The sequence below is a fragment of the Eutrema salsugineum genome, unplaced genomic scaffold, assembly GCF_000478725.1.
Source record: "Eutrema salsugineum unplaced genomic scaffold, Eutsalg1_0 scaffold_1, whole genome shotgun sequence".
Classification (NCBI taxonomy): domain Eukaryota; kingdom Viridiplantae; phylum Streptophyta; class Magnoliopsida; order Brassicales; family Brassicaceae; genus Eutrema; species Eutrema salsugineum.
This window is the reverse complement of record NW_006256909.1, coordinates 15,323,208-15,395,296: the sequence shown is the minus strand read 5'-3', so window position 1 is coordinate 15,395,296 and position 72,089 is coordinate 15,323,208. Positions and strand designations below refer to the sequence as shown.

Below are 72,089 nucleotides of genomic sequence, written 5' to 3'. Positions count from 1 at the left end.
ACCCCAGCAATTTTGACTTCTATAATTCAATTGAACATCTTCAATTGTGAAATTATGGGGGCGGAGAAGATGTAATTAAATCAACCAGAGTTACTTTTTTAGTTTTTTATAAAAAAATATTTGATCTTCACTCAACTTTGTAAAAAAAAAAAAAGTCAAATAATTTATGTTTATTATATTCTATTATTTTCTGGGTAATCTTTCACCTAACAAAGGAAGATAAATATAAGTTATGTGAATAATTTCCTTCTTCATGATATTTTTTGTTATAACCTTCGTTGGACAAACTGTCCAATTTGTCATGAAGAAGTTGTGTTATGGATAATATAACATGGACAAATTTGTGTGGATACAAAACTACTCTTTCAAACATTTGTTGAACATGTTGAATGCGTTTTATGGATAAATTAGCTAGAAATTTGTGTAAAAATGTTATCCACGGCGATATGTATATTAATTTTTTTTTGTTTCAAAGAATAACATATTTACGAAATTAGAAATCTCAGTCATTATAATTTGTCTATTCGGTGGATATAATATCATGGATATGCTGTCTAATTTGCCATGGAAAAATTGTCTAGTTTTGTAATGGATACTGTAGCATGGACAAATTTTCGTGGATACAAAACATTGTGTAAAATATTTTTATGTGTAAATTGGTTAGACATTGTGTAAAATGTTGTTCATGCTAATATGTCTATTGAAAGAATAATATATGCAGGAATTTAGCAATCACAATTCTTGTAGTTTGTATATTCTGTGGATGAAATATTGTGGACAAGCTGTCTAATTTACCATAGACAAGTATTCTAAATTGTCATAGACAGTGTAGCATGGACAAAATTGCGTGGATACAAAACTACTCTTTCAAACATTTTGTCGAACACGTTGAATGCGTTTTCTGTTCTTTCACTTTCACCATCACTAAATGACTTTTTCCATGAGATTTTGACTGAGTATCTTAATGTCGTTTATCTCTATCACTGAAATTGAGTCTTAAATTGTCTCATTTATCATCTTCCTCATTTCTTATTATTTCTTGCCTAAATTCAAACACACCAACCAATTTCTTACAAACCCATAATTATCAAACCTGAGTAATATAAAATTTAATATGTTTCTGATTTTATTGAACTCAAAAATCAAAAGAAAAAAAAGTGAAGAGGTGTCGATGATGAAGACAAGAGAAAGAGGGAAGAGAAATTGATATAGAAAAAAATTGATATAATGAGAGAATGGTAATATTGGATTTATATTAAAAGAACAGTAGAATAAGTGCCTCAATAGTAGAAAGTGTCTTTTTGTGTAAGAGTAAGTGTAGAATGTGTCTTTCTATGTAATTCACTCATTTTTCTTTGATGCTTCTTCTCTTCTATCTGTCCAATTAACAAGTGACACGTAGTTTCTAAGCATTGATTCTTCTGGGCCTTATTTAAGAATCGATATTTGAGTTTATTTTTCATTTAAATTTATTTTTTGGACTAAGCAACCCTTAAAAATGGGCTAAGCATCTCTTAATTTAAGTTTAGTATTCCTATATTCATTAAAAAGTACATATGGTAATGCGGCTGAAAGGTTTCTTACATCAGATTGTGTCTGAAGAGCAAGCTGCATTTATTCGTGGTCGAATGGTTACGGATAATATTTTGGTGGCTAATGAACTCATGCATTCTCTGAAAATCAGGAAACGTGTATCCAAGACTTATATGGCTGTGAAGACTGACATCAGTAAGGCTTATGATCGCGTTGAATGGAACTTCCTCGAGAGAACGATGCAAGCTTTCGGTTTCAGTGATACTTGGATTCAATGGGTTATGGCAACAGTCAGATCTGTCAGTTTTTCTATACTGATCAATGGAAATCCGAAGGGATTGATTCGACCTGAACGAGGATTAAGACAAGGGGATCCTCTATCCCCTTATCTGTTTATCCTTTGTGCGGATGTGCTTAGCCATTTGATCAAGATAAATGTATCACAAGGCAGAATCCGAGGTATTAAAATCGGTAATAGTTCCTCCAATTACACACCTTTTGTTTGCAGACGACTCACTGTTTTTCTGTCAAGCTAACAATCGAAATGCTCGGGCCTTAAGAAACATCTTTCAGATTTATGAACAGTGCTCCGGACAGATGATTAACGCCTCCAAATCTGTGATTACTTTTGGCTCTAGGATACCGTGTGATTTACAAAGCAGGCTGAAATTGATATTAGGAATTCCTAACCAAGGTGGTGGAGGCAAATATTTGGGATTGCCTGAACAGTTTGGCAGAAAAAGTCAGAGATGTTTAAGTATATCGTCGATGCGGTCAAGAAACAGACTTCTACTTGGAGCTCTAGACTTCTGTCCCCTGCTGGTAAGGAAGTGTTATTGAAATCTGTTGTTGTGGCTATGCCTGTGATAACACCGTATTTTGACCACTTTTATGGATTGTTTTGAAATACTTTTTCGATGTTTTTAATTGCTTTCAAGTACTTTTATTACGTTTTTTTAGTATTTGTAGTTCCAAGACTCTTTTCAGGTAACTAAGGGAAAAACTTAATAAAATGGATAGAAAACCAGATTTCAGCTCAAAGTCAAACCGTCAGAAGTTCACCCCTGATTGAAGGCCTTCTCACCGTCTGATCCAGCTCAAATTTGGAGATCTTAAAGATGGAAGTATCAGCTTTCCAGCACACTTTACAGCTTGGCAATCCAACGGTTCAATCAAAAGATACGCGAAGAGCAAGATGTCCCGTAAACCAGCCGGCAAGCATTTCCACCCGCGGCCAACAGACCAATCCCCGCGGTCACAACCGCCGCGACCGCGACCAGCCACCTGTTTCCCGCGGTCACAGCCATCCCGACCGCGACCAACTACCTCCGAGCCCGAAGGCCCATTTCTGAAGCCCAAAATGATTCCCTCATTTGGAGAAACCCTAAGTGATGCCCAAAGATGTCTTGAGCACTATAAATACATGTTTTAGAAACCCTAATTCGTATACTTTCATATGTTCTTATTGTTTAGAATACTTTTTAAGTTTTAGGTTTTAAGGAGAGAGAGATTTGTCTCTTGAACCCTTGTTCTTTCTTTTTCAATTTCGGTTTCTATTCTACTTTTTAATACTATGTTTTTGATTTCGTTCATCATGTCTGAGTAGTTTTATTGTTGGGATTAAGAGATTTTCGATGGGGATTTATATGTTCGATGAGGATTCCATGAGCTTTTGAGCCGAATCTTAGAACTTTTTCTTCTGAATTCGTTTTTACAGCATGAGAGTATCATCATGAACTACAATCTGATCCAGATGCTTGGTGACACGAAAGTGTTCATCCGGTGTCAGATCTAGTTTGGGAGAGCTAAACAAACATAGGAGTGGAAACCTATCTATGGGCGATTTGTGAATGCTGACGAGTCTTAAACATAATGCATCTCTTATTTTCCAGGGCCAGAGTGGAAACCTACTGGTCAGGGTTGAGAGAGATAGTTGTCTATGATCACTACAGTGGCGTATTCATACGTCCGTGACTCCAGTTCGAAAAGTTTAAGCTAAGATCTTATCAATTTTACTCTCTAGCAATGTTTTGAATCGTTCGTACCCCTGAGAAAACTTCCTTGAACCCCAACGCTTTCTTCCTTATAGATTCACACCGTTTTTATTTCAAGCTTTAGTTCAATATTCTCATTTCTTTTTAATCGATTTTCATTTAAGCAATTATATTAGCCGTTTTCCCGTTTTTACCCGTTTTCGTTAAGTTTAGTTATTAGGTCATTTTAATTACAGTATTTTCTCTTTAAGATTCGTTTTTACATTTTAAACACACCACCAAAACCCCCACAAAACCGTTTGGTTCTAGACTTCCTTACTTTATATTTCTTTCGAAGGCTTTTGCAAGAAAGATCCTCCTTCTCTGTGGATTCGATCCCTAAGTACTACAATTGATCAGCTGTACACTTGCGGCTATTGATTTCATTTAGGGTAAAACTTGACAACCCTCACGACAGCACACATCAAGTTTTTGGCGCCGTTGCCGGGGAAGGCACGCGTTTTCTTTTCCGCAAAACCCCAAGAAAGGTTGGTAAATCGACTCTAGAACCCCATTTTCTGCATATTTCCATTTTTCGGTTATTTTGTTTCCATTTCAGAAGATATGAATCCTATAAATCGAAATACACACTATGAGGAAGGTTTCTATAACACTCCTCAAGCCACCAGACGCAGAGAGAAGCAGTACTTACGCGATCTCTACGAAGAAATTCGAACCGAAGACTACAGAACGTTCCAGAACGAGCCCTACGTATCTCCAATGGCTAACCCTAGATACCCTATGCATCGCCTACCTCACTAGGTTCTCCACCGAGATGAGAACGTCCAGCTCAGCAACAGATTGATTCAGATCGAAGGCGTGATCAGGCAGTTCATAGAAGCTCAAGCAACCGCTAAAGCTGCACTAAACGAAAGGATTGACGGGATATCGAAACTTTTCAATGAGAAGATCGATAACCTAGCCTCACAAGTCAATTCAATAGAAGAACGAGCAACCAACAAGGACGCAGCTATGATCGCTAACAGGTTCAACAGCATGGAGGAAGAGCAAGCAAAGCACACCTATGAGCTTCGCAACACCAAAAAAAAAGTCATGGACCTGGATTTCAAACTTGATGATGTGGGCAAAGCCCTAAACAAAGCTAAGAACGAGTCTTATGACTTTACAGTCGAAGTTTCAGAGAAGGTTTACAAAGTCATTGACAAAACCGAAGAGCTTGACTCAACCATGGACAAAGTAGTCTATGCTCTTGATGAAGTTGAAGAAAAGGTTGAGGAGATCATGAAAGGACTTGGAGAGCAGATTCCAGCAACCAAAAATAAAGACTTGAGTCCAGAGAGGAAGTACATCAAGCCAGAAGACCCAGGAGATCATCCAGGAAGCAAAGGGGCAAGCAACAACAGCAAATCAACTCGGAGACATCTTCCCGCGGTCGCGTCGCCTCTGACCGCGGCCAGGAAGCCGATTCCCACGGTCGTGTTAGGCCTACCCGCGGCCCATGGTCGTTTTCCCGCGGTCACGTCACCTGCAGTCAAGGCCAACCGGAAAAACGTTCCAAAACAGTCACGTTCGACTCATACAAGCATCTGTACGTCTGATACACCTCCTGGGATGACTAAACCACTCCATCAACAACTGCTTTGCTCCATCAGCACCCAAAGATCTGAAGACAAGGACAAGTCATGGCCCTGCAACATGTCTTTGTCTTGTGAAGATGAGTATGAAGAGCAATACTCTGAAGATGAAGAGTATGGGTTGTTTGTAGAAGATCCAAACGCAGGATATTCCTCAGAAGACGGCTCAGGAGAAATTCAATGGATCACCAACAACATCAGTAGAGAAAAACTAATGGAGTTCAACTATGTGGTCAGGTCATTCCCTGCTCACCTAAGCTTTGATGAAATTTGGAAGCTTGGTCGTTTGCAAGTCTTTTTCAGGTACTGCAAGGAGTCTAAAGAGGATATCCATAGATACTTTATGAGAGCTCGATACATGACAACACCAGAAGCAGCTGTCTATGCGATTCACCTCAAAAAGCCCGAAGACTGCAGCCACTACACCAACAAAATCAGCAAAGAGAAGCTCGACGAATTCAATGATGTGGTTCGAAATTTGCCTGAAAGAATCACCTTTGCCAGAGCTTGCAAAGACTTCATGATAGGCCATTACTTCTGTGAGAGTAAGGAATCAATCCCTGAGATAGAAGACTTGTTCAATCATGCCAGAAGAGGTAAACCTGTTCGAACACTTCACAAAATCAAAGGTGTAGGTCAATTTCTTATCTCTTGTTCTATTAGAGGAGAAATGTTTAAAAACGTGTTATGTGATTCTGGAGCTTGTCTTAACATGATGTCCAAGGCAATTGCTTTGAGACTTGGTATCAAACACCTGCGCAGGACTAGAGCAAAGATTAGTCTAGCTGATGATTCAAATGCAACACCTCAAGGAATAGCTCATGAAATTCCCTTGAGAATAGGAGATTGCATAGTGTCTGTCGACTTCTACATTGTCGAGACGAGAGATGCAACATATCCAGTGATTATCGGATGGTCTTTTCTAGCAACTTCCGGAGCTATAATGGACCGACCAAACCGGAGGATTTCATTTGCTAATATCGACAAAGATGTCTTCACAGAAGTTGTCCCATACAACAGCAAAGCAGGAAAACGTTCTGCAACAGAAGAGTTTGAAGAAGAACTTTGGAGTGACGAAAAACCTGCTAGGCAAAGCAAGGAGATGTCGAAAAAGACTTGTCTCAGGACAAGGTCTTCTTCATTGGAATAATCCACGTCCAACACCAAAAGTCGAGCTAAACGACTTAAAAAAAAAGCGCTTAATGAGAGGCAACCCATTTAGGTATTGTTTTCTTTAGGATTTTTCTTTCTTTTTCTATTGATCTTTTTCTTTTTCTTAGTCTCAGGTGTTTCTTATAAAACAAAAAAACCAAAAAATTAAAAAAAAAACCCAAAAAAACTAAAAAGAAGGATGGTACCTGACTGCTCGGCCCAGCAGGAACCAAGAAGAAGCAGGAAGAGGCCGCGAAATAAGCCCCCGCGGTCGCAGACGTTCTGACCGCAGGAAACGCCTCTTCGACCGCGGTTGCGTGTTTCTGACTGCGGCCAAGCACCTGTTTACCGCGGTCGCGTGACCCTGACCGCGGGAAATGGTCGTTGAGATCAAACCCGACCCCAAACCACCCACTTCACCTCATTCCACCTCACCAATCCCCACTCCACCTCATTCACCACCCTCCACCACCTTCATCACCACCTATCACCTTCCCAAACCTCTTCGAATGAATCCGGTTCATCTCCACCAGCATCCCGGATCCAGGTAAGTTCTCTTTGGCCTTACCAATTCGATTATCTATGCATTTTTCTCATCCAATCTCGACTTGTTTCACACTGAGGACAGTGTGATTTAAGTCTGGGGGAGGATTTCATCCCTTTCTAACCACTTTTCTTTCATGAGTCTTGCATTATCTACACTTTCTGCATTTTCCTTAGAGTTTTTCAAAATCGGTTTTCAAAACAAAATACGTTTTAAAGGGAATGGTGAACATGAATCAATGATAGTTGACTGTGTGCTTTAGACTGTTCCTAGTGACATGCTCATTCATGATTTAGGACTAGACTAGGCGGTAGCTAAGCACATTTGAAATGAAGTACCCCCAGAGGAATTTGAATGATTTCGATTTAGATGAAGGAATACACTAGCTCTGTTTTATTTGGACTTAATTTGGACTTAATTTTCTCATTGAAGCTTTAGACCAGGGAAACGAATCATACATTCAGGACTCCTTTATCCTTTTACCACTCTATGTTGATCCTGAATGGCTAGTTCATCTTTAGCTAGTTCCCCACCTTAACCAATCCTCTTTCAAACCACATGCACTCTTGTTTTCTGTTGTCTTATATGCAGATAAGTGCAAAAACGTTGGAGAGAAAGAGGAAAGACGCAGTTTTCAGTCACCAAGGATAGAGACCTGCGATTTGCCGGAAAAGTTCCCGGAAGGATTCAACACAAGAGGAAGCTCAGTTTGCCTTAGAAAAATCTCAAATTTTGGTACAATCTCGTCCTCTAGTCTCTCTCTCTTTAAAATGCATTTCCTTTTCAAAAAAAAAAAAACAAAACAAAAATCCAAAAATAAGAAAAGAAAGGAAATAAAAGCCTTAGAAAGTCTAGAGAGGTCGAATTTTAAGTCCCAAGGAAACTGGAGTCTGATTTTATGGAGTTTTGGAGATCATTTTCTGATTCCCGGAAAGAATCTAAGTCAGGGGGAATAGCTGTTTACAACAAAGGAGGAAGGATTATGCAACAACATTTGGCAAGAAGAAGTGACTGAAAATTGCGGTCATCAACAGGTCCTTATCTCTCTTGCGGTTTTGCATATTATCTCGCATCCTCCATATCTTCAGGTAACCCAAAATACTTTAACTCCACCACTTAAACAGCCCTTTAATGCCAAACGCCGTCTACCCTGATGATGTCTTTAATGGGAACTCACTATTGAACTTAATAAATGTAGAGAGCTAGTTGACTAGAATCAAGATTTAGATTGTTTAAGTTTTGCATGACGAAAAAAGTGGACTAGTATCTCTTGTGCATTGGCGAGAATTTTCTAGACTATGTTGTGGATTGATGCACTATCTTTGGTCCTAGTTTAGGAGTTCATGTCTCTAAGATTTGTGCATTCCCTATTTTTGTTTTCACTTAACCAGTTTAGGCTTTTGCTTTGTTTGAGGACAAACAAAGGTTTAAGTCTGGGGGAGTTGATAACACCGTATTTTGACCATTTTTATGGATCGTTTTGAAATATTTTTTCTATGTTTTTAATTGCTTTCAAGTACTTTTATTACGTTTTTCTAGTATTTGTAGTTCCAAGACTCTTTTCAGGTAACAAAAGGAAAAGCTTAACAAAATGGATAGAAAACCAGATTTCAGCTCAGAGTCAAACCGTCAGAAGTTCACCCCTGATTGAAGGCCTTCTCACTGTCTGATCCAGCTCAAATTTGGAAATCTTAAAGATGGAAGTATCAGCTTTCCAGCACACTTTACAGCTTGGCAATCCAACGGTTCAATCAAAAGATACGCGAAGAGCAAGATCTCCCGTAAACCAGCCAGCAAGCATTTCCACCCGCGGCCAACAGACCAATCCCCGCGGTCACAACCGCCGTGAACGCGGCCAGCCACCCGTTTCCTGCGGTCACAGCAATCCCGACCGCGGCCAACTACCTTCGAGCCCGAAGGCCCATTTCTGAAGCCCAAAATGATTCCCTCATTTGGAGAAATAGTGATGCCCAAAGATGTCTTGAGCACTATAAATACATGTTTTAGGAACCCTAATTCGTATGCCTTCATATGTTCTTATTGTTGTAGAATACTTTTTAAGTTTTAGGTTTTAGGGAGAGAGAGATTTGTCTCTTGAACCCTTGTTCTTTCTTTTTCAATTTCGGTTTCTATTCTACTTTTTAATACTATATTTTTGATTTCGTTCATCATGTCTGAACATATACTATACTATAATACTATATGTTCTTTATTGTTGGGATTAAGGGATTTTCGATGGGGATTTATATGTTCGATGAGGATTCCATGAGCTTTTGAACCGAATCTTAGAACTTTTTCTTCTGAATTCGTTTTTACTGACATGAGATTAGCGTCATGAACTACAATCTGATCCAGAGGCTTGGTGACACGAACGTGTTCATCCGGTGTCAGATCTAGTTTGGGAGAGCAAAACAAACATAGGAGTGGAAACCTACCTATGAGCGATTTGTGAATGCTGACGAGTCTTAAACATAATGCATCTCTTCTTTTCCAGGGCCAGAGTGGAAACCTACTGGTCAGGGTTGAGAGAGATAGTTGTCTATGATCACGACAGTGGCGTATTCATACGTCCATGACTCCAGTTCAAAAAGTTTAAGCTAAGATCTTATCAATTTTACTCTCTAGCAATGTTTTGAATCGTTCGTACCCCTGAGAAAACTTCCCTGAACCCCAACGCTTTCTTCCTTATAGATTCACACCGTTTTTATTTCAAGCTTTAGTTCAATATTCTCATTCCTTTTTAATCGATTTTCATTTAAGCAATTAGATTAGCCGTTTTCCCGTTTTTACCCGTTTTCGTTAAGTTTAGTTATTGGGTCATTTTAATTACCGTATTTTCTCTTTAAGATTCGTTTTTACATTTTAAACACACCACCAAAACCCCCACAAAATCGTTTGGTTCTAGACTTCCTTACTTTATATTTCTTTCGAAGGCTTTTGCAGGAAAGATCCTCCTTCCCTGTGGATTCGATCTCTAAGTACTACAATCGATCAGCTGTGCACTTGCGGCTATTGATTTCATTTAGGGTAAAACTTGACAACCCTCACGACAGCACACATCAGCCTGTCCATTCAATGTCATGCTTTAAGATCCCTGCTGGAATTGTTCAAGATATTACAAGTACTCTATCCAAATTCTGGTGGGAGAAAGATCAAGATAGACGTGGCATTTCATGGGTTGCGTGGAAGAAATTGCAGAAATCTAAACAAGAAGGTGGTTTGGGTTTTAAGGATCTAGAGAAATTCAATGACGCACTTTTGGCTAACACAAGCGTGGAGACTCTTTAACTATCCTGATACCCTTTTTGCAAGATTGTTTAAAGCTAAATACTATCGGGATGTTTCACTCTTGGGTGCAAGATCTCAGAAGTACCAATCCTATGGCTGGTCTTCTATTCTGGTGGGATTAGAGCTTTTAAAGAAAGGCATACGGTTTAATGTTGGTTCCGATGAAGATATCAGAGTTTTCCAAGACAATTGGATTCCAACAGATTCTCCTAGGCCTGAAAATGGCTTATTAGAGTCTCCTTTGCTTGTGTCTGATCTCATTGTCTCAAGAAGGGATTATAGGAAATGGGATGAAGATCATCTTCAACTACTACAGCCAGAACATAGATCACAAATTAAATCCATGTTTTTAGCAGGCTCTGGACAAGGACCAAATCATTTGGCATTACACCAAAAATGGTCAATACTTGGTTAAAACATGGTACTATTTGACGAGGAAACTGGAAGATCCTGACAACAATCTGATTCAACCTCCTCATGGAGATCCTTTTCTAAAACAAAAGATTTGGAATCTTCCAATTTTCCCAAAGTTGAGGCATTTCTTATGGCGTGTACTATCCAAAGCTCTGGGGACTTCAGAACGGCTGATTAGACGAGACATTCCTGTTGATCCTACTTGTCAACGCTGTGGTTTGGCAGATGAAACTATCAATCATCATTTCTTTGAATTTCCAGTGTCACATATAGCTTGGAGATTGTCTAAAATACCTATATCGTGTTTACTTCAACCATCTCAAGATCTGGAGGATAACATCAAAACACTTCTGGATTTTCAGTCTGCAACAGGCTTAACAGAATATCAAAGACTTCATCCCTTTTGGTTGATGTGGAGGTTATGGAAATCCAGAAATAACCTCATTTTCAAGAAGAAGATTCCAAACCCAGCTATGGATGTATCTTTAGCTATGGCAGAGGTGAATGAATGGTTGAAATCCCATCAGGTACAAGGGTCAACTAGCTCTCCAAATTAGTCCTCTAGGAATCCCGCAACATCTCGGGTTTTTGCTCAAATTAGCCCTTGGAAGCTTCCACCAGCAGGTTTTTATAAAATACAATTTCGATGCTGCTTTTAATCCCTCCTCACAGGCATCCTCTGGTGGATGGGTTGTCAGAGATAATACAAGAAAACATATTTTCTGGGGAGCAATAAATCTGGGGGATTCGGTTTCTGCCTTGGAGGCTGAAGGAAAAGCTTTACTCACTGCTATGCAAAACTCCTTCATGATGGGCCTTCATGATGTTATTTTGAGGGGATTGTTTGAATCTCATTCACAATTTGAATGGCTGTGAAAAAGACTACTCCATCCACAATCTCTGCAATGACATCTTAAGTTGGAGTGGCAAATTCAATCATGTTCGCTACACGCATGTACCTCGCCAAGGCAACTTTCCCGCACATCATTTAGCCAAGTCATTTCCTTTGGATTCTGTATTTTATTCAAGCTGTTTAAATCCTCCTGTTTGGCTTTCATGTTTGTTTCATTCGAATTATGTAAAGTCTAACTCCATTAATTAATAAAAGCATATATTTTGGCGGGAAAAAAAAATCCATTTGGATTTCTTGCAATGAAGATGCTCTCAGTACAGCGTTTTCAAACATCTTCTCGGAATAAGCACCAAAACTTTTGCAAAATTTGTTAAATTTCAGACTTTGCAAGTAAGAGATAAATCCAAATGGAGCGAGAATTAAAACATTTGGTGAGAGACTCAATCACTCAAACCAAAATTTTCTTTGAAACAAATGGGATTCTTCTACGGGCAACCGAATTAAAAAAAAAAAAAAAAAGAGAGAATAAGTTGTGCGTGAGTAATTTGATATTTTAGGTGTGAATGTAATTTTAATGTTAAATTATTTTGTTTTGATATTTATCAGGTTTTTCTAATATGTATGTTGAGTTAATCCAGGATGAAGTTAATTAATAGAATGTGTCATTTCATTTTTCATAAATATTAACATGTCTTCCTGAAAGAAAAAAAAAAACCCCCATATTTGGCCTTCTTTGATATTGATGTGCTATTGTTTGGTCTAAAATACTTCAAAGACCGGCCAATGTTGCTGCAAGGAATCTAAAACGTCTTTCATATCCGATGATACCAATGTACTCATTATTAATTAATTTCTCATTTCATATTTTATTCTCTATTATAAAAACAATTAACATATATCAAGATATGTTTCGATATGGACATATTCTCATACCAATAACGCAATTGGTTTTTAAAAAAGTCTAGTTTTAAACGATCTACATTACTTAATTCGTTATGTAAGACATTTTATTTATTCCCTCGTACTTATTTCAGACTTTTTATTCTTGGTTTACGAGTATGGACTGCAACAAAATTATTTTTACATTTAATACCCAAGAAATTAGTACCTGAACTGCAAGTTCTGGTACCGATTAATACCCAAGAAATTTTGCTGTGCGAACGAATACCTCAACTCGTATATGTTGGCGAAAACGTACCTATACTATGACTTTTTGGCCGTTTAATACTTTGACCAAGTTTCCGTTAGTCAACCCCGTCAATTTTTAAACAGGGTTCTCTCTAATGCCATGACGACTTCCACGTCACCAAACCGTTATAGATATTTAGAAAACGATGTCGTTTTGGAATTCTGGGAAAAAAAAAATAAGTTAAACGACGTCGTTTTAACTTAAGGAGAACAAAAAAAAATTAAGAAAACGACGTCGTTTAGAAATCGACCCAGAGTTAAAACAAAATCGGGTCTTGGTCTTCTTCTTCCTCGAGGCGACACCTGAATTGGGGAAAAACAACAGCTTGGGTTTAGGGTTTTACTGCAATTGTGGAAGAAGCACTGGCCAAAATAGAAGCTGGGTAGTAATTCAACAGAATTCGAAGTTGAGTGGCTAGGGTTTAATCCAAATTTCGTTAAAAATGAGGTAAAGGAAAAGTATTATGAATTTGATTTTACTTGTTTATTGTTATTGTTTTTGATTTCTTTATTGGCTCTGAATTGTTTAATCTTTATCAATATTAAAATCGTCTGAAGGCAATAGTCTATTTTTTTTTTTTCAGTGGTGGTGATTGTATGTTTAACATATATCACGGGGGAAGGTTTGAGAAATTGGAAAATGGGAGTGTCTATTACCACGGTGATTCGATGTAGGAGCTTATTACACCAGCGGAGACATTTTTCCAAACCGTACCTGTAAGTCTGTATGGGCAAAGAGTGTGGTACAAATTGCCATTTGAAGAGTTGAGTGAGCTGAAGATATTGTGTGAGGGAATTGGGAATTTTCAAAAAATGTGTGATGCGGCTAAGTGGACTAATGTTGTTGAGATTTACATGGAAAGTGATGAAGAAAGAGATGAAGATGGCGATGGAAGAGATGAAGAAAGAGATGAAGAAAGAGATGAAGAAAGAGATGAAGAAAGAGATGAAGAAAGCGATGAAGAAAGAGATGAAGAAAGAGATGAAGAAAGAGATGGTTCCCGAGATAGAGATGCAGAGCAGAGACATGAAGAAGAGATGTGTGCTGAGCAAGATTGTGTGGAAGCTGTGGTAGCCACATTTGTGGATGAAGAAGAGAATGATGAATATGGGAAACAAACTCCTCCAGTGTCAGACACCGAAGAAACAGATAACATGAGACACTGTTATGAGAATTGGATAAGAGGAAGTGGAGAGTTGAAGATAAGTCAGGTGTTTGAAAGCGTTAAAGAGTTCCGAGAAGCAGTTTTGGAGTATGCCTTGAAAGGGGGTTGGAACATCAAGTATACAAAAACAGCAGCGAAAAAAGCAGAGGCTAAATGTGGCATAGATAAATGCAATTGGAGAATCTATTGCTCCTATGAAGAAGCAGTTTCCGGGTTTATGGTTAAGACATTTCAAGAGGTTCATACGTGTTACAAAGATCAGCGGTGTAAGATACTCTCTGAAAGTGTCATTTGCGACATGTTCATTAATGAGCTGAGAGAAGATCCTAAACTGAAGCCGATGGTGATGCAAGAAAGGATACTTGACCGCTACAATGTGGCTCCTTCCCATGACCAATGTCGAAAAGCCAAAAAAAGAGCTTTGGCATTAATTGATGAAGAGTATGATGAACAATTCTATAGAATTCAAAGAAGTTTAAGAACACAGATTTGTAAAAGAATAACTCTCTTTTATTAACCTTTAGAAAAATCACTCAAAAACTAAAGGCTCTCAAATCTCTCTCTCTCAACTCATAAGTATTTGCAACAACTCTGCAACTCCTTATATAGAGAATGAATTAGCTAACTCCTAATTCCAATAGATAAACAAATTTCCTTTAGATAACTCCTAAATTTCCTTTTAGATAACTCCTAAATTTCTTTTTCTAATCCTAACCTTCTAGAAACACACTTTGATTAGGATTAGGAAACTTGCACTTCAAGTTTCTTTCAAGCTTATTCCAACAATCTCGCCCTTAAGCTTGAAATCTTCCTTAGAGACATCTTCAACACCAAAATTGAGAATTCCACGCAAATACCTCAAAACCTGCTTTAATGCAGCTCCATGCGACTCCTCCATGATTACTTTATATAAACGATTCTTTGATCTGTTTGCCTTCATAAGGAGTCTTCCATCTTGATCATGTAATGTCAGATAATCTCCACTCATCCGAACATCACATCCAGCCTCTGTTGCTTGTCCCAAACTGATAATATTACTCTTTAAATCTGGTATGAAATAGACATTAGCAAGAACTTTTTTCCCTCCATCTTTACTGACAAAGAGGATCGATCCTTTACCCTTTATGTCTATCTGAGAGTCATCGCCGAATCTTACTTTTCCTGTGACCGTCTTGTCAATCTTTGAAAAGTAATTTCGGTTTCCAGTCATATGGTTACTAGCACCATTATCCAAATACCAAACATTGTCTCCTTCACAGCTTTTTTCAAATTCGTTTGGCTTCACCCTTTTTTCATTCAGATACACCACCTCGTGCATCATGAGTCGTTCAGCTTCATGTGTGTCATCAACGTCGTCGTCTTCCTGAGTCTCTTGAAGTTTGAGAAGTCTGTCAGGGCAATTAGAAGCGTAATGCCCTGTTTTGTCGCATCGATAGCATGTTATCTCTGACAAATCTCTGGCTCCATTGAATCGTCCACGACCTCGTCCTCTGCTATAGAAGCGTCCTCCTCGACCTCTGCCTTTATTCTCTCCACTGTAGTCACGATTTTCCTGAGGTTCCATGTTTGCGTACATGAGCTTGCTTTGATCATCTTGCGTTTCTTCTTCTTCTTCTTCTTGAATACGTTCTTCGTAGGCTTTTAGTCTTCCGACTATGTCTTCGAAGCTTGTGGTGTTCAAGTCTAACACCTGCTCAAGTGAAGCTACCATGTGTATATATTTCTTTCTCGGAAGACTTTTGAGAAACTTCTTGACAATCTTTGGTTCCTCAATAGTCGTTCCTAAAGCAGCCGACCTTGAGCAGATTTCGGACAATTTTCCACTAAAATCATCTATCGTCTCTGTGTCCTTCATCTTGAGTTTGTCAAACTCGGCCATAAGAGTCTGCAACCTTGCCTCTCGTACCCTTTCTGCTCCTACATGTCTTGATTTGATTGCATCCCATACCTTTTTCGCCGTGTCTAACTTTTCTACCTGTAGAATGAGCGTCTCGGGTACTGATTGAAAGATCAGGGCCATAGCAACATCGTTCTTCTCACCATCGGCCGCATCTGTTTCAACAGTCTCCCAGACCTTGTGTACTCTGAGCAAAACCCTCATCCGCATGGCCCATACGGTATAGTTGGTTGAGTTTAACATAGGGCAATGGATTGAGGAAGTATTCAGTGCTTTTGTACGAGTAATAGGAACGATATCCCCATATCTTGAGCAACAACCTGAAGCTCTGATACCAATTATAGAATTCAAAGAAGTTTAAGAACACAGATTTGTAAAAGAATAACTCTCTTTTATTAACCTTTAGAAAAATCACTCAAAAACTAAAGGCTCTCAAATCTCTCTCTCTCAACTCATAAGTATTTGCAACAACTCTGCAACTCCTTATATAGAGAATGAATTAGCTAACTCCTAATTCCAATAGATAAACAAATTTCCTTTAGATAACTCCTAAATTTCCTTTTAGATAACTCCTAAATTTCTTTTTCTAATCCTAACCTTCTAGAAACACACTTTGATTAGGATTAGGAAACTTGCACTTCAAGTTTCTTTCAAGCTTATTCCAACAAATTCCGCAGGATAAAAGATTACAGAGATCAAATTCTAGAGTAAGCATTTGTCTCTGTAAGTAATTTACACTTTAATTTTACATAAGTTTTTAGAGCTAAATTCTGGTTTTTTTATAACTCAGGACAAATAAAGACTCAACTGTGGAGGTTCGGACAGTGATTGGAGACAATGGGAAAGAAATATTTGATAGTTTCTACATGTGTTTTAGGTGTCTTAGAGATACATGGAAGAAGTATTGTCGACCAATTTTTGGAATTGATGGTTGTTTCTTGAAGTCTCACACCAAAGGTCAGCTTCTAGCAGCTGTCGGACGAGAAGACTGTATTGAATCCATAAACTTACCTGAAATTCGTGAAGAATTGTTTGAATTCGCTTATGTAGCCATTTCTTTCTGATTTGCAGAAAACCCTAAACCCTAGCTGTTGTTTTTCCCCAATTCAGGTGTCGCCTCGAGGAAGAAGAAGACCAAGACCCGATTTTGTTTTAACTCTGGGTCGATTTCTAAATGACGTTGTTTTCTTAATTTTTTTTTGTTCTCTTTAAGTTAAAACGACGTCGTTTAACTTAGTTTTCCAGAATTCCAAAACGACATCGTTTAGTAAATATCTATAACAGTTTGGTGACGTGGAAGTCGTCGTGGCATTAGAGAGAACCCCGTTTAAAAATTGACGGGGTTGCTAACGGAAACTTGGTCAAAGTATTAAACGGCAAAAAAATCATAGTATAGGTACGTTTTCGCCAACGTATACGAGTTGAGGTATTCGTTCGCACAGCAAAATTTTTTGGGTATTAATCGGTACCAGAACTTGCAGTTCAGGTACTAATTAGTCGTTTTCCCTAGAATGTGTCATTTCATTTTTCATAAATATTAACATGTCTTCCTGAAAGAAAAAAAAAAAACCCCAAATTTGGCCTTCTTTGATATTGATGTGCTATTGTTTGGTCTAAAATACTTCAAAGACCGGCCAATGTTGCTGCAAGGAATCTAAAACGTCTTTCATATCCGATGATACCAATGTACTCATTATTAATTAATTTCTCATTTCATATTTATTCTCTATTATAAAAACAATTAACATATATCAAGATATGTTTCGATATGGACATATTCTCATACCAATAACGCAATTGGTTTTAAAAAAAGTCTAGTTTTAAACGATCTACATTACTTAATTCGTTATGTAAGACATTTTATTTATTCCCTCGTACTTATTTCAGACTTTTTATTCTTGGTTTACGAGTATGGACTGCAACATAATTATTTTTACATTTAATTATTAAAAAAAAAAACAAAAACCAATTTGAACATTTTTTTAAAAATGTTGTTGTTTCAAAATCTACGTTGCACGGAATCGCTCGAAAAGCTACGATTCCCGTTTTGGAATCGGAATCGAAATTGGAATCGCATGAAATCAATCAGAATCATTAGGGAATCGCGATTCAAAATTTTGCTGTTTGGAAACGCCAAGGAATCGTACGATTCCGAGTTGGAATCGGGTTTTTTTTGTTGGAAGCGTTAGTTGCGAACTTCGATCAAAATTATAGAAGAAAAAGATGACATGTCATTACAATTTTGTTAGGCCTAACTGAATTACAGTATTTCTATTATGTATTGGATTTTTGTTGTTTAAGTTTAAAATATTTTTTATATTATTTTATGTTATGTGCTTTATGATATATATACATATATATATATGCTTCCAACACGTACCTACTTCCTAAAATTTTTTAAAAAATTGCCTCCCGCTTCGAAACGCTTCCGCGATTCCGTTTCCGATTCCTTGCAGCTTAGTTCAAAATTAAAAACAAAGATTGAGTTTTGGCCATAATGTATAAACAAAACCAAAGTGGAACTTAGATCTCATTGCGGTTTAATGTAAGCTTTAGATTGACCATTAATTAAGACATTGTAGGATTATCGATCCAAATCTATATAAATTCTCTTATTATGAAGCCACATCATTAACTCGTAGCTTAAAATTATAACACATCGTCAATTTATTTGTTGATGTTAAGTTGTTTACTTGATTTATTGTATTTTGTGTATTTATACTTTAATGCTCATAAAAACTATTATACATTAATATTATCTAGAATTTGAAAATACATGTATTTAATAAAAATAACTGATATATTATTGATCTAACTAAACTCCACTTTAATAATTTTAGTTTCATTAGTTTATTTTATATAATTTAGAAAATATAGAGTTTAGTGTTATGAATACAGCTTTTTCGCTAAATAAAAACAAAGATATGTTGTGAAATATGTTTTGAAACAATTAATAAGGATTAATTCCAAATGAAATAGATAAAAAAAAAATTTAAATCAATTTCTTAAAATATTTATAGTTATAATTTTTTAAGTAATTAATTGTTATTTTGGAAAAATTCACGATATGCTGGTTGATTAGAGGAAAAATAAAATAATGCCTTTTTATTGTTAGAAAATTTGTGTTTGGTCATGAAGACGAGAATAATTCAACAAATGAATAATCACACGAACTTCCAGAAACTTGAATGGCAACTCCAAATTGTAACCATGAGAGGCAAATTGTAGTATCCCAAAATAATAACCTTGTCAAGCCAATCACTGAAAGGATGAACAATTTAAATCCTCACAAAAATTTAAATCCTCACAAAAATTCTCCAACGCTAAGTCAGAAAAAAGACCACAAAACTCGCAAAAAAAATAGAAAAAGTTGAGAAAATAGTGAATGTTATATTTAAATCAAGCCACGATGTGGTTTGTAGTTCAATTTATCGCGATGATGAGTGTGTGTATAAAATAGAGACGTGAATATTTATAGTTAGAATTTTTTTACTAATTAATTGTTTTATAGGATAAGTTGGCGATATGTTGGTTGATTACAAGTGAGTTATAAGAAATCGGTAAAACAAGGCATTTTGATGCTTAGAAAATTGTCTTTTGGGCATGAAGACGAGAATTGTTCAATGAATGAATACTCACAAGAACTACAAAAAAAACTCGAATGACAGCTACAGATTTTTGATTATGAGAAGCAAATTCTAGTATCCCAAAAAAATAACATTTTCAAGCTAATCATTGAGAGGACGAATGGTTTAAATCTTCACAAAAAATCTCCAACGCTAAGTCAGAAAAGAGACATCAAAACTTGCAAAAAAAAAAGAGAGGAACAACTAGAGAAAGATAGTGAACGCTTATGGTTTAACTTGTCGCGTTGATGAGTGTGTGTATATGTTAGAGAGAGAGAGAAAGAAAGAGATAAAGAGTGAGAGATACCGAAAGAAATATAGAGATTATGAGTGCATTTTGAAAATACGTCATATATTTCAGAATGAGATTAATATCAAATGAATGAACATCCTACTTATATTTGAGAATAGTGAAGTATATTTAAGAATAGTTAAGTAATAACAGTAATTCAAAATACAGTGTTAAGAATAAAGAAAGTTATAGAATATTCTAAACCTCCTCTCTTCTTCTTTCTACCAAAAAACATCTCTTCTTCTTGCTTCCAAGAGATGATCTCTGAACTCTTCTTTTATTTTTATTATGTATGTCTTTACAGCCTCTTTTATTTCTTCGTTCGTCGTGTTTGATAAGTTTATAATTGGGTTTAATGGTTCTTTCAAAGGGGATCTCATAAACTGATAGTTAGCTGGCTGGATGTAAGGTAGTTTCTGTTTGGAAGTTTTTCATCTATGTATACACACATACATGGGTTAGGTAACATATTACATGGTTGGGGCAAAAATTAAAATTAGCTGAGCAAACCGGATATCCCATTTAGTTTATATGATAAGATGTTAGACGGACCATCCGTATCAATGCTTAAGTTTTATTAATTAATTGCTTTTGGTAATAGAGATTTAGTAAATCTTATCAAGGATAATAACTATAAAAACACATGCAGTAATGTCCAGTTGGAAAATGGTCATCTCTACAATCGCAACGAGGATAGTATTGGGACTCTTTCATGGCGTCTGCGCAAGTCTTGCTTCCGTTAGGACCACAAACTCCAGCAAACCATTTAGTAATTTCACGCTTATGCTCTTCCGCCACAACTGCATTATACAAACCACAAAATGTTAAACTGTGGACTAAACGTTTAGAGAAACAATTGATAGCATAACAAGTTATAAGCTATTTTCTATTTACAGTGAACAATTTTTGTCATTAATAACGGCGAACATTTTTGTATTGAGCTAGTAAGCAATCAGACTAGATACAGAACTATATAGTACCTTTAGCATGATTACTAATGAAGAACATGAGCACACAAGAAACTACAAGCAAAGTAGAAGACCTCATAACTCAAATTTGATTTCAAAAAAATTCTGTGCTCCTTGCTTATACGTTTTTTTCTTAACCTCGTGATGAATATATTCTTATATCAACTTTGTTAATATATATACTCAACAGTGATTAAGAAAAGATAATTATACTGAATTAGAAAAAAAAAGAAGAAGAAAGTGTGGGGTTAAAATTAAAATTACATTCCTAATAACATGTTAACTAATTTATTTTGTTTAATAACTTTGTGATGTCACATCATCATTTTTAGATTCATTACCTTTAATTAATCTACAAGATTTTCTAACTATTAAATTGCTGATTGCAGATTAATTTTCAAATAACACTGGATTTTTTTTTGTCAAAAACCTGCCACTTGTATTTTTTTGCTAACAAAAAAAAATACTCTGCAATATAACCACAAAATATTTCTATCCAGTAAAATAATTGGTTGGGAAAGAGAGTTTGATTTCTGAAGATTTTTACAGTTTAAGATTCTATTGTTATTACTTTGTAAATTTTTTATATTTTTAATAAATTTCACTGTTCTTCGTTTATAGATTATAATATTCTTTCTAAATCCATTATTATTGTTTTAATAACTTTTAAAATCTAATCAAAATTTATTGTTATTCAAAAAATTTGGATTTTAATGATTATATGATTCTGTTAAATCTAGTGTTAATGGGATATGGATTCTCAGCAATTTAGCTCATAAAATATGATTTTTTGAAATAAATATAAAATTTTATTTAAAAAAAAATTACAATGCTTGATAGATAGAGATTCTAATGTAAGTCTTGTTCCTGGAAATGGTTTCTGCACCGAGCAAATCGAGTGGCAAACACAGAGTAAGGCACTCATCGTAGAATTAGGTCTGGGTTTCCGGGTATTCAGTTTGGTTTTGGGTAAGAACCGATCGAATCTGGTTTTTTGGGTAGAGGAAGTTTTTATCCATATAGGATCTGATTGATGTTCAGTTCAGTATCGGTTCGGATCCACTCATTTCAGGATTGGATATGTTGGTTCTTAAATTTTACAGAAAATATCCGAACTATTTCAGATATCATTCTAATCGGTTTTTTTTTACCCAAAACCAAAAAAAAAAAATGCTCGATACAGTTTATAATAGCCAAAATTTAACCAGAGTACTCGAATCCACAATAATTTTAGCATAACTACATAACACAAACACACAAAACAAATCATAAATTAAAAGCATACAACACATATATCCGAAGTTCAAATTTGATATCCAAAGAACTTTAAAAAGTTTTCATTGTTAAGAAAAACTTTGTCATCAAACGATCAAAGTTCAAACTTTTAAAGATTCAAAATGAAAAGCACGATAGATGGCATTTGTGTTGATACCTCTTAGTTGAATCTCTACGAGAACTCGCCACCACTTATGCGTTTCACTTTCCAGAAGACCACCATCTACAAAAGTACAAAGCATTTCCACCAGAGTCAAATTAAAAAAAAAAAAAAATCATGAAAGATTTTTAGGGAAAGACATATATCCAAATTCCAGAAACCAGAATTGAACACAAACAAACATATATCCAGAACTGAACACTAAGTGAGTATTTGTGAAAACCAAGACGTTTGTACGGAAAGTTCTTCTTATTTCACAATTGACCTAAAGGTCTGCTTATATACACATACATATGTCCATTATAAATAACGTTAAATCTACTACAATATGTAAATATTCCTATTTACAAGCTAAGGAGAATATCTATACGATATTCTTGAATACACCCTCTTAAGTTGGAGCATGTAGATCACGAATGCCCAACTTAGAAATGAACTTATCGAACTCTTTGCGGCCCAGTGCCTTTGTGAGAATATCAGCTAACTGATCAACTGGTGAGACATGTGAAGTGGCGACTGTACCGTTGAGAAGTTCATCGCGGATGTAGTGACAATCCTTTTCAATGTGTTTGGTGCGTTCATGGAAAACAGGATTGGCACTAAGATGTATTGCAGACTGGCTATCACATTTGATGGTCATTGGTCGATCATGTGATATGCCGAAATCAGAGAGGAGACTTTTAATCCACTTGAGCTCACGGAGAACCTCTGTCATTGCCCGGTATTTGGCTTCAGTAGAAGATAAAGAGACAATGTTTTGTTTCTGCGTCTTCCAAGAAACCAAGCTCGTTCCAATCTGAACGATCCATCTATGAACTGATCGACGCATCAAGGGGCAACCAACATAATCAGAATCGCACCACCCTGTGACATGAAGTGAAGATTCAGCTCGAAGGAGAATCCCTTGACCAAGGGTTCCCTTAAGATATCATACCACATGTAAAGCAGCATTCCAATGATCGGTGCGCAGCTGTTGCATGAACTGGGTAAGAACATGTATCAAAAACGTTAAGTTAGTTCGAGTCGCAGAAAGATAGACTAGTCGCCCAACTAGTCGTCGATAACGCTCAGGATCCGAAAGTAACTCGCCAGTAGCCATAGCCAAATTATGTCGTTGAGCTAGCAGAAAACCAGAAGGTTTACAGCCAAGTATTCCTGCTTCGGTAACAATGTCCATAGCATACTTGCGTTGCCATAGATAGAAACCAGATGGACTTCGTGCGACTTCGATTCCCAAAAAATATTTAAGAAAGCCAAGGTCTTTCATGTGGAAGCAAATCGATAAATAAGCCTTGAAATCGGCGATGAAGGAGGACGAGTTCACGGAAATAATAATATCGTCGACGTAAACCAAAACACGAAGAACCAGTCCATTTTTCAAATCTGCAAAGAGAGAGTAGTCAGATCGAGACTGGGTAAAACCAAAGATGCAAAGAGCAGTCGCAAGCTTGGTAAACCAGCACCGCGGTGCTTGGCGTAAGCCATAAAGAGATTTCCGAAGACGGCAGACGCGTTGATCTTTGTCGGATCGAAAACCAGGTGGAGGCAACATATAAACCTCTTCCTCCAAATCGCCGTGAAGAAACGCATTGTATACGTCCATTTGGTGCACTTCGTAGTCTTATTTTGCAGCAAAATCCAAAAATATTCGGACCGTTGACATCTTAGCCACTAGAGAGAATGTTTCATCATAATCAATACCCTCAACTTGATTGTTCCCAAGTACCACAAGTCGAGCTTTGTATCGTTCCAGAGTACAATCAGCGCGCAACTTGATCTTGTAAACCCATTTGCATCCGAGAGCTGCCTTTCCCGGAGGCAATTCCTCTATATCCCAAGTACGATTAAGAACGAGAGCATCATGCTCGAATGTCATTGCGACATTCCAAACCTTTTCTTTTGCCGCCTCTTTATATGATCGTGGTTCAACCACCAAAGATAGAGCCGCAAGAAAACTGCGATGGTTAGAGGAAAAACGGTCACAATTATGATAAGCAGAGAGGGGATGAGCCGTACCTGAGGATACCGGTGAAGCGAGTGTGTTTGGAGTGGAGAGTGAGACTGTATTAAGTTGAAATCCTTGGAGCCGAGTCGACAACTGCTTCTCTCGCAAACCTCGTCCTAATGGTTGTTCGTGAGGATCAGACGATGCTGCAACTACACCGTCTGTGTCCGTAGAGTCCTCCGTGTCGTCTGCATCCTCTGTTTCGGAGTCATGGGAAGATGTGGAACCAATATCGAGCGCTGCACTTGGAACGACAGGTTCCACAGACGGCTTATCATCGTCAATCGGTGAAATAGCTGGCGGGTATAGTGGAGGAGTATCAGTCGCGTCAAGAACTGCTGGAGTCTTTTCTAAAAATGGAAAGACGGTCTCTTGAAAACACGACATCTCTAGAGGTAAAGAATACCTCACGATCAAGGTCATAAAGTCGCCAGCCCTTTTTGCCATAAGGGTAGCCGAGGAACACACATTTTCTGCTTCGAGGGGCAAACTTATCACCCTGATGATCTAGATTGTGAGCGTAACATAAGCAACCAAACACTCTTAGTTGTTCAAACGCAGGAGGACGACTATATAGCAGTTCGAATGGTGTTTTGTCTTTAAGCAGCTTCGATGGTGTCCGATTAATCAAGTAACATGCTGTACGAGCGCACTCAGCCCAATACTCAATCGGGAGTTCTGCCTAAAAGCGCAATGCCCTTGCAACATTAAGAATATGCCTATGTTTCTGCTATATGCGTCCGTTCTGTTGCGGAGTTTCAACACAAGAGGTTTCGTGAAGTATTCCTTGCTCCCGGAAATACTTTGATAAGCACATGAACTCAGTGCCATTGTCGCTTCGGAAAGTCTTGATATCGCGATTAAATTGTCGTTTGACAAGTGCTATGAACTCACGAATTCGAGCAGATACTTCTGTTTTGTCACGAAGGAGATACAGCCAAACCGCACGAGAGTAATCATCAACAATCATTAGAAAATAGCGAGCTCCAAAAAATGCAGAAGTATAATATGGACCCCATAAGTCACAATGAATCAGATCAAAAGGGTTTGTAGCTTTATTAATGTTATCAGGAAACGAAAGTCTTGTTTGCTTAGAACGCAAGCAAACATCACAACTCGAAAAACAAAAATCAGAAGTACTAGAAGCAAAACAAACACCAGGGAGCAATCCCACTATTCGAGCAGACAGATGACCCAGACGACGATGCCACAAAGCTCCCTCATCGCTAACACTTGTCTGAAAAACAGCAGCAGTCTCAATTCCTCGAAAGTGATACAGTCCCTCTCCCTCACGTTCACCCGCTCCAATTAGCATCCTCGTGGTGCGGTCCTGCAAAATCACAAGTTTATCAGTAACTTGTCCAACAAAATGTGTATCAGTAACGAGTTATCCAAAGGATATCAGATTCATGTGAAATCCTTTCACATAATAAACGTTTCGGAGTTCTAGATGAGACGTCAATCGGATCGTGCCCTGTTGGTTAGACAAGACATTGGCACCAGCAGGTAATTTCACCATAACCGGTGAGACAGGTCGTACATCTCGAAGGAGATCAAGGCGCCTAGTCATATGGTGAGTGGCACCTGTATCGAGTATCCAAAGAGGTTCATCGATCTTACCACTCAGACGTGTATTGGTGTTGCCGGTCGGATTGAGGAGCTTACACAATGTTTGCCATTGTGCATCAGAGAAACCGGTGATTCCTTGGCGATCAGCTTCGGTGAGTGCAAGATTGGCTCTGACTTCTGCCTGAGATCCAAGGAACTTGGGTTGAGTTCGCTCGAGCTCCGGTGGTTGGTGCTGTCATCGCCTGAGGGTTCGTGCGGTTGCGAGGTTGATCGCCCCACCAGTCGGGAAAACCAATGACACGGAAGCACACATTCACTAGATGACCGGTGCGACCACAAGCTGTGCACTTCACGTTTGGATCACCACGTTGCTGTCGTTGTTGCCATCTACCGCCCGAGTTATTTGTGCGTGAATAAGTTGCAAAACTCATGACCGACGACGCCTCCTTCTTAGTATTGAGCTGAACAGTCTCGTTTTGCACGATAGTCTGGTAGACGGTATCAAGATCAGGGAGAGGAATCTGAGCACAGATTTGAGATCGCACTGCACCATGTGTTGCGTCGTCGAGTCCATATAGGAAATCATGGACACGAATTGTGTCTCGCTGTTTGTCGTGAGCCGTACTCAAATCGCATGTGCACTTCCCACACCCGCAAGTTTTCGTTGTCAAACATTCATCCATGGCGTCCCAAATTTTAGACAGTCGGCCAAAGTAATCATCGATGGAGGTTTCCATCTGTCGACAAATCGCGAGAGCACCACGGAATTGTTGAAAACGAGCTCCATATTTGATCGAGTATCGCTTCTTGATGTGATCCCACAAATCCTTTGCCACCTCTTTGTGAGAGATGTTCGTTCGAATCTTCGGTTCAATCGCCAGTTTGACCCATGTAACCAACAAGTGATTGTTGGCCATCCAGTCTTCGAGGTCCGGTGAGTTGTCCGCCGGTTTGGGAATGGTCCCATCGACGAACGCAAACTTCTTTCACGCACTCAAAGCCAAGCAGAGGTTTTGAGCCCATTCTTCGTAATTTCGTCCATTGAGCAGTGGCTGAGAGATCACTGCTCCAGGGTTGTCGCCGGAAGTTAGGTCGTAGGAAGATATCGTCTTCCTGGTCGAGGTCGCTGCGACGGTAACCATGTCGGTCATCGCGAGTTGAAAGAGTAAGAGAGATCAGAAAAAAACGTCGAAGAAAAGCGATTTAGGGTTGTCTTGGCTCTGATACCATGTGAAAACCAAGACGTTTGTACGGAAAGTTCTTCTTATTTCACAATTGACCTAAAGGTCTGCTTATATACACATACATATGTCCATTATAGATAACGCTAAATCTACTACAATATATGTAAATATTCCTATTTACAAGCTAAGGAGAATATCTATACGATATTCTCTACTACATATCAGAATCTGATTCAGATATTAATACCATACCTATGACACAACTCTAAGTTTTAGAGATTCGCTTACCTCAAACTCTCAGGTTCATTCATCCTTGTAAGAGCATCTGCAATGGTACTCTATTTCTGCCTCTAAACTATATTTTTAGAGATATACTGTTCGTTTCTCTATTTATAGAGAACAATTTTTTTATTTACAAAACAGTCCTTAAACTTTTATATCTTTGTATTTGACTATAAGATACCACCTGATACTATACTTAATTAAACTATATTAATAATAAATAGTTATATAATCATTTAAAAGTTTAAAATAAAACAAAAAAATATAATAAATAAAAAATTTTAAAATATAATTATGTTAAATTATTGTTAAAAATAAAATAAATAGAAGTTTTTAAAATATTTAAAAGTAAAAGGACTTGTAAGCAATTAATAATAAAATTTACAGTCAAATATAGAGGCAACCATTGCAGTAAACCCCTTCTCTATTTATAGAGAACTCTATTTTTAGAGTAAAATATAGAGGCAACCATTGCAGATGCTCTAAGTTGAATGCAGGTTCATACTCTATAGAAATATGAGAGAAAGTAAAGTTAATACTCAAAGTTATAAAGCACAATTCAATAAGAGTTCAAATGTAAGAAATTATCTCTCATAAAATCATCTTCAAACTCTACCTCCGCAACCGCAAGCATATTTTTTAAAATGTTGACATCCCATTTTCATTGATATAAATCTCACATTTTAACCACTGCTCGGTACACATCAAGACTTCCACCATCTAGTACTAAATACAGATTCAGATGCTACTAAAGACTCTTGTATTGCAAGTATGTCCTTAGCTATTAATGATAGGACTGGAAAATTTGCACTATATCTCCTCCACCACCCTAAGATATCATAATATGTACCTTTCATCAGGTGTGGTTAATCCATACTCTCTCCTAAGTATAACTTCAACTCATTTGTTGTATCTTCATCTCCTGATTCTTGTACAAGCTGTTCATAGATGTTATCCATCTTTTATAACCAACAGCATTTTTCAGACTCCTTTTCTCAATTACATGAGACTTAGAAGATGATATTTGTTACGAGAATATTACTATTTGACACACTTTTTCAAAGTGTAATTGCAAAAAAAAAAACACTTTTTGGAAATGGGGTACTTATCTTACTTTGCTCCCATTTTTTGACTTGTTTGCCCTCCTTTCCTTTTTACCTTCTATTTATCTACAGAAAATATTAAAACGTACGGGACCCACTTAAATTCACTCATCAGCTTCCACACACTAAATCGCACAGGATCCACCTTAAATCATCAGTTTCCACACACTAAATCGCACAGGACCCATATATATATATGTATGCAACTATATGGATACATATATAAATATACATATATATTTATATAGTTACATCCATCTATAATATATGCACGTGGATATGCATATATATATCTATAGAGTTGTGTCTATATGTATTCAACTCTATGGATACACATGTAAATATACATATGTATCTATATAGTTACATCCGTCTATACTCTATGTACGTGCATATGCATATATATATATATAATTGCATAGATATTCATATATTTGTGTCTACGTGGACGCTACTATATGGATACGTATGTGTATACATATATATATGTTATATATATATATATAATTTTATAGATATTCATATATGTGTGTCTACGTGGACGCTACTATATAGATACGTATGTGTCTATCACTAAATGACAAAAGAATTTAGGTTAAAAATATAAAATGGGTATCAAAGTAAAATTATATAATTTATAGTGTCAAAATAATTATTCGATTATTTTTTAAATAATAGATAAATAACAAAAAAAAATTATAGGGAATGTGTGATATTAATATAATATTAAATAAAGAAAAAATATAGATAAACAATTGTGTGTTAATGAAATGAGGTTTTTAGTCATTTTCAGTGCCCAAATAGTAGAAAAGTGTTTTTTTGTAATAAAAACTCAAAAGTGTCTATTTTGGACATTATAAACTCAAAAGTGCCTCACATGGTAACACACTTTATTTGTGACCGAGAACCCAAACCTTACGACCCACCAGTAGCATTTGTACTACTCTTCAAACAAAGACTTCAATATTTCTTTGACTGAATCATAAAGATATTTAGCTTCATGACTATCTTTGTCATAAAATGATTTAAAACAGATCTCAGCAAACTTCATCTTCTTCCTTGGGGCAAACACACTTGCCACTATCACAAGCTTGTTCATTTCAACCATTCACCAAACGGATCCCAATTACTTTCATAATTTGTCAAGCATAGCTAATGCTTTACTCATAAATTCTTGATCAGCCCCAGAACTAGTGCATATTTCACTGGTGTTTGTAGTGACAATCTCATTGTAAAGTTTATGAGCAGCCACATAAGTCGAAGTTGAAAGAATCAATGTTGAATTATAAAACATGATAAGAAAATTAACCAACTAGTACTCGTAGTTGATGGTCCAATCCACTTTTTCCCCTCCACATTTTGATGAACACTGTCATTATACGGCTTATTGATTGCTGCATAGATTGGGGTTAGTTTTACTAAAGTTCAGGTTCTAAATTTATAACCCCTAAATAAATACAAGTGTACAGATGTGCGATGTAGTACTTAGGGTATCGATTCATAGAGACTTAGTTGTTTCAGTACAAAATAATTATAATGCTTAAATCAGACTAGAACTCAACAATTTGAGTTTTTTGTTTTTGGTGTCATTAAATCTAAACAAGAAAGCAAGGAAAATAAAAACGCAAATAAAATCGAGGTTGTAAACAATTAAGAATGAATGCTGTACTTAAGGGTATTCACGGGAATTTATGGAGTAGACCTATGACGAAAATAAATAATAAAGGTAATCAACTACATGTATTCTATAATTCGAGCAAGGTGGTATGACTAGCCTACTCTCGCAGCACTAACCAGCTGTCAATCACGACCCTGACAAGTAGCTTTTGACTCTGTCCCCACCCATAATTGTACGCAATAGTTTGAAAAAGACTCATCTACATTCACAACTCACCTATAGGTAGCTTTCATTTCCTATAGCAGGATTGCTTGTATTACATTAAACCGCAAAAGGATCTACGAGAAGGTGATCCATTATAGCTACATATAGACAAACCCGTGCCTCATGTATTATAAAAATTAGGTAAATGCCTAAAGCCACAAAAATAATTATAAGATTAGAGGGTCACATATTTTTATAGAAATTACCTTTATATGTATATTTAATTTGATAAATAGGGTTTAAGTCTAGTTTAAGAAAACCATAACACTAAAACTGTTACTATTATTTTTATTTTTATAAAATATTTATGCATATATAGAAATATTTAGTAAAGTTAGTAACAAACAAAAGAATACAAGAAACAAATCGCTATTATAAATAAGGGAAAGAAACAAAGAAAAATAATATGTTTTAAAATTTCTATATTTTGGTTATGTTATCAATATTATAGAAGTTTTTTAGTTAATATTATTACTTTGATATTTTCGTTAAATAATAAAAAATTATATTTTTTAAGTTCTTTTTAAGCTACCGTAAGTCTAAGCACGACTCTACATATATAATTATTTTTTATCTATAAAAATATATAAATTTTTTAAAGTTTTATTTTCCTCTTTTTAATTTTACGGTCGTTAACGGATATAACAGAATCAATAAATGACGCTAAATTTTTTGTAGTAAACAAACAAGTATTAATTTGTAAAAAACAAGTATTAATTTGACCAAGATTGATTGTCTGAATAAAGTGAAGAACCAAGTATTTGACCAAGATTAATTGACTAAATAACCAAATAAGACTAAAAATATCTCTATTTTTATTTCCTATTTTTATCGGAAATCCATATAATATTATGGAAGAACCATTAAAACAAATTTGAATAGCCTAATATGATCTTAATTTATTTACCTAGTATGATAATAATTAAAATGTAGGTGAAACCAAGTGTTTGACAAAAATCATGGTCTAATTCACCAATTAAATCTTCAGAAATAATATACCTTTTATAAGAAACTCCATTACATATGATCCATCGTAAGAGATACTTGAATTGGTGATTTTGATTACTTTCTTATAGGTTTTTCATTTCCCCTAAGAAATTGAATATTTTTAAGAAATTGAATATTTTCTAACGAAGGCTTGTTGTATCGTCTAGCAACATAACTAATGGCAACCAAAAAGTTTTCTTCTCTTGTATCATTGATGGTGTTTGCTCTCATCTTTCTACCCATGATTTCAGGTAATTACTTATATCTTATTCATAGTTAAATTGTCTTAGATGCAATCATTTATCTTGTTAATGTGTTTGTTTATGAACCAATCAGGACAAGCCAAAGAATGTTTTCTGCAACCAGGATGTAAGAACTCAGGGACATGCAATGAATTTTGCAGATATAAAGGATATAGATTAGGAGGGTTTTGTGAATACTATGTTGGATCAAAGAAAGGTCATTGTTGCTGCAAACTTAGTTTTGAATCTCAAGAGTCTTCCATATCCGATAATACCAATGTCTAGATTCCTAATTAATTCATATTTTATAAGTATTCTCTATTATCTAAACAATTGAGTTACATTCAAATATGTTTCGATATGGATTATGAATTCTTTAATAACAATTACGCAATTGTTTGAAGAAAAAAAGTCTAGTTATTAACGATCTACAGTACTTGATTCGTTACGTGTGTAACCCATTGTTTTACACAGCACTTGTTCCCATCTCCGGCATAGAAAAAGTTGACAGAAACACTCTCATTAGTGACTTTCATAATCTATTCACCAAGTCTATAGTAGTCTAACAATTCCATGGAACATAGCTGAGTACAAGACTGTAACCAGATTACTTAAGAGCTGTTGTTTCTTTCAGACCAAAGCAAAATGGTACTGGATAGTCTCAATAACTTTGTAGGTTTAGACACAATGTTAGCACGACGGTTTCTTTCAATTTCCTCTTTGTAGAGAGCCTCTTCGTCATAGCTATGAATTGGATGCTCACTGAGACCTAGCAGAGTTGCTTCTCAGTTTGTGTATGTTCAACATTAGAATGCTCAGCCAAATCTTGGAAACTCTGGCTAGGTTCTTGGCTCAGTTACCATCATTCATACGGTCTCTTGCTCGGGTGCCCAAATTTTCAACCTTTTTGCACCTATTTCATGTTCCTCATTCGCGTTGTCTGTCTCATTCTGCACCGTAGAGATAACATCCTCTGCAGCAGCTTTGGTTAAACAAGGTGAAGGATCCATTTCCATTGCAGAACCGGTAATTATGTCTTCTGCATTTCCTGAGCACGCTCTAAGTTTATCCCAACCCGTTGGCATATTACTCAACTCTCCATCTAAATCAGTAGCAACTACGCCAGATTCATCAAGAGATTTTCCATTAGATGATGGTTCATTGCAAGCAACTTCTTTCTGCACAGTACCTTCACTAGCATCACTCTTTTGGAGATCGCCGAGTGCATTGATTTGCTTTTCCGCAGAGACGGCTAAAGAAACTGCATAATCACGGAATAAGGAATCGCGAGGTGGGCAGTGAAGGAGATCAATCAGGGTCTGATAATACTGTAGAAGGCTAGCAGATTGCCTAGCAGCCCGGTTTCCAAGACTGACTTGTGTAAGTTTGATCATGTGCTTACATATGTAACCCTTTTCTGCCCAGCTGCAACTGCAAACCCCAAACTGTGAACCTGGATTCCACACAACATGAACTTCGTTGCCACCGTCACACTCATCTGTTATTTTTGCTGACATACCAGAGATAACAACATCAGAATCTGGTATACTCAATGCTTTGCGGAAAGAAGTCAAACCGCTCACCCATTCCTCTTTCCAGTACCGGGCAAAATCATCTTTTCCAGAATATTCATCAAGCCAGAAGTAAGAATGTACTTTTGTCCCTAACTTATCAACCAACCAATCAGCACGTTGATAAACTTCAAAGCCCCTCTCATTCAAGAGCCTGCACTTCAGCTGATAGTGGTACAGCTCCATCGCTGCACAGGTCTCTTGGCTTGCCAAGGGAAGAGATTGTAACGCACTTGTCCAAGCTCCTATTATAGATTGGAGGGGAAAAGATCATTCTCGAGAAGACTAGTGTCAATCATCCACGAAAATAGTTTCAGGCAGAGTACATGTTAACACTTGATAATTAGGGTACAAGAGGCTTGTGACTTATTAATAAATGTATATAACCAAGCAAGTAAAGTGTAAGCAGAACAGAAAAGAGAGAGAATCGGAGAATAACCTATTCTGGGAGACCAAACAGCTCTGAAGTAATCCACAAATTCTGGACTACCAACAAAATCGTCTACAAAACCCTCAAACAATGTGGCTGTTCCTTGCCTTCTGCAGATTTTGTCTACAGCCTGCCCAAGATGTCTTGAAATCTCTACACGTGTCTCTGTTTGTGGACATCTCTTGATTATGTTCTTATGCCATGCGTGGCGAACACGCCAAAAAGAAAACAAGACAGGACACTGAAATACATCCCTGAGACCATCACAAGCAATAGCATCGAATCAAATAAAATAGTCTGCATTGACAATATGGTTTTTCAATGAAAAAGTGGTCTTTGAAACAACCAACCTGATCGTTATTATGTCAGCCAAAGGATCATCAACTATGAACCCAGCCACCTTCCAGGAGGGATCCTTGGCATGGACTCGGTTACAAAGAGCTCTCATCCATCTATATGCATCTCCACTAGAAAACCGCGGTGCAATTATCCAAGCAACTGGAATAGCCTTATTCTCAGAGTCGAATACAACAAGACTATGGATAGGATACTGACAAACAAACGCAACACATAGACCTGAGAATCATCCTGATAATATAAAAACCAAATTTTAGCAACTGATGCAAACTGACCTTGAGTTTATTTGTCCCAAACCTGGAGTCTGAAGCCAAAAGTCTACAGTTGCCAAATCGAATCATCTGTTGCAACTGCCACTCAGTTTGGATACCCAAGGAAAAAGGATCTGTTTCAGAGAACCCCTCGTAGAAAAACACATGACTCCGATGACTTTCAACCCACATGTTGATGCTAACATCATCATCCTCATCGAGCTCATATGTTGAGCGTCGAATACTCCTCTCAAGTCTTCGAACATATCTATGGGTTAACAAATCATCTCTGTTACTTGGACCGCCTTGTTTTTCCACTGATTCATTATGCCTTTGCATTATGGTCTCCACAGAGACACCCACATAAAGCAAAGACAGTACACGTAACCTAAGATCTTCTGATATATATGGAGCAAACATGGCTCTTGTTCCAGCCGCCTTTTTGTCTTGTGGCCCGTGGCATGGCAACCCTTTTTCATCTACATGCTTGTCGTTGTTATAAATTACTAAAGCCACCGTTGGCTCTGCAATTAAGCGCTTCACAATGAAGTGACACCTGCAGCCTCTTTTGGAATTTGGTCGGCCTGCATTGTTCTTTTTTGGGACATATGTGCTCCTACTTGGCCGCACAGCTCCGCCTTTTCTATTGTCATCTGGTCCAAACGAACACCAATACCTACTCACACAAAAACACTGATTTATAACCAACGATTCTGATTAATGCCAAACTTACACACGCAAAACACAAACGAAACAGATGACAGCCTAAAATGAGAACAATGTAGGATCATAGCAACCAGAAGAATGGAAATAGAAAGTATGTTGAGGCAAAAAGAAGAATTAGAAAGACAATAGCATAAGAGAACACGCAGATGAAGCAAACAGAATATAATTCACTGTCACTTCTGTGCGGAAAGAAGACCACATATGTGCAGGAAACTAGGTAATAACGATCTGAGAAGAGATCCAATAAACTTCCAGCAGATGATACTATCCAGATAAAAGAATCTAACTTGTCGTGAACAATACAAGAACAAATTGTGTAACTTACAGAATATACTCCAAGATGCCATCAACTTTTGGCTTATATTTCTTCCCTTTGGCTTTCCGGCGTCTAGCTTCAACATGGAAACTCGTAGGGCAGTCTTTATTCGAGGATTCGCCTCTTACAAAATCATCAACCCTCGCATAAGGGATGAGTGCTAACCTATCTATATTGTCTCTGTAACCTTCGATCTTGGACCAAACAAGATCAGCAGAAGAAAACTCTGGCAAGGTGGGATTTTGCACAGGTAAGGAGAAAATCTGATCCCATCTAGCCATCTGCATTCATGATGGATACGGAATTAAGAAGTGTCATGACTGCAACGAAATTTGATCCCATCTAGCCATATGGCCAAAGAGATTTTGACTGCAAAGAAATTTGATACTGCAAAAGGTGGAAAAATTCAATAGTATGGCTCAGGTTTTACTTTGCCTAATTTCTTTGGAGAAAATTGTTCAAATTTGAGACTAAGGTATGAGGTTTGAGACTTGAGACGTCTCTGCTTATAAGAAAACTCAATTTCTTTCATAAACAGGAACTCATTTAGATAAATAATGTATCTCAGTTTTAAATTCGGAGAAGAAAAAAAACACAGATTGAAGCAACCGAAGTTTAAGAAAAAAATCAAGCTTTATCATCTATGAAATTCAAATAACACCACAAAAATTAATACTTCGAAGATATCGAGAGTCTCATATACCCAAATTGGTTATGTGTTTTAAAGGTTAGAGCTTTATAGGAAAATCATTTGCTAGAATGAAAATTGTCATAAACCCAGAGAAAGGACACATAACATTAGCAAAAAAAGAAGAAGCCTCCGACTTAGAAACATGTTTAAACAGAAAGAATGATACTAACCCAGAAACAGCGGAGTCAGTAGCAGATGACGAATTCAGCAAAACCCAGAAACGATTGAGGAATTCATTGAGGAAAAAGGTTTAGGGTTCTTCAGTGTCTGAAAATCGAACTGGGAGAGTGAGAAGCTAAACGACGTTGTTTAAGCTAAAATAAGAAACGACATCGTTTAAAGAGAGCACATATTGAAAACCATGTTAAAACCCCACGGAAAATAAGTTCGTCTCGGCCCGCCTGTTCAAACATCGGTTCGGTGTTTCGGAAATGCGATTTTATTCGGGTTGGGGAAATCATTACCGAATTGCACCGATTTGATCATTTGATTCGGTTCGGTTACTGTAAATTTTAATTTGGTTTATGTTAAAATTATTGGTACCAAAAAAAAAAGGTAGGTTCAGTTTTTTTTTTTCGGCGAAATCCTCATTTTTCTATATTTCGTTCGGTTCATTTGAAAAAAGTTTGAAATTTCAGACGATAGCTAAAAAAAAGGTTGGAAATTAATAAAAAAAATCAATAGGAAATTGGCAGATCGGGTTTTCACCTTAAATCTAACACCAAACCAAAATTAACCAAATTTCAGTTTGGTTCACTGCAGCCAATTCAGTTCGGTATTTCTGACAAGCCTATTTAAACTGATGACCAAAGCATTTCTTATTGGTCTCTCACTCAGAACCTAACACCTCTGTACACAGACTCTCCTCCTTCGATAATCTTTTTTTTGTTTTTTCACTCGAGAATAACTCGAGTGATACTAAACTTTTCCTGTCTTAAAGATGAGAAACAAAATTAGACGAGTTTATTAAACTTTGGTGAACATACACCATAACCATCACCCAATGAATGAATACGCGTATGTATATTTCCTCAAACTTTAGTACCAGAAAGAGATAAGAAACACATCTCAGAGAATGTTAACATATTTCCTCTCTTATAATTTAACATTGACGACAGATAAACCCCCCCAAAAAAGCTGCTTATTCAATTTAAATTCTATGCACTTAAATTTACAGTAAATTACAAGTGTAAAAACAAAAACATGTGAGAGACGCAACAGTTTACAACAACAAGGTTACTTACGGTTTCATTACTTACTCAGCGATACATATACCAAAACCACGAACCATACTCGTTGATGTAACCTGAGAAAACAAAAAAAAATTGGGTAAATTTTTACATTATACAGTGGCATAAACCGGTTATAACCCTCCACATGAGTAAGATTATACAATTTGCTAAGTTTTACTAACAACAAACAGGATGCATTACATATTCCCTAATCAATACGAACAGGGAAATTTAATAGAAATGGCATATGCGAGTTCTGATAACAAGAATCCTATCGACAAATGTCTAGCTAAACAACCAATTGTGGCAAGTATCATGCAACGACCAAGAAAGCTATCATGTCAATCACCAAGCAATATAAGAAATCAAATAAACGAGTAGGTTTAAGGATGTATTACCATTTGAATTTACTTTATAAGGTCAGCTGCTCGATATTCGTTGTATTACGGGACATCATATTCCCGTTTCTTCTCTCCTCTTGCTCTTCGTATGGGTTTCCTCTATAAGTTGAGCTCGCCTCCTCATTATCTAAAGGTCCTGGCCTCTCTGTTAAGAAGTGCTCCCAGAATACATCATTCACTCTAGCTGGAGGAGCTGCATTCGCTTGTTTACCTCCAGGTACAGCTTCTTCTTGTTTACCCTGGTTTTTCTCGCTTACACTTGTTTCTATCGATTTGAAGTTTATCTCGGTACATCTACCAATCTCCTGGCTTTTATGAGCAGTCTTAGCTATCTGCGAAGCTGTCTTGTCCGGTAATGGAGCAGAAGCCAGGGTTAGATTCAAATGACATGAAAAGCTACCATCAGTCTCCTCTGAAGAAGTTAGCAAGGTCTCCGTTCTTGTATTGTCGTTCAACAGTAATCTCCTCGGGCATGAACCCGTATCCGCAAGCTCTAGTGCTTCAGGTGCAAATGGTAAGCCTTCTCTTCTTATTTGTGTAGCTTTTGGATCACCACCAGAGAGTATTCCCTTGGGACTCACTCCTTCTTCATTGGAGCTTTGTATACTGTGTGAAACCATGTTCATATCTGAAACAGCTGGAGAAAGCTCTAACCGGAGCTTATTCGAGAAACTCTGATGGAAAATGTTTCCGGACTCAGGTTTGGAGCTACCACTGCTATTATCCAAATGAGAATCTTCTGAAGGTGGCTTTGATTGCTGAACTTGAGGTAGCCTCCGCTTCTTGTTGTAAGCAGAAACATCTAATTCCTCGATTTTACGGCCGAAATTCTTGATAAAAATTGGATTCCGAATCGCCGTTTCCAAGAAATCAAGCAGCTTCTTCTGCCTCTTCTCCATATCGTCGACATGCTCAGTCATCTCATGTAACTGATGCTTCGCCGTGGACTTCTGATGCTTGAACTTTAGAAGCTTAGCTTCGATGGCTGCTTTCTCGCGTGAAAGCTTGTCCATTTGCTCTTGCAGCGTCGCTCTCTCTTGATCTACCGACGAAGAAGCAGGTGGGTGAGTGTGGCTGTGTATAGGTTTCCTCCTGTGTATGTTCTTGAGAAGATGCTTCTGATCTTTGATGAAATCATCATTGGAAAATTCCCACCTCTCTGGATCAATCTTCCGAAATCCCTATCAACAAATCACATATCACATTCCCTAAGTTCCAATCAAATGATGAGATTGAAGAAGCTAAATCCGAATCGATAGAATTCAAATAGTATTCTAAAACAGAAATACCCAAAATCAAAAATTAGGTCAATCGAAAAAACATGGAAGAGAAGAAGAAGAGGTTGGATTCGAAATCGGAGAAATGACGATGCTTACATAGGTATTGAGCTGACGGATGAAGGATGAGAAGTTATTGTGTTTGAAATATTTTGGGAGAAGGAGGCGTGAGAATTCTGCGTGATTCCAGACGATGAAGCTGTTGTTGGTGGAGCTCCACGATACAATCTGGTCCGTCGACGAATCGTCTACCATCTCGTACGTCTTGACCAAGAAAGGCGCAGGTCCTCCAGCTCCTTCTCCGCCGCCGCTGCCGCCGACGCTGACGGAGGCGGATGGGTAACCTAATGCGCCGCTCATCTAACAATCTAATGAGAAACCAGCAGGGAAGATGGCGATTGCCGATGGTCGAGACTCGAGAGAGATCCTTAGCCGTAAAATAAATATATACTTTTTAATTAATACAGTCGAATTTTAATAAATTAATATAGTAAAATCTATAAATTAATATTTGATAAATTATTAATTACTATAAATTAATATATTTTCTTAGTTTCGAGTTGTATCAGTATAAAAATCTATCAAAAGATAAAAAAATAATATTTTTTTTTGAAATTCTTATGTAAATATATGGTTCCTATATAAACATAAATTAAAAATTTTTAAAATTTATGTATATATAGATAAGATATAATATACTAAAATATAGTTATTTTTTGTTTTTATTTAAATTTAAAATTTTATTGAAAATTATTTCTTTACTTATTTACATCAATAGCTTTTAATGTTTTTTTTTTTTATTTCCATTCAAAATTTGTGAAAAATATTAGATGTGATAATTGATTTTCTTACACATAACAATTTTGAAATATATTATGGTATTATCTTTAATTTCAGTACCAACATTAAAGATAATAGTCATACTATTTTATAAATTTGTACTACTAAACATTTATATTTTTACATACATAATTCAGTCCATAATTAACAAATAGAAATAACTATTTTATTGGGATTTCTATGACTAGTTATCAAATTTTAAGTTTATGCATGATATTTTATAAGCATATAAGTTTAAATTCTTAAATATAACATCATTTAAAAGAAAATTGTTGAAAAAAATAAACAAAAAAAAAATTTTCTCTATAAATTAATATTATAGATAAACTAATATCACGATAAATTAATAAAATATTATGAACCCGACATTATTAATTTATAGTGGTTTTTTACTGTACCTATCTATACTACAATTTAAACCAAAAATTGCCTAAAACTACAAATGACCCAAGTGAAAAATTGTTAAACTTTTAACGGTAATTTACTAAGAAATAACTTTTGATTAGTAAGATTTAGAAAAGGATAAATACTAATTTGAATTTGAATTTATGTCTTTTGAAAAAAAAAATCATTTGTTTCACATACATTAATTTATGAAACATTTTTAAGTTTGTCCAAAAAACAATCTTACAGGAAAAAATGTTTTTTAAAGCTACAAATGAATGACCCAAATATCCTCAGAGTCTTTAGGCGGAAAAACGGCTAATTCCTACCTCAACTGCTCCAAATGGTGCGGATTCCTTCCCGAAAAATTTAGTTGCCAAAATTCATACTCGAACCCCTAAAATTTGGACAAGTCATACCTGTACTAATAATTTTTTGGCGGATACAGACATTAACCCAGTACATCCCATTAGTCAACAATCTCATGGAGACTTGGAGAGTAGTTCTATGCCACATCTACTGCATTATTGGCACCGGGTGTAAAAACGACACGTTTTGACATTTAATAACCAAAAACCTAATCAACGTTGTTTTGTAAAAGGTACAGAATTAAAAATTTATCTTCCCCAACAATTCTTTGTCGTCGTTTAGAGGAGGGATACCGATATACTGAGAGTAATAGGGTCTGTGATTCATCAGAAATCAGGGTTAGATTCGCGAAATCGACTATAGTATAAGAAATAGAAGCCAATTTCGATTCCGGAGATACAATTCATCTTCTGGGTTTGAAAAAAAATGAGATAATTCAACATTTAGGGTTTTTCATTTCGACTCTGGGACTCCACCACTAACATTATCACCTCTTCGAATGTTATCTTCAAAATTTCTCAAACTTCCCACCATGGTAGATGAGAAACAATTACTAAGGATAAAAAAATTCCTAACAATTAAACAATTTGAAACCTTAAAAAAATTATAAAATTTACAACACCCAAAACGTCAAAACGTCATTGTTTTAACATCTGATGCCAACAGTGCCGTCGACGTGGCATAAAACTACTCTTCGTTAACGGAATAGGATCGTTGACTAACGGGCTATGAGTTAATGTCTATATTCGTCATTTGGAATAGTTGAGGTAGAAATTGGTCGTTTTCCGTCTTTAGGCTTGTGTCTTTTTGTCATAACCACAGGTTCTTTCCTGAATCTTTCATGTGGCTTACACGTAAACAATCACTTAGGACCGTGGAGTCCAACGTCCATCCACGACCTTCATATTCTTTTGTTAACCAACAACCCATGGTGACGTAAGTCCCCTCACGGCCGACCATTTCATAATACTTTTCAAATATCCAATGTTTAAGTATAAATCATATATTTAATCCAGCATAAATGCCCTTATCTTAATGCCTTGGTTCCAATTTCTTTTAACGTCAAAGTTTCCATTTACTTAATATTTTCGCTTATACACGTTCTTTAAGTAAGGATTAACAGAATTAGGCCCACACCCCTATAAATGATCTTATCACTTAGCAATGAACCAAAAAATAGGGTTTAAACTCATCTAATCCTCTTTTAACGGAACTCTTTGCAGATCCAGTTCCCAGTTCGAAGTTCAATCTTAATCCGACCATTGAAGGTTTTTCAATTTTAGTTTTAATTAGTTCTGTTCATATTCCCAAAACGGTATCTGAAACCCCATTTTTACTTTGTATCTGCTTTTTAGATCACAGTGATTTCAAAGTTGGAATTTATCTTCAATCGAACTATTGACAGAAACTTTTTCAGGTATTTCTGTCTTGTGTTTTGTCTTAAATTTGCTGACTCAGTGAGTGAATCTGCTATTTTAAAGATTTTGTGAAAGCCTAAAGATCTTTGCTTGTGGAAAAACGTGAGTGTAAAAAGGTTTTACTCAATTTGTAAATTTTTTGATAAAACAAACCAAACCAATCAGATCCAGTTTCAGCTATAAAAAATGCGTCAATTCAATTGTCACAAACAGTTTAAGTATTTAACATAAGAAATTTTTGAGAGTTTAATAGGAGTTTAACAGTTTAAGTGTTTAACAAAGAGTTTAAAAGTAATGCGTCTGAAACATACTTTCTGAGAAACCACCTTGGTCAGAGCTTTCGAGACTTTGTCTTATGGCCAATAGGAGAGAATTTATTTACTGGTTTAGAAGTGCGTCCAGATCGCGTTATATAGGGTGTTGCAGTGCTGGAAGTGTTAATTTCTCCTACAGGAAGTTTTCCCACAGAAGTTTCACCATCCTGAAAATTCAATTGTTGGATTTCTTCAACCAATGCGTCTGACCGATCACCCATATCTTCATCCAGCGTTTGGATCTTATAGAACAGACACTATAATCCGAATAATTTAGAAACATAAAAAGAAAAGACAAAAACTGATGAACTACAAGTACGGACCATTTGCTTCATTCCCACAGACCATTCCCCACCTAACATACAAAAAAATTACCACTTCTTGTTTTGGCTTTTTACCCAACTCAAGCACGGACAAAAATAAGGAAAAAGCGAGTGATTAAAAGCAGCAACCATTTTCTCAATGAGGTTGATAGATCTTGAGGTTGATCTCCCAATCATTTCTTCCCACGGGGTCTCCGAAAATACCTCCTAAAACAGACAAAGAAAACAGATAAAGAGACAAAACTAATGTACATAGATCATACACAATAGCTTCAAATGAATGGAATGACAGACAAAATTATGTTTTCTGAATAGTAGCAAGTTCTTTGATCACTAATTTGACTAGCTACTAGAATGATTGCTTGGAAGTTAACTCAATATTCTTTTTACCTACAATTCAAAAGCAAAAATTGTTTTGGCTCAGAATTACCATCCGAATCAGTGACTCACGTTGGCTCATTATGTGCATTGGAGAACTTTGAGGATCAAATCCATATGTCTTACAGATATCTTGCTCAGCCTTGCCGTGCTTAGCCACCTCCAAAACCACGTGCTCAGTCAGCTCAAGCATAGCCTCCTCAAGAACTACATCTAAGTACTTTGCTACCTCCTTCTCGTTCTCAGCCTCCCTATACACAAAAATTTAAGCTTTCACAATTGATCGTTTGTTGAAAAACAAACATAAATGTGGAAAATGAAAGTCAAAATTGTTTTTTAACTACCACTAAATAATAAGAAATACATTGTTATCAAACTTAACATTGTCAACATGCAAAGAAGTATAAGAAATCATATAATATTAAACTCTGTAAAGTGAAAATTTGTCTTCTCTTGACCCATAAAAATTGTCAAGATGGTTAACCAAGGTGGTCCCCCTCGACTTTGGCCTTTCTATGCAGTGAAAGAGTGAGTAAATAGGAAGATTTTTTACCAAATGGGTAGATAAGTGTCAGGTATGACATTCTCTAGAGAAGAGGGACCGGTTGGAAAAGAGTTAGAGTCAGTGGTCGACCCAAACGAGATGGTGGCGGAGAAGTACTCCTCTGTCTCCACGAAGGAATCCTCCGGAGTGTCCCTGTGAGCTTGATCTCTCCACGCCAAACAACTGGCTTTCCACGACGGAGAGGGGATTCAGGACGGAGAGAGGATCTCCAGGAAATTAACCTGAGAAGTCGCCGGAGATGGTGGTTTACTTGGCATTGTACTTGCCACTTTACCCAATTCTTCAGAATCCTCGAACCGTTTTCTACAAATTGCATAGCTAATTGCACAAAAAACTATAAAGATGAATAAACCAAAAGGAATTAGAATATTCATTTTGTTTGATTCGTTTCAAAAGAAAAAAAAAACTTTAAGGTTTGACAGCACCGAGGTAGAAGTAGAAAATATCTCGAAACAATGCAGAAGTAGAAAGATCTTCTGACTTAAAACTCGTCTCGAGACCCCCCCTCCCCCTACTTTTTATTTTTTACTCATTTCTGTGCTCTGTCTTTTTCTGTTTCTTTATGCTCAGCCTTTTCCTATTTCTTTTTAGTGACAAATAAATACAGCTAAAAAAAGATAAACATTAAAGTTTCCTTTTTTTTACTTATTTCTATGCTCTGCATTTTTCTGTTTCTTTTTAGTGAAAAAAATGCAGCTAAAAAAATAAACATTAAAGCATATATGTTAATTTTAGTCTAAAGTATTATTTTATCTGTTTCAAATTACTCGTCGTTTTAGATAGTTCTGGACGTTTTATCGTAGTGGAACTAATGTGGATGTTTAATAGGATGCTTATGAAAAGAGGGAAAAACTTACTTTATCTATATAGATAATTCTAAATTTATACTATAAACTTTATATTTAGATCAGTTTTGGTTAAGATATATTTTTCGGATGCAAAATTTAAATTTTATTTTTGTTGTACAACTTTTTAATTTATAAATATAAGAACGATAAATGTGTATCCATATTCTTTATATATTATATAAATGGATTAGAGTTAATAAATAGGATGTAAGATTTTATGATAGATTTGCAATGACAAACCATAGTGATTTATAATCATTTTGTAAGCTTTTATAGAGATTTGGTGTTATGGTTGTAGAAAAAAAAAAACACTGTTCACCCAAACACCAAATTTGACACTATTCATAGCACCAAAATTTGGTGTTTATGTGAACAATGGTCACAACACCTCTCCAATAGGACTCCAAAACTAACATCAAATTTGGTGTTCAGAAACACTATTCACTTATTTTATTAATAAAATAGTAAATTAAAAAAAAAGATAAAACTTTTTTAAATACTAAATTTAATTATATAATACTAATAAATAATGAAAATTATATTCATATCATAATTTTTAATGAAATATTAATTTAAATTTTAATATAAAATTTTCTAAAATATCAAAATTAATACAAAAATTTATTTTGAAAATATAGTCGATTTAAACATTGAAAAATAAAATTACAAAAACATTTAAAATAATAAATATCTGCTATATTAATTACTAAATTAATTATAAGAATAATAAATATTTATTAAAACTATTATTAATCAAAATAATATTTAATTTAAATAATAAAAATATTTTTAGCATGATATTTGGTGTTGTGGTTGAAGAAAAAAAAAATTGGGAACTAAAACTACACCAACTATGACGTAATTTTTAAGGGCAATGGTTGGAGATTAATTTTTACTGCAAAAGGAACACCAAAATATTTTCTATATTTTAAATTTTTCTGCTGGCATCATCATTCTTCCATTTTTTATTGGTGGAAAAGTAGAGTTGGAAGAAAGATTTGACGTTGAGGAGACTGAATGAATTTATCAAACTTAATATGTTCTGTTCTGAGTGGCAACTTTAATGCAGAGTCCTTTGGCTGCTTCTCCATTCAAAGCAAGTGTTCATCTTCTTTATTTCTTCAATTCTTTGTGACGAACCCTTGCTTGTCCTGACCAAATCTAACACCGTCGGTTTTTTCCTCTTTTCCAGGTTATCTACTTATTTTTAATTAATTTGTTTGGTGCTTGGAAACTTCTCCATCCCTCTGCTCTATTTTTCTCAGAATTTAATATTTTATTTTATAGACTAGAAATTTTGATTTCCGTTGTAATTCTGTTATTATTTGAGATCTTAGGGTGAAGTAAAAAGGGCAAGTGTTGAAATTTTTTCTCATCTAAAGTTGTCTATTAGAGATCTTGAGTGATGTCGTGATGGAGACGATGCTCGGCGATTCTGTCTAGGTTTAAACTCATCTAATCCTCTTTTAACGAGACTCTTTGCAGATCCAGTTTCCAGTTCGAAAATCAATCTTAATCCGACCATTGAAGGTTTTTTAATTTAAGTTTTGATTAGTTCTGTTCATATTCCCAAAACGGTATCCGAAACCCCATTTTTACTTTGTATCTGCTTCTTAGATCACATGGATTTCAGAGTTGAAATTTATCTTCAATCGAACTATTGACATAAAGTTTTTCAGGTATTTCTCTCTTGTGTTTTGTCTTAAATTTGCTGACTCAGTAAGTGAATCTGCTATTTTTAAGATTCTGTTAAAGCCCAAAGATCTTTGTTTATGGAAAAACGTAAGTGGAAAAAGGTTTTACTCAATCTGTAATTTTTTTATAAAACAAACCAAACCAATGGGATCCAGTTTCAGCTGTAAAATGTGTGCCAATTCAATTGTCACAAACAGTTTAAATGTTTAGCATAAGAAATTTTTGAGAGTTTAATAGGAGTTTAACAGTTTAAGTGTTTAACAAAGAGTTTAAAAGTAATGCGTCTGAAACAGACTTTCTGAGAAACCACCTTGATCAGTGCTTTCGAGACTTTGTCTTATGGCCACTAGGAGAAACTTTATTTATTGGTTTAGAAGTGCGTCCAGATCGTGTTATATAGGGTGGTGCAGTGCTGGAAGTGTTAATTTCTCCCACAGAAAGTTATCCCACAGAAGGTTCACCATCCTGAAAATTCAATTGTTGGAGTTCTTAAACCAATGCGTCTGACCGATCACCCACATCTTCGTCCAGCGTTTGGATCTTATAGAACAGACACTATAATCCGGATAATTTAGAAACATAAAAAGAAAAGACAAAAACTGATCAACTACAAGTACATACCATTTGCTTTATTCCCACAGACCATTCCCCACCTAACATACAAAAAAATTACCACTTGTTTTGGCTTTTTACCCAACTCAAGCACGGACAAAAATCAGGAAAAAACGAGTGATTAAAGGCAGCAACCATTTGCTCAATGAGGTTGATCTCCCAATCATTTCTTTCCACGGGGTCTCCAAAAATACCTCCTAAAACATACAAAGAAAACAGATAAAGAGACAAAACTAATGTACATAGATCATGCACAATAGCTTCAAATGAATGGAATGACAGAAAAAATTATGTTTTCTGAATAGTAGCAAGTTCTTTGATCACTAATTTGACTAGCTACTAGAATGATTGCTTGGAAGTTAACTCAATATTCTTCTTACCTACAATTCAAAAGCAAAAATTGTTTTGGCTCAGAATTACCATCCGAATCAGTGACTCACTATGTGCATTGGACAACTTTGAGGATCAAATCCATATGTCTTACAGATATCTTGCACAGCCTTGCCGTGCTTAGCCACCTCCAAAACCACGTGCTCAGTCAGCTCAAACATAGCCTCCTCAAGAACTACATCTCAGTACTTTGCTACCTCCTTCTCGTTCTCAGCCTCCCTATACACAAAAATTTAAGCTTTCACAATTGATTGTTTGTTGAAAAACAAACATAAATGTGGAAAATGAAATTCAAAATTGTTTTTTAACTACCACTAAATAGTAAGAAATCCATTGTTATCAAACTTAACATTGTCAACATGCAAAGAAGTATAAGAAATCATATAATATTAAACTCTGTAAAGTGAAAATTTGTCTTCTCTTGACCCATAAAAATTGTCAAGATGGTTAACCAAGGTGGTCCCCCTCGACTTTGGCCTTTCTACGCAGTAAAAGAGTGAGTAAATAGGATGACTTTTTACCAAATGGGTAGATATGTGTTGATAAGAGTCAATTGCAAGTTTGATTAAGTCAATACTTAATCTTTGTTTTTCCTTATGTTATGTTATATTTTCATTGTTGCAAATAACGTGGAATTGGTCTTCCGATTTGTGAGGAACCCATCAACCACTTTTCCCATGTTTTCCACTTCCTGTTTTGTAGGAGTTGATAACTCCAGTTTGCTTCTTGTACGTTCCCTATTTAATCAATGAAAAACAACAAAAAGAGGTAGTCTAAACCACCCAAAAGAAACTGTGTTTGAGTTCTTGTTCTTTAGCTTAATCGGGTTTAAGCTTTTGTGTTCTTACTCTGTTCTAAACTTTGATCGGGTTCAAGGTTTTGTTACTGAGTGTTCTTAGTGGTTTTGGTTTTGATCAGGTTCAAAGCTTGGGACCTCTAACAATTGGTATCACAGCATTGCTCTAATTTTTTTTTCTTTTTTGTTTCTTTTCATCCTTTTGACAAACGTATCACATCTACATCCCACCATTCCGCCAAAAAAATTAAAAGAAAAGCAAACCTTGACTCGTACGTCCTCGGGAGAGTCAATGTCAAGCACAAAAGATCGAGTTAAGATGTTGGAGAGAAGCATGGGAATGATGCAAGATGAGATGCAAAAGATGCGGGTGTCATTGGAGGAGTCCATGGGCCAAATTATGGAAGCCATAGCCGTCAACCGCGAAAGTGATCCAAGTGGGCGGAGAGGGAGTCGACGATCAACGGAGAGCCCACCACACACTTCGATTCATCGTGGAGACAATGAAAACCCCTTTGCTGCAGCAACAGTGCATCAAAACCGATATGTGAAGATCGATTTCCCGAGATTTAGTGGCGGTGATCCTACGGAGTGGCTAAGCAGAGTGAAGCAGTATTTTGAATACCATGAGATGCCACGTGATCAACTGGTTCGTTTCACATCATTCCATCTTGATGGTGTTGCTAACGAGTGTGGCAAGCCATCTCCAAAGCTCTCCGAGGGGACCAGATTCATATCACATGGGAGGTATTTGAAGAAGAGCTATGGGCTAGATTCGGACCAACTGACGGGGAGGACTTTAATGAGGCATTATCAAGGGTGTGGCAAACAGGATCGCTAAGAGAATATCAAGAAGAGTTTGAGCGGTTACAAAAAAAAGTTCACGGTTGGCCACAAGCAGCTCTTGTTGGGACTTTCATGGGTGGTCTCCATCCGTCAATTGCAGATGGGATACGAATGTTTCGGCCCAAAACTCTAAAAGAAATGATCAACTACGCCAGATTGCAGGATGGTCAACTTCAACGCCAAAAGAAAGGACCTGCAGTCACCATGTCAAATTCCAGAGCCTTGGTACCCGTGTCTTCTCCAACCCAGTCATTTCCAAATCATGAATCACCAACCAAAACACCAAAGAAGCTAACTTGGGAACAATTGAAGATGAAACGCAGTCTCGGTCTATGTTTCAGTTGTGACGAACGCTATACACCTGGCCACAAATGTCAAAAACCTCAATTGCTCCTAATGGAAGGAGGAGAGACCAGTGACGAAGAGGAAGCACATGACCCTGGAATCTGAACCTTGAGGACAAGGTTCATTTTTACGGGGGGAGAAATGATAAGAGTCAATTGCAAGTTTGATTAAGTCAATACTTAATCTTTGTTTTTCCTTTTGTTATGTTGTTGCAAATAACGTGGAATTGGTCTTCCTATTTGTGAGGAACCCATCAACCACTTTTCCCATGTTTTCCACTTCCTGTTTTGTAGGAGTTGATAACTCCAGTTTGCTTCTTGTACGTTCCCTATTTAATCAATGAAAAACAACAAAAAGAGGTAGTCTAAACTACCCAAAAGAAACTGTGTTTGAGTTCTTGTTCTTTAGCTTAATCGGGTTTAAGCTTTTGTGTTCTTACTCTGTTCTAAACTTTGATCGGGTTCAAGGTTTTGTTACTGAGTGTTCTTAGTGGTTTTGGCTTTGATCGGGTTCAAAGGTTGGGACCTCTAACATGTGTCAGGTATGACATTCTCTAGAGAAGAGGGACCGGTTGGAAAAGAGTTAGAGTCAGTGGTCGACCCAAACGAGATGGTGGCGGAGAAGTACTCCTCTGTCTCCACGAAGGAATCCTCCGGAGTGTCCCTGTGAGCTTGATCTCTCCACGCCAAACAACTGGCTTTCCACGCCGGAGAGGGGATACACGATGGAGAGAGGATCTCCAGGAAATTCACCTGAGAAGTCGCCGGAGATGGTGGTTTACTTGGCATTGTACTTGCCACTTCACCCAATTCTTCAGAATCCTCGAACCGTTTTCTGCAAATTGCATAGCTAATTGCACAACAAACTATAAAAATGAATAAACCAAAAGGAATTAGAATATTCATTTTGTTTGATTCGTTTCAAAAGAAAAAAAAACTTTAGGGTTTGACAGTACCGAGGTAGAAGTCGAAAATATCTCGAAACAAAGCAGAAGTAGAAAGATCTTCTGACTTAAAACTCGTCTCGAGACCCCCTTTTCCCCTACTTTTCATTTTTTACTCATTTCTACGCTCTGTCTTTTTCTGTTTTTTTATGCTCTGCCTTTTTCTATTTCTTTTTAGTGAAAAATAAATACAGCTAAAAAAGATAAACATTAAAGTTTCCTTTTTTTTACTCCTTTCAATGCTCTGTATTATTCTGTTTCATTTTAGTGAAAAAAATGCAGCTAAAAAAAATAAACATTAAAGTATATATGTTAATTTTAGTCTAAAGTATTATTTTATCCAATTCAAATTACTCGTCGTTTTAGATAGTTCTGGACGTTTTTATCGTAGTGGAACTAATGTGGATGTTTAATAGGATGCTTATGAAAAGAGAGAAAAACTTACTTTATCTATATAGATAATTCTAAATTTATACTATAAACTTTATATTTTTATAATTTTTAATTAGATCAGTTTTGGTTAAGATATATTTTTCAGATGCAAAATTTAAATTTTATTTTTGCTGTACAACTTTTTAATTTATAAATATAAGAACGATAAATGTGTATCCATATTCTTTATATATTATATAAATGGATTAGAGTTAATAAATAGGATATAAGCTTTTATGATAGATTTGCAATGACAAACCATAGTGATTTATAATCATTTTGTAAACTTTTATAGAGATTTGGTGTTATGGTTGTAGATAAAAAAAAAATACTATTCACCCAAACACCTAATTTGACACTATTCATTGCGCCAAAAATTAGTGTTTATGTGAACAATGGTCACAACACCTCTCCAATAGGACTCCAAAACTAACATCAAATTTAGTGTTCTAAAACACTATTCACTTATTTTATTAATAAAATAGTGAATTAAAAAAAAGATAAAACTTTTTTAAATACTAAATTTAATTATAAAATACTAATAATTAATGAAAATTATATTCATATCATAATTTTATTGAAATATTAATTTAAAATTTAATATAAAATTCTATAAAATATCTAAATTAATACAAAAAATTATTTTAAAAATATAATCGATTTAAACATTGAAAAATAGAATTAAAAAAACATTTAAAATAATAAATATCTACTATATTAATTACTAAATTAATTATAAGAATAATAAATATTTATTAAAACTATTATTAATCAAAATAATATTTAATTTAAATAATAAAAATATTTTTAGCGTGATATTTGGTGTTGTGGTTGAAGAAAAAAAAAATTGGGAACTAAAACTACACCAACTATGGCGTAATTTTTAAGGGCAATGGTTGGAGATTAATTTTTACTGCAAAAGGAACACCAAAATTTTTTCTATATTTTAACTTTTTCTGCTGGCATCATCATTCTTCCATTTTTTATTGGTGGAAAAGTAGAGTTGGAAGAAAGATTTGACGGTGAAGAGACTAAATGAATTTATCAAACTTAATATGTTCTGTTCTGAGTGGCAACTTTAACGAGAGTCCTTTGGCTGCTTCTCCATTCAAAGCAAGTGTTCATCTTCTTTATTTCTTCAATTCTTTGTGACGAACCCTTGCTTGTCCTGACCAAATCTAACACCGTCGGTTTCTTCCTCTTTTCCAGGTTATCTTCTTATTTTTAATTAATTTGTTTGGTGCTTGGAAACTTCTCCATCCCTCTGCTCTATTTTTCTCAGAATTTAATATTTTATTTTATAGACTAGAAATTTTGATTTCCGTTGTAATTCTGTTATTATTTGAGATCTTAGGGTGAAGTAAAAAGGGCAAGTGTTGAAATTTTTTCTCATCTAAAGTTGTCTATTAGAGATCTTGAGTGATGTCATGATGGAGACGATGCTCGGCGATTCTGTCTAGGTTTAAACTCATCTAATCCTCTTTTAACGAGACTCTTTGCAGATCCAGTTTCCAGTTCGAAAATCAATCTTAATCCGACCATTGAAGGTTTTTCAATTTAAGTTTTGATTAGTTCTGTTCATATTCCCAAAACGGTATCCGAAACCCCATTTTTACTTTGTATCTGCTTCTTAGATCACATGGATTTCAGAGTTGAAATTTATCTTCAATCGAACTATTGACATAAAGTTTTTCAGGTATTTCTCTCTTGTGTTTTGTCTTAAATTTGCTGACTCAGTAAGTGAATCTGCTATTTTTAAGATTCTGTTAAAGCCCAAAGATCTTTGTTTATGGAAAAACGTAAGTGGAAAAAGGTTTTACTCAATCTGTAATTTTTTTATAAAACAAACCAAACCAATCGGATCCAGTTTCAGCTGTAAAATGTGTGCCAATTCAATTGTCACAAACAGTTTAAATGTTTAGCATAAGAAATTTTTGAGAGTTTAATAGGAGTTTAACAGTTTAAGTGTTTAACAAAGAGTTTAAAAGTAATGCGTCTGAAACAGACTTTCTGAGAAACCACCTTGATCAGTGCTTTCGAGACTTTGTCTTATGGCCACTAGGAGAAACTTTATTTATTGGTTTAGAAGTGCGTCCAGATCGTGTTATATAGGGTGGTGCAGTGCTGGAAGTGTTAATTTCTCCCACAGAAAGTTATCCCACAGAAGGTTCACCATCCTGAAAATTCAATTGTTGGAGTTCTTAAACCAATGCGTCTGACCGATCACCCACATCTTCGTCCAGCGTTTGGATCTTATAGAACAGACACTATAATCCGAATAATTTAGAAACATAAAAAGAAAAGACAAAAACTGATCAACTACAAGTACATACCATTTGCTTTATTCCCACAGACCATTCCCCACCTAACATACAAAAAAATTACCACTTCTTGTTTTGGCTTTTTACCCAACTCAAGCACGGACAAAAATCAGGAAAAAACGAGTGATTAAAGGCAGCAACCATTTGCTCAATGAGGTTGATCTCCCAATCATTTCTTCCCACGGGGTCTCCGAAAATACCTCCTAAAACAGACAAAGAAAACAGATAAAGAGACAAAACTAATGTACATAGATCATACACAATAGCTTCAAATGAATGGAATGACAGACAAAATTATGTTTTCTGAATAGTAGCAAGTTCTTTGATCACTAATTTGACTAGCTACTAGAATGATTGCTTGGAAGTTAACTCAATATTCTTCTTACCTACAATTCAAAAGCAAAAATTGTTTTGGCTCAGAATTACCATCCGAATCAGTGACTCACTATGTGCATTGGACAACTTTGAGGATCAAATCCATATGTCTTACAGATATCTTGCACAGCCTTGCCGTGCTTAGCCACCTCCAAAACCACGTGCTCAGTCAGCTCAAACATAGCCTCCTCAAAAACTACATCTAAGTACTTTGCTACCTCCTTCTCGTTCTCAGCCTCCCTATACACAAAAATTTAAGCTTTCACAATTGATTGTTTGTTGAAAAACAAACATAAATGTGGAAAATGAAATTCAAAATTGTTTTTTAACTACCACTAAATAGTAAGAAATTCATTGTTATCAAACTTAACATTGTCAACATGCAAAGAAGTATAAGAAATCATATAATATTAAACTCTGTAAAGTGAAAATTTGTCTTCTCTTGACCGATAAAAATTGTCAAGATGGTTAACCAAGGTGGTCCCCCTCGACTTTGGCCTTTCTACGCAGTAAAAGAGTGAGTAAATAGGATGACTTTTTACCAAATGGGTAGATATGTGTTGATAAGAGTCAATTGCAAGTTTGATTAAGTCAATACTTAATCTTTGTTTTTCCTTATGTTATGTTATATTTTCATTGTTGCAAATAACGTGGAATTGGTCTTCCTATTTGTGAGGAACCCATCAACCACTTTTCCCATGTTTTCCACTTCCTGTTTTGTAGGAGTTGATAACTCCAGTTTGCTTCTTGTACGTTCCCTATTTAATCAATGAAAAACAACAAAAAGAGGTAGTCTAAACCACCCAAAAGAAACTGTGTTTGAGTTCTTGTTCTTTAGCTTAATCGGGTTTAAGCTTTTGTGTTCTTACTCTGTTCTAAACTTTGATCGGGTTCAAGGTTTTGTTACTGAGTGTTCTTAGTGGTTTTGGTTTTGATCAGGTTCAAAGCTTGGGACCTCTAACAATTGGTATCACAGCATTGCTCTAATTTTTTTTTTCTTTTTTGTTTCTTTTCATCCGTTTGACAAACGTATCACATCTACATCCCACCATTCCGCCAAAAAAATTAAAAGAAAAGCAAACCTTGACTCGTACGTCCTCGGGAGAGTCAATGTCAAGCACAAAAGATCGAGTTAAGATGTTGGAGAGAAGCATGGGAATGATGCAAGATGAGATGCAAAAGATGCGGGTGTCATTGGAGGAGTCCATGGGCCAAATTATGGAAGCCATAGCCGTCAACCGCGAAAGTGATCCAAGTGGGCGGAGAGGGAGTCGACGATCAACGGAGAGCCCACCACACACTTCGATTCATCGTGGAGACAATGAAAACCCCTTTGCTGCAGCAACAGTGCATCAAAACCGATATGTGAAGATCGATTTCCCGAGATTTAGTGGCGGTGATCCTACGGAGTGGCTAAGCAGAGTGAAGCAGTATTTTGAATACCATGAGATGCCACGTGATCAACTGGTTCGTTTCACATCATTCCATCTTGATGGTGTTGCTAACGAGTGTGGCAAGCCATCTCCAAAGCTCTCCGAGGGGACCAGATTCATATCACATGGGAGGTATTTGAAGAAGAGCTATGGGCTAGATTCGGACCAACTGACGGGGAGGACTTTATTGAGGCATTATCAAGGGTGTGGCAAACAGGATCGCTAAGAGAATATCAAGAAGAGTTTGAGCGGTTACAAAAAAAAGTTCACGGTTGGCCACAAGCAGCTCTTGTTGGGACTTTCATGGGTGGTCTCCATTCGTCAATTGCAGATGGGATACGAATGTTTCGGCCCAAAACTCTAAAAGAAATGATCAACTACGCCAGATTGCAGGATGGTCAACTTCAACGCCAAAAGAAAGGACCTGCAGTCACCATGTCAAATTCCAGAGCCTTGGTACCCGTGTCTTCTCCAACCCAGTCATTTCCAAATCATGAATCACCAACCAAAACACCAAAGAAGCTAACTTGGGAACAATTGAAGATGAAACGCAGTCTCGGTCTATGTTTCAGTTGTGACGAACGCTATACACCTGGCCACAAATGTCAAAAACCTCAATTGCTCCTAATGGAAGGAGGAGAGACCAGTGACGAAGAGGAAGCACATGACCCTGGAATCTGAACCTTGAGGACAAGGTTCATTTTTACGGGGGGAGAAATGATAAGAGTCAATTGCAAGTTTGATTAAGTCAATACTTAATCTTTGTTTTTCCTTTTGTTATGTTGTTGCAAATAACGTGGAATTGGTCTTCCTATTTGTGAGGAACCCATCAACCACTTTTCCCATGTTTTCCACTTCCTGTTTTGTAGGAGTTGATAACTCCAGTTTGCTTCTTGTACGTTCCCTATTTAATCAATGAAAACAACAAAAAGAGGTAGTCTAAACTACCCAAAAGAAACTGTGTTTGAGTTCTTGTTCTTTAGCTTAATCGGGTTTAAGCTTTTGTGTTCTTACTCTGTTCTAAACTTTGATCGGGTTCAAGGTTTTGTTACTGAGTGTTCTTAGTGGTTTTGGCTTTGATCGGGTTCAAAGGTTGGGACCTCTAACATGTGTCAGGTATGACATTCTCTAGAGAAGAGGGACCGGTTGGAAAAGAGTTAGAGTCAGTGGTCGACCCAAACGAGATGGTGGCGGAGAAGTACTCCTCTGTCTCCACGAAGGAATCCTCCGGAGTGTCCCTGTGAGCTTGATCTCTCCACGCCAAACAACTGGCTTTCCACGCCGGAGAGGGGATACACGATGGAGAGAGGATCTCCAGGAAATTCACCTGAGAAGTCGCCGGAGATGGTGGTTTACTTGGCATTGTACTTGCCACTTCACCCAATTCTTCAGAATCCTCGAACCGTTTTCTGCAAATTGCATAGCTAATTGCACAACAAACTATAAAAATGAATAAACCAAAAGGAATTAGAATATTCATTTTGTTTGATTCGTTTCAAAAGAAAAAAAAACTTTAGGATTTGACAGTACCGAGGTAGAAGTCGAAAATATCTCGAAACAAAGCAGAAGTAGAAAGATCTTCTGACTTAAAACTCGTCTCGAGACCCCCTTTTCCCCTACTTTTCATTTTTTACTCATTTCTACGCTCTGTCTTTTTCTGTTTTTTTATGCTCTGCCTTTTTCTATTTCTTTTTAGTGAAAAATAAATACAGCTAAAAAAAGATAAACATTAAAGTTTCCTTTTTTTTACTCCTTTCAATGCTCTGTATTATTCTGTTTCATTTTAGTGAAAAAAATGCAGCTAAAAAAAATAAACATTAAAGTATATATGTTAATTTTAGTCTAAAGTATTATTTTATCCAATTCAAATTACTCGTCGTTTTAGATAGTTCTGGACGTTTTTATCGTAGTGGAACTAATGTGGATGTTTAATAGGATGCTTATGAAAAGAGAGAAAAACTTACTTTATCTATATAGATAATTCTAAATTTATACTATAAACTTTATATTTTTATAATTTTTAATTAGATCAGTTTTGGTTAAGATATATTTTTCAGATGCAAAATTTAAATTTTATTTTTGCTGTACAACTTTTTAATTTATAAATATAAGAACGATAAATGTGTATCCATATTCTTTATATATTATATAAATGGATTAGAGTTAATAAATAGGATATAAGCTTTTATGATAGATTTGCAATGACAAACCATAGTGATTTATAATCATTTTGTAAACTTTTATAGAGATTTGGTGTTATGGTTGTAGATAAAAAAAAAAATACTATTCACCCAAACACCAAATTTGACACTATTCATTGCGCCAAAAATTAGTGTTTATGTGAACAGTGGTCACAACACCTCTCCAATAGGACTCCAAAACTAACATCAAATTTAGTATTCTAAAACACTATTCACTTATTTTATTAATAAAATAGTGAATTAAAAAAAAGATAAAACTTTTTTAAATACTAAATTTAATTATAAAATACTAATAATTAATGAAAATTATATTCATATCATAATTTTATTGAAATATTAATTTAAAATTTAATATAAAATTCTATAAAATATCTAAATTAATACAAAAAATTATTTTAAAAATATAATCGATTTAAACATTGAAAAATAGAATTAAAAAAACATTTAAAATAATAAATATCTGCTATATTAATTACTAAATTAATTATAAGAATAATAAATATTTATTAAAACTATTATTAATCAAAATAATATTTAATTTAAATAATAAAAATATTTTTAGCGTGATATTTGGTGTTGTGGTTGAAGAAAAAAAAAATTGGGAACTAAAACTACACCAACTATGGCGTAATTTTTAGCGTGATATTTGGTGTTGTGGTTGAGTGATGTCGTGATGGAGACGATGCTTTGCTATTCCGTCCAGGTTTAAACTCATCTAATCCTCTTTAAACGAGACTCTTTGCAGATCCAGTTTCCAGTTCGAAGTTCAATCTTAATCCGACCATTGAAGGTTTGTCAATTTAAGTTTTGATTAGTTATGTTCATATTCCCAAAACGGTATTTGAAACCCCATTTTTACTTTGTATCTGCTTCTTAGATAACATGGATTTCAAAGTTGGAATTTATCTTCAATCGAACTATTGACAGAAACTTTTTCAGGTATTTCTCTCTTGTGTTTTGTCTTAAATTTGCTGACTCAGTGAGTGAATCTGCTATTTTAAGATTCTGTGAAAACCTAAAGATCTTTGCTTGTGGAAAACTGTAAGTGGAAAAAGGTTTTACTCAATCTGTAAATTAAAAGTAATGCGTCTGAAACAGACTTTCTGAGAAACCACCTTGGTCAGTGCTTTCGAGACTTTGTCTTAGGAGAAAATTTATTTATTGGTTTAGAAGTGCGTCCATATCGCGTTATATAGGGTGGTGCAATGCTGGAAGTGTTAATTTCTCCCACAGAAAGTTATCCCACAGAAGGTTCACCATCCTGAAAATTCAATTGTTGGATTTCTTCAACCAATGCGTCTGACCGATCACCCACATCTTCATCCAGTGTTTGGACCTTATAGAATAGACACTATAATCCGAATAATTTAGAAACATAAAAGGAAAAGACAAAAAATGATCAACTACAAGTACAGACCATTTGCTTCATTCCCACAGACCATTCCCCACCTAACATACAAAAAAATTACCACTTTTTGTTTTGGCTTTTTACCCAACTCAAGCACGGACAAAAATCAGGAAAAAGCAAGTGATTAAAAGCAGCAACCATTTGCTCAATGAGGTTGATAGATCTTGAGGTTGATCTCCCAATCATTTCTTCCCACAGGGTCTCCAAAAATGCCTCCTAAAACAGACAAAGAAAACAGATAGAGAGACAAAACTAATGTACATAGATCATACACAATAGCTTCAAATGAATGAAATGACAGACAAATTTATGTTTTCTGAATAGTAGCAAGTTCTTTAATCACTGATTTGACTAGCTACTAGAATGATTGCTTGGAAGTTAACTCAATATTCTTTTTACCTACAATTCAAAAGCAAAAATTGTTTTGGCTCAGAATTACCGTCCGAATCAGTGACTCACCTTGCTCACTATGTGCATCAGAGAACTTTGAGGATCAAATCCATATGTCTTACAGATATCTTGCTCAACCTTGCCGTGCTTAGCCACCTCCAAAACCATGTGCTCAGTCAGCTCTAGCATATCCTCCTCAAGAACTACATCTAAGTACTTTGCTACCTCCTTCTCGTTCTCAGCCTCCCTATACACAAAAATTTAAGCTTTCACAATTGACCGTTTGTTGAAAAACAAACATAAATATGGAAAATGAAAGTCAAAATTGTTTTTTTTAACTACCACTAAATAGTAAGAAATCCATTGTTATCAAACTTAACATTGTCAACATGCTTAGAAGTATAAGAAATCATATAATATTAAACTATGTAAAGTGAAAATTTGTCTTCTCTTGACCCATAAAAAATTTCAAGATGGTTAACCAAGGTGGTCCCCCTCGACTTTGGCCTTTCTACGCAGTGAAAGAGTGAGTAAATAGGAAGAACTTTTACCAAATATGTTGATATATCATGGTTTTTATGGTTTTTGACCATGATATAGGTCTTATTTATAGAGTCTTTTTAGTGTTTTTTCGAGTCTTTTGGAGTCTTTACAGGTCATAGGTACGTTTGGAGCTTACTTGGAGATTATGGAGCACTTTGGAGCTAAATCATGATCAAATTTGTGAAGGACAAATCATGTGCATTGGTGTCGCATGACACCATGGAGAGTGACGCTCGACACCATGGAGAGTGACGCTCGACACCATGGAGAGTGACGCTTGACACTAGCCAAATAAATAAGGAAAACGCGATTTTGTTTCCTGTTTGAAGAAGGAGTTTGGCCCAGAAGTCTTCAAAGAAGTCCAATACGTGTTTTTAAGATATAAATAGGGGTTTTCGTCTCTTTTGAACCTTACCTTAGATTTTCGAGAGAACACATCTTTTTCTTTAGGCATTTTGCGATTTTGAGAGCTTGGGGAGACAAGTCTGAACTCTGTTCGTTTAGAGAGAAGATTTCGAACCCCTTTATTTATTTTATTTATCTTCTTATTGCAATCTATTCAATCATGTGTGTTGTTTCAATATCCATGTCTGAGTAGTTAGCTTGTTAGGTTTAGGGTTCTCATTAAGGTTTTCTCTGAATGTTTGATTAATTGATTAAGTTAGGGTTCATAATCTGATTAGTTTTCACCATAGGTTGTTTTTAAAGCTAATTCTGGATTGATCACCTAGAACTTAGATCTTAAGTTGCTTAATTGACACAGAAGTGTAATTGAATAACTGGAAAGAACCTAGGGTGAGCAAAGTAGCTATTCGCAAAGGAATTTGGTTTAGATGCTTTGTGAACATATCAAACTTGAGCATTAAAGCTGGTTTAAATCTTTAGGGTTTGCAAAGGAATTTATAATTCTAGGATTTTAACTTAGATAATTCTCACAACGGAAGTTGGTTAATTATAATTTTGTGATTTGAGTTCAAGAACCGTGCTTGAACCTGAACCTTGACTAATCTCCATCCATCTGAATCTTACAAACGTTTTTACTGCTTCTTAGTTTATTTCTGTTGCATCGCTATTTTTTTTTTTTAATTCTGCTTAGCGTAATTCAAATTCTATTAGGTTTATTGAGTGATTTCTTGTCTCTGTGGTTCGACCCCTGTAATACTACAACTGCACATCTGTGCTCATGCAGAGTAGCTTAGGGATTAAACTTTGAGCAGATCAAGTTTTGGCACCATTGCCGGGGACTTGATTTCGCCATTAAACTTTAGTTTTTGAGTTTCGACTAAGTTTTACATAGTGTCGAGCAACACCACTTTTGGTGTTGCTCGACACCTTTCGTTTTTATAACCTAATTTACTAATTTTGTTTTCTCTCTTTGTCTTTTGTGTTTCAGGTGTATGCATACTCGTGGAACCAGAAGCAACAAAAACATCCCGCTAGTGAGTTTGAGCAACGAGGAGCTAGCAGAGTTAGAGCGAACGAACAGAAAAGCAGGGAAACTGGCAGAGATGGAGAACGCAAACGGACTTGTTTGTGATGATGCTGGTATCTGGAGAGACAAGGAGGGTCATGTGTGCAATGAGAGAGGCCAAAGACTAGATGGGGATGGTAACATCATTCCACCGGCACCTTTACCTATGGATGTTTGTTAACCAGAATCCACCACCTGCACCGCGTGGTAATGCTGGGATCGTTCCTAATCAGGGGTAAATGTTCCTGAAGATCAGAATGTGAGGGAACCTGCACCTGCAGCTGCTCGAGTATGAACACTTGGAGATTACAACAGGCTTGAGCATTTTTATGCAAACCGGTCTGCGATTCGCGCTCCCGCGTTTCAAAAGAACGATTTTGAGCTGAAACCTGTGTACTACACTCTTGTGGGTCAGCATCCCTTTCATGGTCACTGTCATGAGCACCCTATGGATCACATCGAGAGGTTTGAGGACTTGGTCACCAGCATCAAATTCAATAGAGTGTCCAATGATTTCTTCTTCTGCAAGTTGTTCCCTTATTCTCTTGCTGGAGAAGCAGCTAATTGGTTGAAGCAATTGAAGCCTGGTTCGCTGACCACCTGGGAAGAGATCAGGAATGCCTTCCTGCATAACTTCTATGATGATGCCAGGTCTGAGGAACTGAGACTGAAATCGCGACATTCTCTCAAGGACCAACTGAGGCGTTCAAAGCTGCTTGGGTGAGATTCAAATCGTACCAGCGAGAGGTGTTGATTGGAGGTATCAGATGGCTCTTGATGCAGCGAGCAATGGAAACTTCAACACCAGATACCCAGACGAAGCTGTTGTGCTCATCGAAAACTTGGCATCTAGCAATAGTAACAAGAATGCTGATTATGAGCGGAAGAAACAAGCTGGGAACATGGATGGATCGCAGATTGCTGAAGTGAAGGCTAAGCTTGCTCTGTGCATAGCCTTCTAGTGGGTAAAAAGTATGTCCGATTCACACAGGAAGTGGGGAGTTTCGAACCAGAGAATAAAGCTGAGGAAGAAGATGTCAACTTTGTCAATGGATCAGGGTTTCAGGGTTAGAGGTTTGGTAATCAGCAAGGTAACAGAAGCTTCAGTAGAAATAATCTGAAGAGCACCTTCACCAGTAATCAGAACTTCTCTGATTACACGCCTAAGCCTCAATACCAGAAGCCTTATTCCAACAACAGTTTTTCTAGAAACTATGGCACTCCTCCAACTCAAACTCAAACTCCTGACAATGAGGTGAAGTCGATGCTGGAACAGATTCTGGAAGGACAGTAGAAGCTCACCGTGGACTTTAATGGAAAGATCGATGCTCTCTACCTTGATCTGAATGGAAAAATCGAAGGTTTGAACACCCATGTCAAGCAGCTCGATACGCATGTTGCTCAGACTGTAAGTTCTGTTAAAAGGCAAGAAGGTTTTCTACCTGGGAAGACTGACACTAATCCGAGGCACCACTGCAGTGCCATCATGTTGAGGAGTGGTACAAAGTTGGTTTCGAAGCCTAAAAAGATGTCTCCTGCTGCTGAAGTCGTGGACTTGGAAGATCCTGAAGAAGTTCCTGAAGTTGCAGAGCCGGTGTCGAGTGACACCACAACTAGTGTCGCGCGTCACCAATTGTAGAGCGAAGCTGATATTGCTCCAAGTCCTGAATCTGCTGAGGAGAAAGTCTACAAACCAAAGGTTCCTTTCCCAAGGAGCCCTACGAAGTCCAAGCAGGAGGTAGATGATGCAAGATGCAAAGCCTTGATGGAAAAGCTTGTGATCGAGATCCCTCTGGTTGATGCTGTGAAGATCATCCCTGTTATTAGGCGCTATGTGAAGAGGATGGTGACCAACAATCTCAGCCATGAACAAGGAGTGATAATGATTTTTGAGCAAGTCAGTGCTGTGATACAGAACCGAATTCCATAGAAGCTGTCTGATCCAGGAAGATTTGTCTTGGATTGCTCCATCTTCACAGAGAGATTCAAGAGATTGCTGTGTGATCTGGGTTCAAGCGTCAATCTCATGCCCTACTCGGTAGTTGTGAACCTCGGCATGACTGATTTCAAGCCAACTAGGAACTCTCTTATCCTAGCAGATTGATCGACGAGGATACCTGAAGGAGTGCTGGAAATGTTCCAATCAAGGTTGGAGACTGCATGATACCAACTGATTTCGTCGTCTTGGAGTATGGAGAGGAACCCAATGATCCTCTTATCCTTGGGAGGTTTTTTCTAGCGACTGCAGGTGCTATCATCGATGTGAGGAAGGGCAGAATTGCTTTAAATGTTGGAGATTTGGTCATGAACTTCGACATGGACAAGTTGATAAAGAATCCCACCATCGATGGTCAAACCTTCTACGTCGACACACTCACAGGCTTCGCAGAGGAGATGTTCCAGGAGATGCACCCTGTAGATCCACTGGAGAGAGCTCTGATCTCTTCTGCGTCTGAAGCAGAGCACATGGACGAAATTACAGCATTATATGTCAAGATGCTGGACGCAAGCAAGCAGGTGATGCAGTTGGTGGCTCAAGAGGAACCGATCGAAGTTCCTGCAAAAGCCAAAAAGATCAGCGATTGGAGTGAAGAGAAAGCCCCTAAGCTTGAACTCAAACAGCTTCCTGCAGGGCTAAGGTACGCATTCTTAGGACCTAATTCCACTTATCATGTAATTGTCAATGCACCTTAAACGATGCAGAGCTCACCTTACTACTAAGCAAGCTGCGCAAGTTTCGCAAAGCTCTTGGCTATTCTCTTGATGATATTTCAGGTATCTCTCCTGACCTGTGCAGGCATCAGATTCACCTGGAGGATGAGACAAAGTCGTCGATTGAACAGCAGAGGAGGCTGAATCCGAATCTGCAGGAAGTAGTGAAAAAGGAGATCATGAAGCTGCTGCAAGCTGGGATCATCTTTCCGATTTCAGACAGTGCTTGGGTCAGTCCAGTGCACGTGGTTCCTAAGAAAAGAGGAGTCACGGTTGTGAAGAATGAGAAGAATTATCTGATTCCGACGCAAACAGTGACTGGCCACAGGATGTGTATCGATTACCAGAAGCTCAACGCAGCAACCAGGAAAGATCACTTCCCTCTGCCTTTCATTGATCAGATGCTGGAGAGGTTGGAAAATCATCCGTATTACTGCTTCCTCGATGGATATTTAGGATTTTTCCAGATCCCCATTCACCCAGATGATCAGGAGAAGACCACCTTTACATGTCCATACGACACTTTCACATATTGCAGAATGCCTTTTGGACTTTGTAATGATCCTGCGACTTTCCAGCGATGTATGATGTCCATCTTCACTGACATGATCGAAGATTTTATGGAGGTCTTTATGGATGATTTCTCAGTTTACAGATCATTTTTTAAAGGCTGTCTGGACAATCTCTGCAAGGTATTGGCTCGCTGTGAGGAGAAGCACTTGGTCTTTAATTAGGAAAAATGTCATTTTATGGTCAGAGATGGGATTGTTCTTGGGCACAGAGTTTCAAAAGCTGGGATTGAGGTAGATCGCGAGAAGATCGATGTCATGACAAACCTGCAACCACCAGATTCTGTGAAATCAGTAAGGAGTTTCTTGGGACATGCTGGGTTTTATCGAAGATTCATCAAGGATTTCAGCAAGATTGCAAGACCACTTACTTCTTTGCTGTGTAAGGACGTCAAATTTGAGTTCACAGATGAGTGTCTTGCTGCTTTTGAACAGATCAAACAGGTTTTTATAAGCGCGCCTATTGTGCAACCCCTTGACTGAAATTTGCCTTTTGAGGTGATTTGTGATGCCAGTGATTTCGCAGTAGGAGTTGTTCTAGGACAGAAGAAGGACAAGAAACTTCATGCAGTTTATTATGTCTGTCGAACCCTGGATGATGCTCAGAGGAACTATGCGACCACCAAGAAAGAGTTGTTGGCTGTGGTATTTGCATTCGAAAAATTTCGTCCCTATCTTTTGGGATCGAAAGTGATTGTGCATACAGATCATTCTGCACTCAAATACTTGATGCAGAAGAAGGATGCGAAGCCAAGATTACTGCAATGGGTTCTCTTACTTCAGGAATTCGACATTGAGGTCAAGGGCAAGAAGGGAGTAGAGAATGGAGTCGCAGACCACTTCTCGCGCATCAGGGTTGAAGAGGATGTACCCATAGATGATTTTTCTGCCAGAAGAGAATGTTTACTATGTGGAAACAGGATTTCAGAGCAGATTTGATGAAGAATTGCAGGCTTTTCGAGTTGGAGAAACGTTAGTGTCGAGCGACACCACCACAAGTGTTGTGCGACACCTTGCGCAGCAGAACATAGAGATTTCTCAAATTTCGAAGCAGACTTCCTGCAATGAGTTCAGCTGCTGTATCTGCTACCAACCGTCCATGGTATGCTGATATTTTCAACTATCTTGCTGCAGAGGCCGAGCCTGAGAACTTTAAAGGCTATGTGAAGAAGAAGTTCTTGAGAGAGCTAAGGAGATATCACTGGGATGAACCATATCTGTACAAACACTATTCTGACGGGATTTACAGAAGATGCATTGCAGTGTCAGAAGTTCCAGAGGTGTTGTTTCATTGTCATGGATCTGAATATGCTGGACACTTTGCGACCTTTAAAATAGTGTCTAATGTCCTTTAAGCAGGCTTTTGGTGGCCTACAATGTTTCAAGACGCGCATACCTTTATCTCGCAGTGTGATGCTTGTCAGATGAGAGGGAAGATCAGCAAGCGACATGAGATGCCATAGAATTTCATCCTCGAGGTTGAAGTGTTCGATTGCTGGGGTATCGACTTCATGGGTCCTTTTCCCTTTTCTTATGGGAATAAGTACATCTTTGTTACTGTTGATTATGTTTCTAAGTGGGTCGAAGCCATTACCAGCCTCACCAATTATTTTTTCAGTGGTTCTCAAGATGTTCAAGACCATTATCTTCCCTCGATTTGGAGTGCCTCGAATTGTTATAAGTGATGGTGGTTCTCACTTTATTAACAAGGTTTTCAAAAAACTCCTAAGAAAACATGGAGTTCATCATCGAGTTGCAACTCCTTATCACCCTCAGACGAGTGGACATGTCGAAGTCTCAAAATGACAGATCAAAGAGATCCTGGAGAAGACCGTGGGTAAAAATTGGAAGGACTGGGCTGCAAAGTTGGACGATGCAAACTGGGCGTACAGGACAGCGTTCAAAACGCCTCTAGGTACCACACCATTCCACCTTCTCTATGGAAAGTCCTGTCACCTTCCAGTGGAAATCGAACACAAGGCAGCTTGGGCGATAAAGATGATGGACTTCGACATCAAGTCTGCTGCAGAGAGGAGACTGATACAGCTGAATGAGTTGGACGAAATCAGACACCGTGCTTACGAGAACTTGAAGCTGTACAAGGAGAGGACCAAGGCGTATCACGATTCGAAAACTCTCTCCAGGCAATTCGAACCGAATGACCAGGTACTTTGGTATAACTCTCGTTTGCAATTGTTTCATGGTAAACTGCGTTCTCGTTGGTCAAGTCCTTTCATAGTCAAGGAAGTTCGACCATATGGTGCCATCGTCCTCCTCACACCAGATGCCAGCAGGGAGTTCACAGTGAATGGACAAAGGGTGAAGCACTACTGGGCTAAACCTGCGATTCCAGATGGACACATAGTTCCTCTGGATGCTGCACCTGCTGCCTGAATCCCCATCAAGTCAAGCTAATGAATTTAAACAAGCACTAGGTGGAAGACAATCCACTGGTAAGTCTGTACATAAGTCTTTTCGTTTCAGCTAATTTTCGTTTTTCATTTTCATGTCTTAGGTAAAGCAGAGGCTGGTGTCGAGCGACATCACCATCGGTGTCGCCTGTCACTTGCTTTTGTTACGAAAAAAAAATCTAAAAAAAACACAAAATTAGTTAAACCCTGAACGGAGTATAATCGGATGTCGGGTGGGGCACAAGGAGATTCGGTTTACGACGTGCAAGTGTCGCGCGATACTACCATTGGTGTAGCTTGTCACTGCCAATCAGGTAAGTCTCCTTTTCCCCCTTTTATTTAAAACCATCATTCATCTCCTTCCTCCCTTAGCCACACTCGACACCATTACCTCTCTTCCCTTCACCAAAACCCGATTCACACAATTCTTCACGGATTTGAGTGTTTCAAAAGCATAACCTCATCAGATTTTCACCATCTTTCTGTTTCTTCCATTGATTTGCCACTTCAACAAGGTAAGCCACTTGAAATTCCATTTTTTTCGATTTCGGTAAGCAAGATCTGGAATGTCGAATTTGCTCTTTTAGGTTGTTCTGTTGCTCGATTTCTCACTTTGAGGTTGACATAGAGCATATTTCGACACCCCCATGCACTTCTCATCGATCAATTGGCAAATTTTTGGAATTTTGTTCTTCATGATAACTCTTGTTTTGAAAATTTTCGCATGTAGAGTTTCAGAACTGAATTAGGGTGAACTCTGGTGATTGCATTGCTGAGCTTGTTGATCTTGATAGCAGAGAATGCTGGAATAGCCAATTTATGATTTTCACTTTGGCTAACTTGCTGTTTTTCCTTCTTGTTTGGTTTGGTCTGTTGTGATTTGCAGATGCCACCATGCAAACGATAATGCAGGAACGACGCCTCCAGCTCACAACCCACTGAAGCGGTGACATTCAACCTCTGCGATCACGTCAAGGCTTTGATAGGAGATCAGTGGCACCGCGCGGTCATTAATGCAGTCCTCGCAGGACCTCGCTACTTGGTGAAATTTCCAGATTCATAGGATTTGCAGCTGTTCACATCTTCCCATCTTCGAGCTGCTGCACCACCTCGTGCTCGCTCCGCCTCACCACCACCATCGCCTCCTGCTACACCTGAGTCACCAGCTGAGAGGATTCGGCCCCCTTGGCCTAAACGAGAGAAGGTGCGCATTGTTCCCACGCGAGTTTGGGACGACTCCCCCAAGAAGGTGTCCGAGAGTGTCGAGTGCCTCCATAGGCCGATTTTTTATGATTAGGACGATTATGACATGCTTTACTACAATGCTTGGCTGAACGTCGAGATGGTCCCTACCCGATTTCTGGACATTCTCGATATGCGATATCTGGGTGTGGATTCTGAGCTTCTGCGTCTGCTGGCTAAGCTAGGATTGGGGACAATGGCTACCAGGCCCTACGACCTTTTCCATGACCTTGCTCGTCAGTTTTTCGCTTCAGTTTGCATCTATTACACCAATGTGGCGGCCTCTAATGCGCAGGAAGGTACACTCACCTTCATGATTCGAGGAGTTCGCTACAGGTTGCCTTTCCGCGATCTTTGTGTTATTTATGGATTTTGGAAGGATCTCCCACGAGTCTCTCTTCCAACTCAGACGATCGATGTGCAGGCTTTCTGGTCCCACTTTGGAAATGGTCGTTATGATTCAAAGACCACGTCACAGACCGATGTGCGACACCCTATTCTGCGATGCCTTCTTTGCGTTTTGGACAACACCATTCAGTGCAAGTCAGCTCTAGGTAAGATGCGCCTCTCTGAGCTGGCTCTTCTCTATGTTGCCATTGGTGATCTCACAGATGCTGAGCGTTTCCGGACTTCCGAGCATGCCACTGACGTCAACATAGGAGCTGTTTTTGTTCATCACTTGGTTTCGTACCTCGCTCTGCTGGCATCTCCCTCCCTGCTCTTGATCTTCCACCTGCACCAGAGATTCCCATGGAGGCTGCTGCTTTTCAGAGGTATGTTGTCCAGAGTTTTCAGAGCATCTGGGGTGCCATCGCTACTCTCTCTCGTTGTGGCTGTGTTTGCACTTCTCGTCCATGCTCCCGTTCACCCACTCATTCCGGTGATGATGCTGCACCTACCGACGAGGACTAGTTCCTTGGTCGTTCTGTTCTGTTTTCTTTTCTTTTGTTTATCTTTTATTTTCTTTTTCCTGGTTTGAATCTGTTACGTCAACTACATTAGTTGTGAAACTTTGCTGGATTTATGCATTTATGGGTTGTCTTGTTACTTCTAACTTGCCTCTGAGTGATTTGACAGTGCTAACCTAGATGATTCTCTGTCCTGTTTGATGGACTCACGCGTTTCTGATAATAAGGATTGCTCTCTACAACGTGGTGTCGTCACCACCCATGTACTGTCGACCTAAGCTTAGTTTCGCATGATTCTAAGCTGTGTGTTGGTCGGCATTGACTCGGTAGTAAGACACTCTAACCCTTTGCATTTGTCCTCTTTGATTCTTTTCTTTGTCACCAACTCCGGACTCGATAACACTAGGGACAATGTTGTTTAAGTCTGGGGGAGGTAGTCGCTGACATTGTGTTTGTTTTTCTAAAGAGTCAGTCGTGTCAAACTGTTTTTGAGTCAAAACTTGTTGGAGATTATGATGCTTTTCCTGGAATTATTGTGCTGACCTTCCATCTAAGTGACCATTGCTGCAGATTCAGTCTAGATCCGACTAATGAAAAATCCAAAGGCTGACCAGTTGACTAGAGGCGTCCATGTTTCCAACAAAGTCCACTAACCTGAGCTAATTTCTGAACTTTTTTTTTTACCTCATTGATGTGACTGATATTTATAGAGCTTGATTCCTCGTTCATACTTGATAAATGAAAGCCTGTGTGAAGTCTAGTGTTGGTGTTTCTCTCCCTTGTGATAAGCTAAAAAAAAAAAGAAGAAAAAAAGAAAATGGCGAAAAGATTGAGATGATTTTTGCTTAGGAGTGAAGGGCTAGGAAAATTTCCAAGGATCCCATTATTTCACTTCTAAGTAGGAATGATCACACAAAGGAAGGAAGCGAGGGGTAGGAAAATTTCCTATGACCCCACTATTCGCTGAAAACCTTTGATACAAGGTAAAGGGACAAATGGGGGATTCGATTGCAAACACCATCAGTGGGAGAACCGTGAATCTGACCAAGCAACCGTCCACAATGGTTTTATCCACTTGTCACGGCTCTCCCCATTGGTCTATCTTCACGGTTCTCCCACTTGGTGACCACGGTTCAGAGAATAAGTATAAATAGACGATGTATACAATTCATTCTGTAACTTTTGCAATCCTAAGCAATAAGAGCTAAACACTTTTACAGCAAAAACCTTCTTTTGATCTTACTGTTCTTGCGATAAATCCCTAGAAATTTCGGATCCCTTAAGTTTTCCTTAACAAATTTTTGGCTGTGCGAGTTTTGGCTCACACAATTTGGCGCCGTCTGTGGGGAGATCGAAACTTTCTTACTCTAAATCGACAAGACTTTAAGATCCGAAGAACATGGCGAGCAACACCCTCGACGATAACAACAACAACAACAAAAACGATAACGGCGCGGAAAAGGACGCTTCAGCATCAGGCACAACAACGAAAACGACCGAAACCCAAGAGGAGATGCGAAACATGATGGCTGCGTTGATGAAGAAGATCGACGAGCAGGACAAAAGAAACGAGGCGATTACAGAGAGGCTCAACGCGATGGCGGCCGAGCGACGACACCCAACTTGGAAAGCCGGAATCTCCGACCCGATGGATGGAATCCGGAGACGCTTCGATTTCTCAACGCCTGCAGAAGCCTCGGGGAGCGGCGCGAGAAACCCTTTGGCTCCACCAATGTTTCGTCCCCTCGGCGAACAGACTCCCGCGGCAACCCGAGTTAACATGATCGAGCCGCCTCCAATCCGTCGGAACTCAAGGCGACGAGCCGGCGAAGAGGAGAATGACGCGATCGATGTGGACGCCCAACAGAACGATAGAACCACGAACTCGCAATAAAACGGCTCGGCTCGGCGAATAAGCCAAGAAGAGCTCGCCTCGGCACTAAACGGCGTCCGGACTGACGAAATCACCGATCCGGCTCGCAGCGACAACTCGACTGAAGAAGAAGAAAACCTCCAATGGATTGAGCAGACGGAACGCGAAGACGAGCCGAGGAGAGAAGAGCGGGAACGACTCCCCCAATCAAAGGGAATGACTCACGCGCAAACCCTCGAAATCAAAGAGTTACGAGCCTCAATGGCTCGGACAGTGGCAGAGATACGCGCCATGAAATCTCAAGTGCATAATGCGACAAGTGCCGCGCCGGAGATTGATCGAATGCTCGAGGAAACCAAAAGAACCCCGTTCACGACGAGGATCACAGAGGCTAGGATCCCCGAGCCCGGAAAAGTCAGGATCCCTTTCTATGAAGGAACCATTGACCCGAAAGCTCATATCACGGCGTTCCGCATAGCAATGGGACGAGCCTTCACGAGGAACTCTGCCAACCTGACTAAGCAAGAAAAAGACGTCGGTTATTGTCTGCTGTTTGTAGAGCATCTCAAAGGGGCTGCACTAGAATGGTTCTCAAGGCAAGAACGTAATTCGATCAACAGCTTCCAGCAGCTCTCCGCCTTGTTCTTGAAGCAGTACTCGATGTTTGATGGACCGAGGCACCTCCGACGCCGATCTATGGACGTTATCTCAAGGACCTAACGAACCGCTTCGGGATTACATGACAAGGTTCAAAGCTGTTGTGTCCAAAGTAGAAGGAATAAGTGACAAGCCGCCCTTGAAGCCCTAAAACGATCCCTATGGTACAAATCAGAGTTTCGAAGGGAGATGGCGCTGAACACGCTGCAAACAATTCAGGACACTCTGCATCGATCATCAGACTTTATCGTGAACGAGGAAGAAATGAAGAATTTAGACGAGCAGTACGAAGTGACGAAAGCAGCAATCCGGAGCTCGATTTTAACTCCGGATCTGAAGAAATACTATCACTAAGGATGCACCACGACCAGCATGAACTACGGAACAGCTTGAACCCTGTAAAGGGTACGTAGGCAGCCCGTCCTTGGACGGGTTCAGCTGTCCCCCTTCCTACAAGGAGGTGGGGGGGGGGAGTAGGTACGTATACACCATACTTACACCATATCTTAATTTTTTAGCTCGTCAAGTCAGGTATCTCTAGATTTATTTCACTTCATTTTTTCGTTCACTTGCTTTCACTTCGGCTAGTTTTCATTCACTTGCTTTCACTTCGGCTAGTCTTTTATTCACTTGTTTTACGTCGGCTAAACATTTTACTTGTTTTACAAAGCACTTTATTTTCATTGATCTTGCATTGCTTCGGCAAAGTTCTACTTTGGTATCCAAACACCGTACGCCTCGTCTCGTTGCTGGCCACAACGAGACAACAAATACAAAGTTCTCTAAACGGACTTTTACCACCTTTCCTAGGACGAGGGTGCAAGTTACATCCTCTATGGATAAAAATTAAGCGCGCTATACAAATTTCAGACCAAAAACGTATCGGTCGCCACAGTCCACTATCGCACACGAGAATATAAGTCGAGATTACATCGCTTTCTCTAAAACCGAAGTGAACTCTTAAAACCTGGCAAAACTCACTCACCCTCTCGGGAACGCCGGTCTATAGTCATATTCCAAAGAGAACATTATATCCTCTCGAACTTTTGCCTCATCAATGAGAAACCCTGGGCTAACGCCTCGGCAAGAAAAAAAACAGGCTCAAGCTAAACACTTTGGCTGCAACGCCCGACTCTTCCTCACGAACGATCAGTCTCTCAAAGAGAACTAGGCCTATAAAACACATAACTTACTTGAAAAATACTTCGGCGTTAGTCGGAGATTCATTCTCAAAACAATCTAAAACAGCTCACCTCAATGAGGACCTCTCTCAATGATAGAATGGATAAATCTCAATTAACGGCCTGAAATCATCTTTGGTTAACAAAAACAAAACGCCTCGTCGTTATACATGGCTCGGCATCATATAATGAAAACGCCTTGTCGTTATACAGGGCTCGGCATCATCTAATGAAAACGCCTCGTTGTTATCATTTAAAACGGCTCGGCATTGCCAATGAAAATTGCCTCGTCGTTATCGCTAAACACGGCTCGGCGTCATCTAAACGAAGACGCCTCATCGCCTATGCATTATCTTTAATCGTTACCTAGGCATCATTTTACTGTACTCATCGCCTAGGCATCACC

The 72,089-nt window shown here is 37.5% G+C and overlaps 5 protein-coding genes and 1 long non-coding RNA gene across 6 annotated transcripts; 1 reads left to right on the top strand and 5 right to left on the bottom strand.

Moving 5' to 3' along the window:
- Positions 1-10,104: 10,104 nt before the first annotated feature.
- LOC112082067 lies at positions 10,105-11,116 on the top strand. Its single transcript, XM_024149160.1, has 2 exons — positions 10,105-10,407; positions 10,502-11,116. Exons 1-2 carry the CDS (start codon positions 10,105-10,107, stop codon positions 11,114-11,116), a joined length of 918 nt encoding a protein of 305 aa, XP_024004928.1.
- Positions 11,117-14,523: 3,407 nt separating this feature from the next.
- On the bottom strand, positions 14,524-15,873 carry LOC112082066. Its single transcript, XM_024149159.1, has one exon. The coding sequence runs from the start codon at positions 15,871-15,873 to the stop codon at positions 14,524-14,526; it is 1,350 nt and encodes a 449-aa protein (XP_024004927.1).
- A 4,285-nt stretch (positions 15,874-20,158) lies between these two features.
- LOC112081840 lies at positions 20,159-20,699 on the bottom strand. The gene is made up of 2 exons (XR_002896734.1): positions 20,562-20,699; positions 20,159-20,381 (listed from the first exon to the last, which is right to left on the bottom strand). It is a non-coding gene; the product is annotated as an uncharacterized LOC112081840 (long non-coding RNA).
- Positions 20,700-31,742: 11,043 nt separating this feature from the next.
- On the bottom strand, positions 31,743-35,887 carry LOC18029937. Its single transcript, XM_006414773.2, has 6 exons — positions 35,751-35,887; positions 34,899-35,170; positions 33,872-34,523; positions 33,590-33,789; positions 33,249-33,493; positions 31,743-33,054 (listed from the first exon to the last, which is right to left on the bottom strand). The coding sequence occupies exons 2-6, from the start codon at positions 35,168-35,170 to the stop codon at positions 32,105-32,107; spliced, it is 2,319 nt and encodes a 772-aa protein (XP_006414836.1). The 5' UTR covers positions 35,751-35,887; the 3' UTR covers positions 31,743-32,104.
- Positions 35,888-36,724: 837 nt separating this feature from the next.
- On the bottom strand, positions 36,725-38,901 carry LOC18029936 (heat stress transcription factor A-5). The gene is made up of 3 exons (XM_006414772.2): positions 38,590-38,901; positions 37,211-38,394; positions 36,725-36,886 (listed from the first exon to the last, which is right to left on the bottom strand). Exons 1-2 carry the CDS (start codon positions 38,848-38,850, stop codon positions 37,225-37,227), a joined length of 1,431 nt encoding a protein of 476 aa, XP_006414835.1. The 5' UTR covers positions 38,851-38,901; the 3' UTR covers positions 36,725-36,886; positions 37,211-37,224.
- A 3,634-nt stretch (positions 38,902-42,535) lies between these two features.
- LOC18029935 lies at positions 42,536-46,787 on the bottom strand. Its single transcript, XM_024149158.1, has 5 exons — positions 46,694-46,787; positions 46,298-46,433; positions 43,303-43,399; positions 43,080-43,260; positions 42,536-42,771 (listed from the first exon to the last, which is right to left on the bottom strand). The coding sequence occupies exons 1-5, from the start codon at positions 46,785-46,787 to the stop codon at positions 42,536-42,538; spliced, it is 744 nt and encodes a 247-aa protein (XP_024004926.1).
- Positions 46,788-72,089: the final 25,302 nt, after the last annotated feature.

Bases quoted from the DNA above. Each gene is read 5' to 3' on its own strand.
- LOC18029935 (XM_024149158.1), bottom strand. From the start codon at position 46,787: ATGTTTGAGCTGACTGAGCACGTGGTTTTGGAGGTGGCTAAGCACGGC. The intron at 43,261-43,302 runs GTTAATTTCCTG...TGAATCCCCTCT, and splicing joins CATCTCCGGCGACTTCTCAG to CCGTCGTGGAAAGCCAGTTG. The intron at 42,772-43,079 runs TACCCATTTGGT...AAATTTTTGTGT, and splicing joins TGTCATACCTGACACTTATC to ATAGGGAGGCTGAGAACGAG.
- LOC112082067 (XM_024149160.1), top strand. From the start codon at position 10,105: ATGACGCACTTTTGGCTAACACAAGCGTGGAGACTCTTTAACTATCCT. The intron at 10,408-10,501 runs GTCTCAAGAAGG...TGTTTTTAGCAG, and splicing joins TGCTTGTGTCTGATCTCATT to GCTCTGGACAAGGACCAAAT.
- LOC112082066 (XM_024149159.1), bottom strand. From the start codon at position 15,873: ATGCGGATGAGGGTTTTGCTCAGAGTACACAAGGTCTGGGAGACTGTT.
- LOC18029937 (XM_006414773.2), bottom strand. From the start codon at position 35,170: ATGGCTAGATGGGATCAGATTTTCTCCTTACCTGTGCAAAATCCCACC. The intron at 33,790-33,871 runs GTCAGTTTGCAT...TTTGTTTGTCAG, and splicing joins TTGGGACAAATAAACTCAAG to TATCCTATCCATAGTCTTGT. The intron at 33,055-33,248 runs GTTATTCTCCGA...AATCTATAATAG, and splicing joins TGTTTGGTCTCCCAGAATAG to GAGCTTGGACAAGTGCGTTA.
- LOC18029936 (XM_006414772.2), bottom strand. From the start codon at position 38,850: ATGAGCGGCGCATTAGGTTACCCATCCGCCTCCGTCAGCGTCGGCGGC. The intron at 38,395-38,589 runs GTAAGCATCGTC...ATTTGTTGATAG, and splicing joins TCCGTCAGCTCAATACCTAT to GGATTTCGGAAGATTGATCC.